At 44.4% G+C, this 61,507-nt stretch overlaps 2 protein-coding genes and 1 long non-coding RNA gene across 6 annotated transcripts; 2 read left to right on the top strand and 1 right to left on the bottom strand.

Annotated features, from left to right (window-relative positions):
* The first annotated feature begins 2,462 nt into the window (after window positions 1-2,462).
* Window positions 2,463-3,949, top strand: LOC116372149 (uncharacterized). Of its 2 annotated transcripts, none has more exons than XR_004209133.1 (3): window positions 2,463-2,561; window positions 3,624-3,743; window positions 3,835-3,949. It is a non-coding gene; the product is annotated as an uncharacterized LOC116372149 (long non-coding RNA). The 2 variants fall into 2 exon arrangements; XR_004209132.1 differs by lacking the exon at window positions 2,463-2,561 and adding an exon at window positions 2,613-2,644.
* Window positions 3,950-7,212: 3,263 nt separating this feature from the next.
* LOC116372151 (growth arrest-specific protein 6) lies at window positions 7,213-27,659 on the bottom strand. The gene is made up of 7 exons (XM_031821266.1): window positions 26,941-27,659; window positions 26,538-26,698; window positions 23,395-23,419; window positions 22,328-22,390; window positions 8,819-8,941; window positions 7,506-7,625; window positions 7,213-7,415 (listed from the first exon to the last, which is right to left on the bottom strand). The coding sequence occupies exons 1-7, from the start codon at window positions 27,008-27,010 to the stop codon at window positions 7,228-7,230; spliced, it is 750 nt and encodes a 249-aa protein (XP_031677126.1). The 5' UTR covers window positions 27,011-27,659; the 3' UTR covers window positions 7,213-7,227.
* Window positions 27,660-44,205: 16,546 nt separating this feature from the next.
* LOC109885777 (LIM and senescent cell antigen-like-containing domain protein 1) lies at window positions 44,206-58,188 on the top strand. 3 transcript variants are annotated; one of them, XR_004209131.1, is made up of 11 exons: window positions 44,316-44,513; window positions 45,825-45,984; window positions 46,183-46,249; window positions 46,592-46,712; window positions 48,236-48,385; window positions 49,212-49,362; window positions 49,751-49,843; window positions 55,084-55,132; window positions 55,215-55,290; window positions 55,799-56,001; window positions 56,927-58,188. XR_004209131.1 is itself a non-coding variant. In XM_031821264.1 (10 exons), exons 1-10 carry the CDS (start codon window positions 44,485-44,487, stop codon window positions 57,039-57,041), a joined length of 1,011 nt encoding a protein of 336 aa, XP_031677124.1. In that variant the 5' UTR covers window positions 44,206-44,484; the 3' UTR covers window positions 57,042-58,188. The 3 variants fall into 3 exon arrangements, 1 of the variants encoding a protein (XP_031677124.1); XR_004209130.1 differs by lacking the exon at window positions 49,751-49,843 and adding an exon at window positions 54,525-54,617 and having other exon boundaries at window positions 44,321-44,513; XM_031821264.1 differs by lacking the exons at window positions 49,751-49,843; window positions 55,799-56,001 and adding an exon at window positions 54,525-54,617 and having other exon boundaries at window positions 44,206-44,513.
* Window positions 58,189-61,507: the final 3,319 nt, after the last annotated feature.

The raw sequence follows: 61,507 nt of genomic DNA, 5'->3' as shown, positions 1-61,507 counted from the left end.
TGAATACTTTCTGAATGCTCTGTATATAGTGTATTATACATTATAGTATGTATTACATGTATATAATGTGTCAGTACTGAGTAGTGTGTTTTTGGTGTAGTGCTCACCAAGGCAGGTCTTGGTGTATATAATGTGTCAGTACTGAGTAGTGTGTTTTTGGTGTAGTGCTCACCTAGGCAGGTCTTGGTGTATATAATGTGTCAGTACTGAGTAGTGTGTTTTTGGTGTAGTGCTCACCTAGGCAGGTCTTGGTGTATATAATGTGTCAGTACTGAGTAGTGTGTTTTTGGTGTAGTGCTCACTAGGCAGGTCTTGGTGTATTTAATGTGTCAGTACTGAGTAGTGTGTTTTTGGTGTAGTGCTCACCTAGGCAGGTCTTGGTGTATATAATGTGTCAGTACTGAGTAGTGTGTTTTGGTGTAGTGCTCACCAAGGCAGGTCTTGGTGTATATAATGTGTCAGTACTGAGTAGTGTGTTTTTGGTGTAGTGCTCCCTAGGCAGGTTCTTGGTGTATATAATGTGTCAGTACTGAGTAGAGTGTTTTTGGTGTAGTGCTCACCAAGGCAGGTCTTGGTGTATATAATGTGTCAGTACTGAGTAGTGTGTTTTTGGTGTAGTGCTCACCTAGGCAGGTCTTGGTGTATATAATGTGGTCAGTACTGAGTAGTGTGGTTTTTGGTGTAGTGCTCACCAAGGCAGGTCTTGGTGTATATCATGTGTCAGTACTGAGTAGTGTGTTTTTTGGTGTAGTGCTCACCAAGGCAGGTCTTGGTGTATATAATGTGTCAGTACTGAGTAGAGTGTTTTTGTGTAGTGCTCACCTAGGCAGGTCTTGGTGTATATAATGTGTCAGTACTGAGTAGTGGTGTTTTTTGGTGTAGTGCTCACCTAGGCAGGTCTTGGTGTTGTTGTCGTAAACATATCCGTCTCACACAGACAGTCATAGGCTCCATCCTGGTTCACACACCTCGCTGTCCACACATACCTGGATCCTGGCACTCATCCACGTCTGAAACACACACACACACACACACACACACACAGTAAGGACAGTTCAATAGTTCCTTCAGGTAAGGTGTGTGTGTGTGTGTCTCTCTTACCGTTAACACCTCTGGGGTCCGACCAGCATGTAACCGCGGTGACAGGAGCAATGGTAGCTACCCATAGTGTTGTTACACTCGTGGTTACAATCCTCCATTCTTCTTGATGCACTCGTTGACATCTGCCAATCACAGGAGAGACACAGAGGACGTGACAATATGAACCAATCACTTTATCCATCAACTACATTGAACGTAGCCAAGTGTCACATGACACTAATGTGAGTTCTGATTAAAACGTTTATCCATCGTCTTTAACTAAATAAATCACACACACACACGTCTCTTTTCCGGCGGCTTAGAGTGACAGCTCTGATGAGCTGAATGGTTTCTGTGTGTGTGTGGTTGGCCAGTGGAAAAGCCTCCGCCTCAGAGTCAGTCAGACACGTTGTGTTCTGGCTTCCCCCGCCGACCAACGGCTGGGTGGCAGGATGAGTCACCACAGAATAGTGAGAGATGGAGTCCCCCCCCCCAGAGACAGGTCACCAGCCCCCCCCCCCCCCCCGCAGAGACAGGTCACCAGCCCCCTGTAACCAGCCAGCGCTGACCTTCTCTTCGCAGGGTCATGTGACTTCTCATTCTGCTCTACATGTGACCTGTTCACTTCCTGCAATCCAAGTCCATATTGGACCCGACCGACAAACAGAGAGAGACAGAGAGAGAGAGAGAGAGGAGACATACAGACAACTCCACCACAGAGCCCAGTGGCACTCCAGGGACGGAGTGTGTGTGTCTGTGTGGATGGAGATGCTTCGTCACTGTCTGTCCAAGTCAAGGTCAGACAGGACTCACCCTGTACCGATCATTGTCACATTCTGGAGAGTGTGACACTGTAAAATCCTCTCTGTCCCCACCTCTGTCACTTTGTATGTGTGACGAACATAAACACAGTAGCCTTCTCCCTGGCCATGTGGCCAGACTCTATGTCCCCAATACACTGGTCCTATTCCTCAGCATCACATCAGGGATTGTGGGTAAATTGTGACTGACTGATCTCCAACTAGTAATGAGTAGTTATTTATGACGCCAGGGTGATTGGTGGATCAGCCAGTAGGCTGCAACGTGGACCAATCCACTGAGTTTCTGTAGATCGTGTCACAGTACCTTTCTCACAACGGACTCCTGTCCAGCCAGTGGGCTGCAACGTGGACCAATCCACTGAGTTTCTGTAGATCGTGTCACAGTACCTTTCTCACAACGGACTCCTGTCCAGCCAGTGGGCTGCAACGTGGACCAATCCACTGAATTTCTGTAGATCGTGTCACAGTACCTGCAACGTGGACCAATCCACTGAGTTTCTGTAGGATCGTGTCACAGTACCTTCTCACAACGGACTCCTGTCCAGCCAGTGAAGCAGTGGATTGGTCCACGTTGCAGGTACTGTGACACGATCTACAGAAATTCAGTGGATTGGTCCACGTTGCAGCCCACTGGCTGGACAGGAGTCCGTTGTGAGAAAGGTACTGTGACACGATCTACAGAAACTCAGTGGATTGGTCCACGTTGCAGCCCACTGGCTGGACAGGAGTCCGTTGTGAGAAAGGTACTGTGACACGATCTACAGAAACTCAGTGGATTGGTCCACGTTGCAGCCTACTGGCTGATCCACCAATCACCTGGCGTCATAAATAACTACTCATTACTAGTTGGAGATCAGTCAGTCACAATTTACCCACAATCCCTGATGTGATGCTGAGGAATAGGACCAGTGTATTGGGGACATAGAGTCTGGCCACATGGCCAGGGAGAAGGCTACTGTGTTATTGTTCGTCACACATACAAAGTGACAGAGGTGGGGACAGAGAGGATTTTCTACAGTGTCACACTCTCCAGAATGTGACAATGATCGGTACAGGGTGAGTCCTGTCTGACCTTGACTTGGACAGACAGTGACGAAGCATCTCCATCCACACAGACACACACACTCCGTCCCTGGAGTGCCACTGGGCTCTGTGTGAGTTGTCTGTATGTCTCCTCTCTCTCTCTCTCTCTGTCTCTCTCTGTTTGTCGGTCGGGTCAATATGGACTGGATGTGCAGGAAGTGAACAGGTCACATGTAGAGCAGAATGAGAAGTCACATGACCCTGCGAAGAGAAGGTCAGCGCTGGGCTGGTTACAGGGGGCTGGTGACCTGTCTCTGCGGGGGGGGGGGGGGCTGGTGACCTGTCTCTGGGGGGGGGGACTCCATCTCTCACTATTCTGTGGTGACTCATCCTGCCACCCAGCCGTTGGTCGGCGGGGGAAGCCAGAACACAACGTGTCTGACTGACTCTGAGGCGGAGGCTTTTCCACTGGCCAACCACACACACACAGAAACCATTCAGCTCATCAGAGCTGTCACTCTAAGCCGCCGGAAAAGAGACGTGTGTGTGTGTGATTTATTTAGTTAAAGACGATGGATAAACGTTTTAATCAGAACTCACATTAGTGTCATGTGACACTTGGCTACGTTCAATGTAGTTGATGGATAAAGTGATTGGTTCATATTGTCACGTCCTCTGTGTCTCTCCTGTGATTGGCAGATGTCAACGAGTGCATCAAGAAGAATGGAGGATGTAACCACGAGTGTAACAACACTATGGGTAGCTACCATTGCTCCTGTCACCGCGGTTACATGCTGGTCGGACCCCAGAGGTGTAACGGTAAGAGAGACACACACACACACACCTTACCTGAAGGAACTATTGAACTGTCCTTACTGTGTGTGTGTGTGTGTGTGTGTGTGTGTTTCAGACGTGGATGAGTGCCAGGATCCAGGTATGTGTGGGACAGCGAGGTGTGTGAACCAGGATGGAGCCTATGACTGTCTGTGTGAGACGGGATATGTTACGACAACAACACCAAGACCTGCCTAGGTGAGCACTACACCAAAAACACACTACTCAGTACTGACACATTATATACACCAAGACCTGCCTAGGTGAGCACTACACCAAAAACACTCTACTCAGTACTGACACATTATATACACCAAGACCTGCCTTGGTGAGCACTACACCAAAAACACACTACTCAGTACTGACACATTATATACACCAAGACCTGCCTTGGTGAGCACTACACCAAAAACACACTACTCAGTACTGACACATTATATACACCAAGACCTGCCTAGGTGAGCACTACACCAAAAACACACTACTCAGTACTGACACATTATATACACCAAGACCTGCCTTGGTGAGCACTACACCAAAAACACTCTACTCAGTACTGACACATTATATACACCAAGACCTGCCTAGGTGAGCACTACACCAAAAACACACTACTCAGTACTGACACATTATATACACCAAGACCTGCCTTGGTGAGCACTACACCAAAAACACACTACTCAGTACTGACACATTATATACACCAAGACCTGCCTAGGTGAGCACTACACCAAAAACACACTACTCAGTACTGACACATTATATACACCAAGACCTGCCTAGGTGAGCACTACACCAAAAACACACTACTCAGTACTGACACATTATATACACCAAGACCTGCCTAGGTGAGCACTACACCAAAAACACACTACTCAGTACTGACACATTATATACACCAAGACCTGCCTAGGTGAGCACTACACCAAAAACACACTACTCAGTACTGACACATTATATACACCAAGACCTGCCTTGGTGAGCACTACACCAAAAACACACTACTCAGTACTGACACATTATATACATGTAATACATACTATAATGTATAATACACTATATACAGAGCATTCAGAAAGTATTCGACCCCTTGTGTGTTTGTCATGTTTGTTACGTGTACAGTGTGTGTGTGTAAAATTGATTGATGACATACGGTTTTATTTTTAATACACACAATACCCATAATGACATCACAATACCATAATGACATCACAATACCCCATAATGACATACAATACCCCTAATGACAAAGTTCAAAACAGGTTTTAGAAATATTTGCAAATGTATTTGAAAAATAAAAACAGATACCTTAATTTCAGCCTTTGTATGGACTTAACATTGAGCTCAGGTGATCTGTTTCCATTGATCATCCTAGTGATGTTTCTACAACTGATTGGAGTCTACCTGTGATATACATTGATTGGATATGATTTGGAAAGGCACACACGGTCTATATAAGGTCCCACAGTTGACAGAGATGTCAACGGCATTTACGTGGCGCTCTGGAGACGGATTTTGTTGTCGAGCACAAGATCTGGGGAAGTTAACCAACACATTTCTGCAGCATTGAGGTCCCCAAGAACACAGTGGCCTCCATCATGGTTTAAATGAAGATGTTTGGAATCACCAAGACTTCTTCCTAGAGCTTGGTACACCCGGCAAACTTAGCAATCTGGGGGAGAAGGGCCATGGTCAGGAGTGATCAAGATCCCAAGGTCACCTAACAGAGCTCCAGAGTTCCTCTGTGGATATGGAGGACCTTCCAGAAGGACAACCAACTCTTGTAGGATGTGCCACCAAATCAGGCTTTGGTAGATGTTGCCAGATCGATTCTCCCTTGGATTCTCTTGGTTTATGATTTACCAAGATGGTACTCATTGTCCAGAATCCAAGCGAGAATCCGTCTGGCCACTCTACCATAAAGGCCTGATTGGTGGAGTGCTGCAGAGTTGGTTGTCCTTCTGGAAGGCCTCCCATCTCCACAGAGGAACTCTGGAGCTCTGTTAGAGTGACCATTGGGTTCTTGGCACCTCCCTGACCATGGCCCTTCTCCCCCGATTGCTAAGTTTGGCCGGGTGTCCAGCTCTAGGAAGAGTCTTGGTGATTCCAAACATCTTCCATTTAAGAATGATGGAGGCCACTGTGTTCTTGGGGACCTTCAATGCTGCAGAAATGTGTTGGTTAACTTCCCCAGATCTGTGCCTCGACACAATCCGTCTCAGAGCGCCACGTACAATGCCGTTGACATGCTCTGTCAACTGTGGGACCTTATATAGACCGGTGTGTGCCTTTCCAAATCATGTCCAATCAATGTAATTCACCACAGGTAGACTCCAATCAAGTTGTAGAAACATCTCTAGGATGATCAATGGAAACAGATGCACCTGAGCTCAATGTTAAGTCTCATAACAAAAGTCTGAAATTAAGGTATCTGTTTTTTATTTTCAATACATTTGCAAATATTCTAAAAACCTGTTTTGACTTTGTCATTATGGGTATTGTGATGTCATTATGGGTATTGTGATGTCATTATGGGGTATTGTGATGTCATTATGGGGTATTGTGTGTAGATTAAAAATAAAACCGTATGTCATCAATCAATTTTAGAACAAGGCTGTAACGTAACAAAATGTGGAAAAAGTCAAGGGGTCTGAATACTTTCTGAATGCTCTGTATATAGTGTATTATACATTATAGTATGTATTACATGTATATAATGTGTCAGTACTGAGTAGTGTGTTTTGGTGTAGTGCTCACCAAGGCAGGTCTTGGTGTATAAATGTGTCAGTACTGAGTAGTGTGTTTTTGGTGTAGTGCTCACCTAGGCAGGTCTTGGTGTATATAATGTGTCAGTACTGAGTAGTGTGTTTTTGGTGTAGTGCTCACCTAGGCAGGTCTTGGTGTATATAATGTGTCAGTACTGAGTAGTGTGTTTTTGGTGTAGTGCTCACCTAGGCAGGTCTTGGTGTATATAATGTGTCAGTACTGAGTAGTGTGTTTTTGGTGTAGTGCTCACCTAGGCAGGTCTTGTGTATATAATGTGTCAGTACTGAGTAGTGTGTTTTTGGTGTAGTGCTCACCAAGGCAGGTCTTGGTGTATATAATGTGTCAGTACTGAGTAGTGTGTTTTGGTGTAGTGCTCACCTAGGCAGGTCTTGGTGTTATATAATGTGTCAGTACTGAGTAGAGTGTTTTTGGTGTAGTGCTCACCAAGGCAGGTCTTGGTGTATATAATGTGTCAGTACTGAGTAGTGTGTTTTTGGTGTAGTGCTCACCTAGGCAGGTCTTGGTGTATATAATGTGTCAGTACTGAGTAGTGTGTTTTGGTGTAGTGCTCACCAAGGCAGGTCTTGGTGTATATAATGTGTCAGTACTGAGTAGTGTGTTTTTGGTGTAGTGCTCACCAAGGCAGGTCTTGGTGTATATAATGTGTCAGTACTGAGTAGAGTGTTTTTGGTGTAGTGCTCACCTAGGCAGGTCTTGGTGTATATAATGTGTCAGTACTGAGTAGTGTGTTTTTGGTGTAGTGCTCACCTAGGCAGGTCTTGGTGTTGTTGTCGTAAACATATCCCGTCTCACACAGACAGTCATAGGCTCCATCCTGGTTCACACACCTCGCTGTCCCACACATACCTGGATCCTGGCACTCATCCACGTCTGAAACACACACACACACACACACACACACAGTAAGGACAGTTCAATAGTTCCTTCAGGTAAGGTGTGTGTGTGTGTGTCTCTTCTTACCGTTACACCTCTGGGGTCCGACCAGCATGTAACCGCGGTGACAGGAGCAATGGTAGCTACCCATAGTGTTGTTACACTCGTGGTTACATCCTCCATTCTTCTTGATGCACTCGTTGACATCTGCCAATCACAGGAGAGACACAGAGGACGTGACAATATGAACCAATCACTTTATCCATCAACTACATTGAACGTAGCCAAGTGTCACATGACACTAATGTGAGTTCTGATTAAAACGTTTATCCATCGTCTTTAACTAAATAAATCACACACACACACGTCTCTTTTCCGCGGCTTAGAGTGACAGCTCTGATGAGCTGAATGGTTTCTGTGTGTGTGTGGTTGGCCAGTGGAAAAGCCTCCGCCTCAGAGTCAGTCAGACACGTTGTGTTCTGGCTTCCCCCGCCGACCAACGGCTGGGTGGCAGGATGAGTCACCACAGAATAGTGAGAGATGGAGTCCCCCCCAGACAGAGGTCACCAGCCCCCCCCCCCCCCCCCGCAGAGACAGGTCACCAGCCCCTGTAACCAGCCAGCGCTGACCTTCTCTTCGCAGGGTCATGTGACTTCTCATTCTGCTCTACATGTGACCTGTTCACTTCCTGCACATCCAGTCCATATTGACCGACCGACAAACAGAGAGAGACAGAGGAGAGAGAGAGAGAGGAGACATACAGACAACTCACACAGAGCCCAGTGGCACTCCAGGGACGGAGTGTGTGTGTCTGTGTTGGATGGAGATGCTTCGTCACTGTCTGTCCAAGTCAAGGTCAGACAGGACTCACCCTGTACCGATCATTGTCACATTCTGGAGAGTGTGACACTGTAGAAAATCCTCTCTGTCCCCACCTCTGTCACTTTGTATGTGTGACGAAACAATAACACAGTAGCCTTCTCCCTGGCCATGTGGCCAGACTCTATGTCCCCAATACACTGGTCCTATTCCTCAGCATCACATCAGGGATTGTGGGTAAATTGTGACTGACTGATCTCCAACTAGTAATGAGTAGTTATTTATGACGCCAGGTGATTGGTGGATCAGCCAGTAGGCTGCAACGTGGACCAATCCACTGAGTTTCTGTAGATCGTGTCACAGTACCTTTCTCACAACGGACTCCTGTCCAGCCAGTGGGCTGCAACGTGGACCAATCCACTGAGTTTCTGTAGATCGTGTCACAGTACCTTTCTCACAACGGACTCCTGTCCAGCCAGTGGGCTGTAACGTGGACCAATCCACTGAATTTCTGTAGATCGTGTCACAGTACCTGCAACGTGGACCAATCCACTGAGTTTCTGTAGATCGTGTCACAGTACCTTTCTCACAACGGACTCCTGTCCAGCCAGTGAAGCAGTGGCAGAGGAAGTCGCCCTTTTGGTCCTCACAGCGCACCGTACCTCGAGGATTACAGGGAGATGGAGAGCACTGGTCTGGAATATCTGAGAGAGGGGAAGGGAAAGGAGAGAGGGGGGGAGGGAGAAGAAAGAAGAGAGCATTAGAGGTCATCCTGTCAGGGAAATAACATCCTACAGCACAGCAAGTCATTGATTGTGAAGGTCCATAGGCTCTGTTACTATATAATGTGAAGTGTTTTAGTCAGGCTGGTCCATAGCTCTGTTACTATATAATGTGAAGTGTTTTAGCCAGGCTGGTCCATAGCTCTGTTACTATATAATGTGAAGTGTTTTAGCCAGGCTGGTCCATAGCTCTGTTACTATATAATGTGAAGTGTTTTAGCCAGGCTGGTCCATAGCTCTGTTACTATATAATGTGAAGTGTTTTAGCCAGGCTGGTCCAGGCTGGTCCATAGCTCTGTTACTATATAATGTGAAGTGTTTTAGTCAGGCTGGTCCATAGCTCTGTTACTATATAATGTGGAAGTGTTTTAGCCAGGCTGGTCCATAGCTCTGTTACTATATAATGTGAAGTGTTTTAGCCAGGCTGGTCCATAGCTCTGTTACTATATAAATGTGAAGTGTTTTAGCCAGGCTGGTCCAGGCTGGTCCATAGCTCTGTTACTATATAATGTGAAGTGTTTAGCAGGCTGGTCCATAGCTCTGTTACTATATAATGTGAAGTGGTTTTTAGCCAGGCTGGTCCAGGCTGGTCCATAGCTCTGTTACTATATAATGTGAAGTGTTTTAGCCAGGCTGGGTCCATAGCTCTGTTACTATATAATGTGAAGTGTTTTAGCCAGGCTGGTCCATAGCTCTGTTACTATATAATGTGAAGTGTTTTAGCCAGGCTGGTCCAGGCTGGTCCATAGCTCTGTTACTATATAATGTGAAGTGTTTTAGCCCAGGCTGGTCCATAGCTCTGTTACTATATAATGTGAAGTGTTTTAGCCAGGCTGGTCCATAGCTCTGTTACTATATAATGTGAAGTGTTTTAGCCAGGCTGGTCCAGGCTGGTCCATAGCTCTGTTACTATATAATGTGAAGTGTTTTAGCCAGGCTGGTCCAGGCTGGTCCATAGCTCTGTTACTATATAATGTGAAGTGTTTTAGTCAGGCTGGTCCATAGCTCTGTTACTATATAATGTGAAGTGTTTTAGTCAGGCTGGTCCAGGCGGTCCATAGCTCTGTTACTATATAATGTGAAGTGTTTTAGCCAGGCTGGTCCATAGCTCTGTTTACTATATAATGTGAAGTGTTTTAGCCAGGCTGGTCCATAGCTCTGTTACTATATAATGTGAAGTGTTTTATCAGGCTGGTCCATAGCTCTGTTACTATAATGTGAAGTGTTTTAGCCAGGCTGGTCCATAGCTCTGTTACTATATAATGTGAAGTGTTTTAGCCAGGCTGGTCCATAGCTCTGTTACTATATAAATGTGAAGTGTTTTAGTCAGGCTGGTCCATAGCTCTGTTACTATATAATGTGAAGTGTTTTAGTCAGGCTGGTCCAGGCTGGTCCATACTCTGGTACTATATATGTGAAGTGTTTAGTCAGGCTGGTCCATAGCTCTGTTTATAATAATGTGAAGTGTTTAGCCAGGCTGGTCCATAGCTCTGTACTATATAATGTGAAGTGTTTAGCCAGGCTGGTCCAGGCTGGGTCAATAGCTCTGTTACTATATAATGTGAAGTGTTTTAGTCAGGCTGGTCCATAGCTCTGTTTACTATATAATGTGAAGTGTTTTAGTCAGGCTGGTCCAGGCTGGTCCATAGTTCTGTTACTATATAATGTGAAGTGTTTTAGTCAGGCTGGTCCATAGCGCTGTTACTATATAATGTGAAGGTGTTTTAGCCAGGCTGGTCCAGGCTGGTCATAGCTCTATGTTACTATATATGTGAAGTGTTTTAGCCAGGCTGGTCCATAGCTCTGTTACTATATAATGTGAAGTGTTTTAGCCAGGCTGGTCCAGGCTGGTCCATAGCTCTGTTACTATATAATGTGAAGTGTTTAGTCAGGCTGGTCCATAGCTCTGTTACTATATAATGTGAAGTGTTTTTAGTCAGGCTGGTCCAGGCTGGTCCATAGCTCTGTTACTATATAATGTGAAGTGTTTTAGCCAGGCTGGTCCAGGCTGGTCCATAGCTCTGTTACTATATAATGTGAAGTGTTTTAGTCAGGCTGGTCCAGGCTGGGTCCATAGCTCTGTTACTATATAATGTGAAGTGTTTTAGCCAGGCTGGTCCATAGCTCTGTTACTATATAATGTGAAGTGTTTTAGCCAGGCTGGTCCAGGCTGGTCCATAGCTCTGTTACTATATAATGTGAAGTGTTTTAGCCAGGCTGGTCCAGGCTGGTCCATAGCTCTGTTACTATATAATGTGAAGTGTTTTAGCCAGGCTGGTCCAGGCTGGTCCATAGCTCTGTTACTATATAATGTGAAGTGTTTTAGCCAGGCTGGTCCAGGCTGGTCCATAGCTCTGTACTATATAATGTGAAGTGTTTTAGCCAGGCTGGTCCAGGCTGGTCCATAGCTCTGTTACTATATAATGTGAAGTGTTTTAGCCAGGCTGGTCCATAGCTCTGTTACTATATAATGTGAAGTGTTTTAGCCAGGCTGGTCCATAGCTCTGTTACTATATAATGTGAAGTGTTTTAGTCAGGCTGGTCCATAGCTCTATGTTACTATATAATGTGAAGTGTTTTAGCCAGGCTGGTCCATAGCTCTATGTTACTATATAATGTGAAGTGTTTAGCCAGGCTGGTCCAGGCTGGTACATAGCTCTGTTACTATATAATGTGAAGTGTTTTAGCCAGGCTGGTCCAGGCTGGTCCATAGCTCTGTTACTATATAATGTGAAGTGTTTTAGCCAGGCTGGTCCAGGCTGGTCCATAGCTCTATGATACTATATAATGTGAAGTGTTTTAGCCAGGCTGGTCCATAGCTCTGTTACTATATAATGTGAAGTGTTTTAGCCAGGCTGGTCCATAGCTCTGTTACTATATAATGTGAAGTGTTTTAGTCAGGCTGGTCCATAGCTCTATGTTACTATATAATGTGAAGTGTTTTAGCCAGGCTGGCCCAGGCTGGGTCCATAGCTCTGTTACTATATAATGTGAAGTGTTTTAGTCAGGCTGGTCCATAGCTCTGTTACTATATATGTGAAGTGTTTAGCCAGGCTGGTACATAGCTCTGTTACTATATAATGTGAAGTGTTTTAGCCAGGCTGGTCCATAGCTCTATGTTACTATATAATGTGAAGTGTTTTAGCCAGGCTGGTCCAGGCTGGTCCATAGCTCTGTTACTATATAATGTGAAGTGTTTTAGCCAGGCTGGTCCATAGCTCTGTTACTATATAATGTGAAGTGTTTTAGCCAGGCTGGTCCAGGCTGGTCCATAGCTCTGTTACTATATAATGTGAAGTGTTTTAGCCAGGCTGGTCCATAGCTCTGTTACTATATAATGTGAAGTGTTTTAGCCAGGCTGGTCCATAGCTCTGTTACTATATAATGTGAAGTGTTTAGCCAGGCTGGTCCATAGCTCTGTTACTATATAATGTGAAGTGTTTTAGCCAGGCTGGTCCAGGCTGGTCCATAGCTCTGTTACTATATAATGTGAAGTGTTTTAGTCAGGCTGGTCCATAGCTCTGTTACTATATAATGTGAAGTGTTTTAGCCAGGCTGGTCCATAGCTCTGTTACTATATAATGTGAAGTGTTTTAGCCAGGCTGGTCCATAGCTCTGTTACTATATAATGTGAAGTGTTTTAGCCAGGCTGGTCCAGCTGGTCCATAGCTCTGTTACTATATAATGTGAAGTGTTTTAGCCAGGCTGGTCCATAGCTCTGTTACTATATAATGTGAAGTGTTTTAGCCAGGCTGGTCCAGGCTGGTCCATAGCTCTGTTACTATATAATGTGAAGTGTTTTAAGGCCAGGCTGTCCATAGCTCTGTTACTATATAATGTGAAGTGTTTAGCCAGGCTGGTCCATAGCTCGTTACTATATAATGTGAAGTGTTTTAGCCAGGCTGGTCCAGGCTGGTCCATAGCTCTGTTACTATATAATGTGAAGTTTTTAGCCAGGCTGGTCCATAGCTCTGTTACTATATAATGTGAGTGTTTTAAGCCAGGCTGGTCCATAGCTCTGTTACAATATAATGTGAAGTGTTTTTAGCCAGGCTGGTCCAGGCTGGTCCATAGCTCTTACTATATAATGTGAAGTGTTTTAGCCAGGCTGGTCCATAGCTCTGTTACTATATAATGTGAAGTGTTTTTAGCCAGGCTGGTCCAGGCTGGTCCATAGCTCTGTTACATATAATGTGAAGTGTTTTAGCCAGGCTGGTCCATAGCTCTGTTACTATATAATGTGAAGTGTTTTAGCCAGGCTGGTCCAGGCTGGTCCATAGCTCTGTTACTATATAATGTGAAGTGTTTTAGCCAGGCTGGTCCATAGCTCTGTTACTATATAATGTGAAGTGTTTTAGCCAGGCTGGTCCAGGCTGGTCCATAGCTCTGTTACTATATAATGTGAAGTGTTTTAGCCAGGCTGGTCCAGGCTGGTCCATAGCTCTGTTACTATATAATGTGAAGTGTTTTAGTCAGGCTGGTCCAGGCTGGTCCATAGCTCTGTTACTATATAATGTGAAGTGTTTTAGCCAGGCTGGTCCAGGCTGGTCCATAGCTCTGTTACTATATAATGTGAAGTGTTTTAGTCAGGCTGGTCCATAGCTCTGTTACTATATAATGTGAAGTGTTTTAGCCAGGCTGGTCCAGGCTGGTCCATAGCTCTGTTACTATATAATGTGAAGTGTTTTAGCCAGGCTGGTCCAGGCTGGTCCATAGCTCTGTTACTATATAATGTGAAGTGTTTTAGTCAGGCTGGTCCAGGCTGGTCCATAGCTCTGTTACTATATAATGTGAAGTGTTTTAGCCAGGCTGTCCATAGCTCTGTTACTATATAATGTGAAAGTGTTTAGTCAGGCTGGTCCATAGCTCTGTTACTATATAATGTGAAGTGTTTTAGTCAGGCTGGTCCAGGCTGGTCCATAGCTCTGTTACTATATAATGTGAAGTGTTTTAGTCAGGCTGGTCCAGGCTGGTCCATAGCTCTGTTACTATATAATGTGAAGTGTTTTAGTCAGGCTGGTCCAGGCTGGTCCATAGCTCTGTTACTATATAATGTGAAGTGTTTTAGTCAGGCTGGTCCATAGCTCTGTTACTATATAATGTGAAGTGTTTTAGTCAGGCTGGTCCAGGCTGGTCCATAGCTCTGTTACTATATAATGTGAAGTGTTTTAGCCAGGCTGGTCCATAGCTCTGTTACTATATAATGTGAAGTGTTTTAGCCAGGCTGGTCCATAGCTCTGTTACTATATAATGTGAAGTGTTTAGTCAGGCTGGTCCATAGCTCTGTTACTATATAATGTGAAGTGTTTTAGCCAGGCTGGTCCATAGCTCTGTTACTATATAATGTGAAGTGTTTTAGTCAGGCTGGTCCATAGCTCTGTTACTATATAATGTGAAGTGTTTTAGCCAGGCTGGTCCATAGCTCTATGTTACTATATAATGTGAAGTGTTTTAGCCAGGCTGGTCCATAGCTCTGTTACTATATAATGTGAAGTGTTTTAGCCAGGCTGGTCCAGGCTGGTCCATAGCTCTGTTACTATATAATGTGAAGTGTTTTAGTCAGGCTGGTCCATAGCTCTGTTACTATATAATGTGAAGTGTTTTAGTCAGGCTGGTCCAGGCTGGTCCATAGCTCTGTTACTATATAATGTGAAGTGTTTAGTCAGGCTGGTCCATAGCCCTGTTACTATATAATGTGAAGTGTTTTAGCCAGGCTGGTCCATAGCTCTATGTTACTATATAATGTGAAGTGTTTTAGTCAGGCTGGTCCATAGCTCTGTTACTATATAATGTGAAGTGTTTAGTCAGGCTGGTCCAGGCTGGTCCATAGCTCTGTTACTATATAATGTGAAGTGTTTTAGCCAGGCTGGTCCAGGCTGGTCCATAGCTCTGTTACTATATAATGTGAAGTGTTTTAGTCAGGCTGGTCCAGGCTGGTCCATAGCTCTGTTACTATATAATGTGAAGTGTTTTAGCCAGGCTGGTCCATAGCTCTGTTACTATATAATGTGAAGTGTTTTAGCCAGGCTGGTCCAGGCTGGTCCATAGCTCTGTTACTATATAATGTGAAGTGTTTAGCCAGGCTGGTCCAGGCTGGTCCATAGCTCTGTTACTATATAATGTGAAGTGTTTTAGCCAGGCTGGTCCAGGCTGGTCCATAGCTCTGTTACTATATAATGTGAAGTGTTTTAGCCAGGCTGGTCCAGGCTGGTCCATAGCTCTGTTACTATATAATGTGAAGTGTTTTAGCCAGGCTGGTCCATAGCTCTGTTACTATATAATGTGAAGTGTTTTAGCCAGGCTGGTCCATAGCTCTGTTACTATATAATGTGAAGTGTTTTAGTCAGGCTGGTCCATAGCTCTATGTTACTATATAATGTGAAGTGTTTTAGCCAGGCTGGTCCATAGCTCTATGTTACTATATAATGTGAAGTGTTTTAGCCAGGCTGGTCCAGGCTGGTACATAGCTCTGTTACTATATAATGTGAAGTGTTTTAGCCAGGCTGGTCCAGGCTGGTCCATAGCTCTGTTACTATATAATGTGAAGTGTTTTAGCCAGGCTGGTCCAGGCTGGTCCATAGCTCTATGATACTATATAATGTGAAGTGTTTTAGCCAGGCTGGTCCATAGCTCTGTTACTATATAATGTGAAGTGTTTTAGCCAGGCTGGTCCATAGCTCTGTTACTATATAATGTGAAGTGTTTTAGTCAGGCTGGTCCATAGCTCTATGTTACTATATAATGTGAAAGTGTTTTAGCCAGGCTGGCCCAGGCTGGTCCCTAGCTCTGTTACTATATAATGTGAAGTGTTTTAGTCAGGCTGGTCCATAGCTCGGTTACTATATAATGTGAAGTGTTTTAGCCAGGCTGGTACATAGCTCTGTTACTATATAATGTGAAGTGTTTTAGCCAGGCTGGTCCATAGCTCTATGTTACTATATAATGTGAAGTGTTTTAGCCAGGCTGGTCCAGGCTGGTCCATAGCTCTGTTACTATATAATGTGAAGTGTTTTAGCCAGGCTGGTCCATAGCTCTGTTACTATATAATGTGAAGTGTTTTAGCCAGGCTGGTCCAGGCTGGTCCATAGCTCTGTTACTATATAATGTGAAGTGTTTTAGCCAGGCTGGTCCATAGCTCTGTTACTATATAATGTGAAGTGTTTTAGCCAGGCTGGTCCATAGCTCTGTTACTATATATGTGAAGTGTTTTAGCCAGGCTGGTCCATAGCTCTGTTACTATATAATGTGAAGTGTTTTAGCCAGGCTGGTCCAGGCTGGTCCATAGCTCTGTTACTATATAATGTGAAGTGTTTTAGTCAGGCTGGTCCATAGCTCTGTTACTATATAATGTGAAGTGTTTTAGCCAGGCTGGTCCATAGCTCTGTTACTATATAATGTGAAGTGTTTTAGCCAGGCTGGTCCATAGCTCTGTTACTATATAATGTGAAGTGTTTTAGCCAGGCTGGTCCAGGCTGGTCCATAGCTCTGTTACTATATAATGTGAAGTGTTTAGCCAGGCTGGTCCATAGCTCTGTTACTATATAATGTGAAGTGTTTTAGCCAGGCTGGTCCAGGCTGGTCCATAGCTCTGTTACTATATAATGTGAAGTGTTTTAGCCAGGCTGGTCCATAGCTCTGTTACTATATAATGTGAAGTGTTTTAGCCAGGCTGGTCCATAGCTCTGTTACTATATAATGTGAAGTGTTTTAGCCAGGCTGGTCCAGGCTGGTCCATAGCTCTGTTACTATATAATGTGAAGTGTTTAGCCAGGCTGCTCCATAGCTCTGTTACTATATAATGTGAAGTGTTTTAGCCAGGCTGGTCCATAGCTCTGTTACTATATAATGTGAAGTGTTTTAGCCAGGCTGGTCCAGGCTGGTCCATAGCTCTGTTACTATATAATGTGAAGTGTTTTAGCCAGGCTGGTCCATAGCTCTGTTACTATATAATGTGAAGTGTTTTAGCCAGGCTGGTCCAGGCTGGTCCATAGCTCTGTTACTATATAATGTGAAGTGTTTTAGCCAGGCTGGTCCATAGCTCTGTTACTATATAATGTGAAGTGTTTTAGCCAGGCTGGTCCAGGCTGGTCCATAGCTCTGTTACTATATAATGTGAAGTGTTTTAGCCAGGCTGGTCCATAGCTCTGTTACTATATAATGTGAAGTGTTTTAGCCAGGCTGGTCCAGGCTGGTCCATAGCTCTGTTACTATATAATGTGAAGTGTTTTAGCCAGGCTGGTCCAGGCTGGTCCATAGCTCTGTTACTATATAATGTGAAGTGTTTTAGTCAGGCTGGTCCAGGCTGGTCCATAGCTCTGTTACTATATAATGTGAAGTGTTTTAGCCAGGCTGGTCCAGGCTGGTCCATAGCTCTGTTACTATATAATGTGAAGTGTTTTAGTCAGGCTGGTCCATAGCTCTGTTACTATATAATGTGAAGTGTTTTAGCCAGGCTGGTCCAGGCTGGTCCATAGCTCTGTTACTATATAATGTGAAGTGTTTTAGCCAGGCTGGTCCAGGCTGGTCCATAGCTCTGTTACTATATAATGTGAAGTGTTTTAGTCAGGCTGGTCCAGGCTGGTCCATAGCTCTGTTACTATATAATGTGAAGTGTTTTAGCCAGGCTGGTCCATAGCTCTGTTACTATATAATGTGAAGTGTTTTAGTCAGGCTGGTCCATAGCTCTGTTACTATATAATGTGAAGTGTTTTAGTCAGGCTGGTCCAGGCTGGTCCATAGCTCTGTTACTATATAATGTGAAGTGTTTTAGTCAGGCTGGTCCAGGCTGGTCCATAGCTCTGTTACTATATAATGTGAAGTGTTTTAGTCAGGCTGGTCCATAGCTCTGTTACTATATAATGTGAAGTGTTTTAGTCAGGCTGGTCCAGGCTGGTCCATAGCTCTGTTACTATATAATGTGAAGTGTTTTAGCCAGGCTGGTCCATAGCTCTGTTACTATATAATGTGAAGTGTTTTAGCCAGGCTGGTCCATAGCTCTGTTACTATATAATGTGAAGTGTTTTAGTCAGGCTGGTCCATAGCTCTGTTACTATATAATGTGAAGTGTTTTAGCCAGGCTGGTCCATAGCTCTGTTACTATATAATGTGAAGTGTTTTAGTCAGGCTGGTCCATAGCTCTGTTACTATATAATGTGAAGTGTTTTAGCCAGGCTGGTCCATAGCTCTATGTTACTATATAATGTGAAGTGTTTTAGCCAGGCTGGTCCATAGCTCTGTTACTATATAATGTGAAGTGTTTTAGCCAGGCTGGTCCAGGCTGGTCCATAGCTCTGTTACTATATAATGTGAAGTGTTTTAGTCAGGCTGGTCCATAGCTCTGTTACTATATAATGTGAAGTGTTTAGTCAGGCTGGTCCAGGCTGGTCCATAGCTCTGTTACTATATAATGTGAAGTGTTTTAGTCAGGCTGGTCCATAGCTCTGTTACTATATAATGTGAAGTGTTTTAGCCAGGCTGGTCCATAGCTCTATGTTACTATATAATGTGAAGTGTTTTAGCCAGGCTGGTCCATAGCTCTGTTACTATATAATGTGAAGTGTTTTAGCCAGGCTGGTCCAGGCTGGTCCATAGCTCTGTTACTATATAATGTGAAGTGTTTTAGTCAGGCTGGTCCATAGCTCTGTTACTATATAATGTGAAGTGTTTTAGTCAGGCTGGTCCAGGCTGGTCCATAGCTCTGTTACTATATAATGTGAAGTGTTTTAGTCAGGCTGGTCCAGGCTGGTCCATAGCTCTGTTACTATATAATGTGAAGTGTTTTAGCCAGGCTGGTCCATAGCTCTGTTACTATATAATGTGAAGTGTTTTAGCCAGGCTGGTCCAGGCTGGTCCATAGCTCTGTTACTATATAATGTGAAGTGTTTTAGCCAGGCTGGTCCAGGCTGGTCCATAGCTCTGTTACTATATAATGTGAAGTGTTTTAGCCAGGCTGGTCCAGGCTGGTCCATAGCTCTGTTACTATATAATGTGAAGTGTTTTAGCCAGGCTGGTCCAGGCTGGTCCATAGCTCTGTTACTATATAATGTGAAGTGTTTTAGCCAGGCTGGTCCATAGCTCTATGTTACTATATAATGTGAAGTGTTTTAGCCAGGCTGGTCCAGGCTGGTACATAGCTCTGTTACTATATAATGTGAAGTGTTTTAGCCAGGCTGGTCCAGGCTGGTCCATAGCTCTGTTACTATATAATGTGAAGTGTTTTAGCCAGGCTGGTCCAGGCTGGTCCATAGCTCTATGATACTATATAATGTGAAGTGTTTTAGCCAGGCTGGTCCATAGCTCTGTTACTATATAATGTGAAGTGTTTTAGCCAGGCTGGTCCATAGCTCTGTTACTATATAATGTGAAGTGTTTTAGTCAGGCTGGTCCATAGCTCTATGTTACTATATAATGTGAAGTGTTTTAGCCAGGCTGGCCCAGGCTGGTCCATAGCTCTGTTACTATATAATGTGAAGTGTTTTAGTCAGGCTGGTCCATAGCTCTGTTACTATATAATGTGAAGTGTTTTAGCCAGGCTGGTACATAGCTCTGTTACTATATAATGTGAAGTGTTTTAGCCAGGCTGGTCCATAGCTCTATGTTACTATATAATGTGAAGTGTTTTAGCCAGGCTGGTCCAGGCTGGTCCATAGCTCTATGTTACTATATAATGTGAAGTGTTTTAGCCAGGCTGGTCCAGGCTGGTCCATAGCTCTATGTTACTATATAATGTGAAGTGTTTTAGCCAGGCTGGTCCATAGCTCTGTTACTATATAATGTGAAGTGTTTTAGCCAGGCTGGTCCAGGCTGGTCCATAGCTCTGTTACTATATAATGCCTCCTGTGATGCCATTGATAAAGGCCCTGATCTAAAGCAGTGCACTACATAGGGAATAGGGCTCTGATCTAAAGCAGTGCACTACATAGGGAATAGGGCTCTGATCTAAAGCAGTGCACTACATAGGGAATAGGGCCCTGATCTAAAGCAGTGCACTATATAGGGAATAGGGCCCTGATCTAAAGCAGTGCACTATATAGGGAATAGGGCCCTGATCTAAAGCAGTGCACTATATAGGGAATAGGGCCCTGATCTAAAGCAGTGCACTATATAGGGAATAGGGCCCTGATCTAAAGCAGTGCACTATATAGGGAATAGGGCCCTGATCTAAAGCAGTGCACTATATAGGGAATAGGGCCCTGGTCTAAAGCAGTGCACTACATAGGGAATAGGGCCCTGATCTAAAGCAGTGCACTATATAGGGAATAGGGCCCTGATCTAAAGCAGTGCACTACATAGGGAATAGGGCCCTGATCTAAAGCAGTGCACTATATAGGGAATAGGGCCCTGATCTAAAGCAGTGCACTATATAGGGAATAGGGCCCTGGTCTAAAGCAGTGCACTATATAGGGAATAGGGCCCTGATCTAAAGCAGTGCACTATATAGGGAATAGGGTGCCATCTGTGACAGACTAAATCCTGCTGTGATGCCATTGAATAGAGTTATTTTCCCCTCCCAGGATCTGAGTACAGCATAAATAGCTCTACTGCCTGTCTCTCTCTCTCCCCCCTGTCTCTCTTTCTCCCCCCGGTCCCCCCGTCTCTCTCTCCCCCCGGTCCCCCAGTCTCTCTCCCCCCCACTGTCTCTCTCTCCCCCCACTGTCTCCCGCTCTCTCCCCCCCTCCTGCTCTCTCCCGTCTCCCCCCCTGTCTCTCGCTCTCTCCCCCCTCCATCTCCCCCCCTGTCTCTCGCTCTCTCCCCCTCCTGTCTCCCCCCCTTCATCTCCCCCCTGTCTCTCGCTCTCTCCCCCTCCTGTCTCCCCCCCTTCATCTCCCCCCCTGTCTCTCACTCTCTCCTGTCTCTATCTATCCATTCTGGAGTGTTATATATAAACTAGTAGTTCCTGCAGTTCTTTCTCCCTCCGTTACTGCTGACTGTGTGCTGACGGGGGGACGGGGGGACGAAGACAATCTCTCTGTCCTGGACGTACGGCTGAGTCATATCAACTCCCTGGCTGACTCTGACTAGAGTTCCAACAACCAATCAGCAGACAGGATGGGCAGGCCCACTCATTCCTGGACTCAGCAGCCCTGATGCAGCAGAATACTCCAGAATACTTCACCCCCCCCCACTCTCACTGGCGTCACAGCTTGCTCACGTCACTAATCTCAGATCTGCAGTCACGGAGTGCGTGATGCTGAAAGGAGGTGTGTCACGCACACTTGGTTACTACTGCATAGTTCCACACGCATCCCTCCCTCTCTCTCTCTCTCTCTCTCCCTCTCTCTCTCTCTCTCTCTCCCTCCCTCCCTCCCTCTCTCTCCCTCTCTCCCTCCCAAAGTCACAGCAGCAGTTTTCACCGCGTCATGCTGGCTGACGCCCAGTAGACACTGACCCATAGACATGAAGAGACATCCCTCCTCTTATCTTCACCTTAAATCAGATAACTTTCTCTCAGTGTTCTGCAGTAGTGAGGTGGTGCAGTGCAGCCTGCCCTGCCCAACAGAAGGAACTGTGTGCTCACTGCTCCTCATACACAACATTTATAAACCACACAGAGAGGGAATGAGGAGAGAGAGGGAATGAGAGGGGGAAAGAGAGAGGGCGAGAGAGAGGGCGAGAGAGAGAGAGGGGGAAAGAGAGAGGGCGAGAGAGAGAGGGGGAAAGAGAGAGGGCGAGAGAGAGAGGGGGAAAGAGAGAGGGGGGAAAGAGAGAGGGCGAGAGAGAGAGGGGAAGAGAGAGGGCGAGAGAGAGAGGGGAAAGAGAGAGGGCGAGAGAGAGAGGGGGAAAGAGAGAGGGCGAAGAGAGAGGGAAGAGAGAGGGCGAGAGAGAGGGGGAAAGAGAGAGGGCGAGAGAGAGAGGGGGAAAGAGAGAGGGCGAGAGAGAGAGGGGGAAAGAGAGAGGGCGAGAGAGAGAGAGGGAAAGAGAGAGGGCGAGAGAGAGAGGGGAAAGAGAGAGGGCGAGAGAGAGAGGGGGAAAGAGAGAGGGCGAGAGAGAGAGGGGGAAAGAGAGAGGGCGAGAGAGAGAGAGGGGAAAGAGAGAGGGCGAGAGAGAGAGAGGGGGAAAGAGAGAGGGCGAGAGGGGGAGAAAGAGGGCGAGCGAGAGAGAGGAAAGAGAGAGGGGGCGAGAGAGGGAGAAAGAGGGCGAGAGAAAGAGGGAATGGGAGAGGAGAGAGGTTGAATGAGAGTATGGTAGAAAGAGGTGTGAAATAAAAGTAGAGTAGAGAGAGGAGCTACATGCTCATATCTACTGTACATGCGTCAGTTTGTCTGTCTGCAGCCCTAGTCAGGAGGACAGACAGACGAGGGAACTCACTGTGAACACAGGTGATCAGGTCTTGTTTCTTCTTGTCCGTGTCCCCAAACTTCTCCATGCACGCTAATCAGAGAGACAGGGCAGAGAGAGCGAGACGGGGCAGAGAGAGAGCGAGACGGGGCAGAGAGAGAGCGATACGGGGCACAGAGAGAGCGAGACGGGGCAGAGAGAGAGCGAGACGGGGCACAGAGAGAGCGAGACGGGGCACAGAGAGAGCGAGACGGGGCACAGAGAGAGAGAGACGGGGCACAGAGAGAGAGAGACGGGGCACAGAGAGAGAGAGACAGGGCACAGAGAGAGAGAGACAGGGCAGAGAGAGAGAGACAGGGCACAGAGAGAGCGAGAGACAGGGCACAGAGAGAGCGAGAGACAGGGCACAGAGAGAGCGAGAGACAGGGCACAGAGAGAGCGAGAGACAGGGCACAGAGAGAGCGAGAGACAGGGCACAGAGAGAGCGAGAGACAGGACAGGCACAGAGAGAGCGAGAGAGACAGGGCAGAGAGAGCGAGAGAGACAGGGCACAGAGAGCGAGAGAGACAGGGCACAGAGAGCGAGCGAGACAGGGCACAGAGAGAGCGAGACAGGGCACAGAGAGAGCGAGACAGGGCACAGAGAGAGCGAGACAGGGCACAGAGAGAGCGAGACAGGGCACAGAGAGAGCGAGACAGGGCACAGAGAGAGCGAGACAGGGCACAGAGAGAGCGAGACAGGGCACAGAGAGAGCGAGACAGGGCACAGAGAGAGCGAGACAGGGCACAGAGAGAGCGAGACAGGGCACAGAGAGAGCGAGACAGGGCACAGAGAGAGCGAGACAGGGCACAGAGAGAGCGAGACAGGGCACAGAGAGAGCGAGACAGGGCACAGAGAGAGCGAGACAGGGCACAGAGAGAGCGAGACAGGGCACAGAGAGAGCGAGACAGGGCACAGAGAGCGAGACAGGGCACAGAGAGAGCGAGACAGGGCACAGAGAAGATAGTTAAACACTATACAACAGATGCTAATATCCTAATCATGTAATAACAATCTCACCCAACGCTGAAGAGGTTGGGAACAGGAACCAAACTTACCTAAGTACTTTGGAAAGAAGTAGTCCTGAAGGAGAGAGAACAGAAGGAGAGAGAACAGAAGGAGAGAGGCTGTTAGTGATGTTTGAAAACAGTCTATGAGGTCAAACATGACAGATTGAGACTAAATGTGTCTGATGATAGATATGCATCATGTCATCTCATGTTAACAGGGTGTGGCACCACAGACTAGTAGCCCCTCCAGGGCTTCCTGGGAACGTTCTACAACTCTCTCTCCTGCAGAATAGCCCGAGTGCCAGTCTGTTTGTGCTATTATGATAAACTCCTCGTTAGCATGTGTTGGGTTTCACTATGACAGCAATGGAGTTAGCTAGAGCACAAACAGTTCTGGGACCGAGCTGCCTGCCATCCTGCCTGCCATCCTACCTGCCTGCCTTCCTACCTACCATCCTACCAACCTGCCTTCCTACCATCCTACCTACCATACTACCTGCCTACCATCCTACCAACCTGCCATCCTACCTTCCTACCTACCTGCCTTCCTACCATCCTACCAACCATCCTACCTGTCTACCATCCTACCATCCTACCATCCTACCTACCATCCTACCTGCCATCCTACCTACCTGCCTGCCTTCCTACCTACCTGCCTTCCTACCATCCTACCTACCTGCCTTCCTGCCTACCATCCTACCATCCTCCCTACCTGCCTTCCTACCTACCTGCCTTCCTCCCTGCCTACCATCCTCCCTACCTGCCTTCCTACCATCCTACCTGCCTGCCTTCCTACCATCCTACCTGCCTGCCTGCCTACCATCCTACCTACCTGCCTGCCTACCTGCCTTCCTGCCTGCCTACTATCCTACCTACCTTCCTACCATCCTACCTACCTGCCTCCCTACCTGCCTACCATCCTACCTACCTGCCTTCCTACCATCCTACCTACCTGCCTTCCTGCCTACCTGCCTTCCTACCATCCTGCCTACCATCCTGCCTACCATCCTACCTACCATCCTACCTGCCTACCATCCTGCCTACCTGCCTGCCTGCCTACCTGCCTGCCTGCCTGCCTACCATCCTCCCTACCTGCCTACCATCCTCCCTACCTGCCTTCCTACCATCCTACCTGCCCGCCTTCCTGCCTGCCTTCCTACCTGCCCTCCTACCTGCCCACCCGCCTTCCTTCCTTCCCGCCTTCCTTCCTGCCTACCTTCCTACCTGCCTACCTTCCTACCTGCCTTCCTGCAGTACAGTACATGGAGGTAACTGGGGAAACTTAAAATTAGAACAAGACTTGATGGGACAATGACATGTTTCTCCAGAGAGTTCTGCTGCACAGACAGAGAAAGATGAAGAACAGTACATGAAATGGAAGGATAAGAGACTCCTGTGTGTAGTTCTACTGAGACACTTCTAAAACATCATTATCCTTCTCCATCTAATCTCCTTTTAGAGAGAGAGACAGAGGGAGGGGGAACAGGCAGAAACTTCCCAACTGCTGCAGAGAGAGAGACTAAGGATGCAATTGAAGATTTCGTTGCTAGGGAGACTAGGTTAGGGGTATGGTAACCAGGAACACTCCCTCTGCAGAGCCAGGGAACTGCAGCGTTGTGAGAGAACTGCAGAGTCAGAGATAGGCACGTTTAGAATGAATAATGGATCTGTGAATGAGGCTGCAGTCCTGTCACGATACAACCCCCCGATCTCACCACCACTAGTACCACACATCCTCCTCTCTGATCCCATTACAACCCCCCCCCGATCTCACTACCACTAGTAGCACACACATCCTCCTCTCTGATCCCATTACAACCCCCCCCCCGATCTCACTACCACTAGTACCACACATCCTCCTCTCTGATCCCATTAAAACCCCCGAACTCACAACCACACATCCTCCTCTCTGATCCCATTACAACCCCCCCCCCCCCCCCCCGGTCTCACTACCACTAGTAGCACACACATCCTCCTCTCTGATCCCATTAAACCCCCCCCCCCCCCGATCTCACTACCACTAGTACCACACATCCTCCTCTCTGATCCCATTAAACCCCCGAACTCACCACCACACATCCTCCTCTCTGATCCCATCAAACCCCCCGATCACCACCACTAGTACCACACATCCTCCTCTCTGATCCCATTAAACCCCCGATCTCACCACCACACACATCCTCCTCTTTGATCCCATTACAACCCCCCGATCTCACCACCACACACATCCTCCTCTCTGATCCCACACCCCCCGATCTCACTACCACTAGTACCACACACATCATCCTCTCTGATCCCATTAAACCCCCCGATCTCACCACCACTAGTACCACACATCCTCCTCTCTGATCCCATTAAACCCCCCTGATCTCACCACCACTAGTACCACACATCCTCCTCTCTGATCCCATTAAACCCCCCGATCTTACCACCACACACATCCTCCTCTCTGATCCCACACCACCACTAGTACCACACACATCCTCCTCTCTGATCCCATTACAAGTCTCTATGGGCCCTGGTCAAAAGTAGTGCACTGTATAGGGAATGGGGAGGTGTTTGGGATGTAGAATTATTAATAGCATGGATACTGGAGGCTGCTCAACACATTCATGAAGCTAGCTGGCAGAACCTAGACCCTAATGTATATATCCCTGAGGGGATAGGAGCCCTGTGTGACAGGCACACATCAGATTAAAACCTGTGTGTGAGCTCATTGTTGCTCTGTCTGTTAAAACACATTCCCCCGAGGAGTCACCTTCCATCCGCTTACTGTAAGCAGCCTCCCCGAGGACCAATCAAAAACACAGCAGTACAGCGCTCATTAGCATAATCACTCCCATGTATGAGCCCATCACGCATGAAGCAGGATCATTTACATAATCACAAACCTTACAGTAGTATGCAAATGTACATAATCTGGCATGTTCCCCATAGCCCAATGTGCTAGTTGAATACCGTGCAATGAATTGATCGGACTGGTGAGTGGTTTGCCAGTAATTAGTCATATCTATATTTTGGAGCTTGAACACTTTACACAGAATTGCTATGTTATAAACAAGTCCGCTATAGGATCAGTCATTACGGCAAGACAAATCCAATGTGCGCAGCTAGTCCGTGTCTATATGCAATGGAAAGAAGTGCAATGAGTGCCATTTGATTTGACACGATCAAGTGTGTAGTGTACTCACTGTTTCAGGGTCATTCTCGAATACTTCTCTCGCCTCCTCTTTACTACACTTCTCTTCCACACACTCTCGCTCCAGGTGCCCTTGTTTCGTCTCCTCGAAAACGTGATTCGCTCTCCTGTGTCTCCTCAAGAACTGGTTAGCTTCTTCCGGGGACAAGGAAACTGAAAATAACCACAAGCACAGAACAGAATTTCCCATGAGTTACCGTACTACATTTTAGTTGTTAAAATGACCCAGCCCCTAACTTACTGGCATAAAGTCCTGGGCGTGAGGTTTCAAAGCATCAGCTAAGCAGAAAACAAATGACATTATTCAACAACAATTAACTAGCTGGCAAGCTAAACAACAATGTTATCCCCACGCAGTGCCAAAAATAGCTTAGTGGGCTTTGTTGTTTACTTACGGCTGTCGGACCACGAGACAAGGAGCAGAATCAGGAAGGTTCCTGAACCAAGGATCTCTGTCAACTGCATGTCTGCGGTTCTGCGTCAGGCTGGAAAGTTTCTCCCTCTCTCTCTCTCCCTCTCTCTCTCTCTCTGTGTTCAATGTAGCTTCTAGCTAGCAACCAGGTAGCAGTCGTGTATAAAACACACTGCAAGTTCAAACATTCACTTCACAGCAGGCGAGAATGCCGTTACACTTAACTCAGCGTTTTCCTTCTTCACTCGTATCCTTGCTTCCTAGCTACTTAGTCCCGCATACCACAACCAAGGCTTCCCACCGCCACTGCAGTACAGACAGTCCAACCTTCACTCTTATCTGGCGAGCCACCTACTTCGCCCCCATCTCGTTTGGTTGTCCCAGCTACTAACGTAGCAGGCGTCAAATACACCCAGCGACGAGCCCGAACTGTGGACAAAGGACACAACCTACACATCCGAAGGGGAGTTGCTTTTTTTGGGGAAAAGTTACGTCGACTGCACGCAGGCGGGAGTTAGCAATGAAGAGTCGCTTTTGCTCTGCCGTTCGTCAGTGCTATGGGAGCTCTCTGTCTCTGTCTCTCTCTCTCTCTCTCTCTATGTGTGACTGCAGTCTTTCTGCCCCTGCCCAGCTACATGCAGTGACTTTGCGTAGCCTTGGCATTATACAGACTATTCCAACCTAGCCTATAGCATGCCAGACATCGTAGAGGGAAGGAGGAGTGCTGAGAGTGTTGTAGCACCTCATGATAAATCAACACAACATTTTTAAGTATTTCACAATAGTGCAATGGGCCTTTATTACTCCGGTATGAGCGGACCAAAATAGCCATCAGCAGCGCAGGGAGAAACAAAATAATCTCAGCTAAATTAAACAACTGAACCTAATCTTCCTCTGTTTGTGACATTAGTTGAAAACTAAATCTCGACCCAGATCCCCCCCATTTCTTCCCAGCAGTTTATTTTAAGCCTCAACGTTCCTGTCATTTTCTCATCAATCCACAGAATTTCTCTTTCTTTTTTTGGACTCACTTTCTGTTATGATTTCTCAGAAATCTTCTCTCTCTCTCTATCTGTGTTAAGGCTCACATTTGCGCAACAAATACCCTCTGCCAAGAACTATGTTAAGCTGTTTTTCTAATCACTTGTTCTTTTGACTCACATTCTGTTACGATTCCTCAGAAATCATGTTTCTCTCTTTCTCGCAATTGCAAATAGTACAGATGGGAAGGGAAAATAAATACACATAAGTATAGGTTGCAGCTCTCTGTCTCTCTCTCTTCCATGTCCTCCGCATGTTAGTTCAGATCTGAGTCAGGTCGTGGAACAATGTCACAACAGAATCAAATCAAAATCACATTGTATTTGTCACATGAGCTTGAATACAATGAGTGTAGATTTTGTTGTGAAATGCTTGTTTATGAACCCAACCTGACCATGCAGAGTAAAACACATTAAAACAGCAACTCAAGAGGAATGAAATACACAAAAATGGAATTATATACAGGGAGTACCAGTACCAGATCAATGTGGAGGTATATACAGGGAGTACCAGTACCAGATCAATGTGGAGCTATATACAGGGAGTACCAATACCAGATCAATGTGGAGCTATATACAGGGAGTACCAGTACCAGATCAGTGTGGAGGTATATACAGGGAGTGCTAGTACCAGATCAGTGTGGAGGTACATACAGGAAGTACCAGTACCAGATCAATGTGGAGCTATATACAGGGAGTACCAGTACCAAATCACTGTGGAGCTATATACAAGGAGTACCAGTACCAGATCAATGTGGAGCTATATACAGGGAGTACCAGTACCAGATCAATGTGGAGCTATATACAGGAGTACCAGTACCAGATCAATGTGGAGCTATATACAGGGAGTACCAGTACCAGATCAATGTGGAGCTATATACAGGGAGTACCAGTACCAGATCAATGTGGAGCTATATACAGGGAGTACCAGTACCAGATCAATGTGGAGCTATATACAAGGAGTACCAGTACCAGATCAATGTGGAGGTATAGACAGGGAGTACCAGTACCAGATCAATGTGGAGCTATATACAGGGAGTACCAGTACCAGATCAATGTGGAGCTATATACAGGGAGTACCAGTACCAGATCAATGTGGAGCTATATACAGGGAGTACCAGTACCAGATCAATGTGGAGGTATATACAGGGAGTACCAGTACCAGATCAATGTGGAGGTATATACAGGGAGTACCAGTACCAGATCAATGTGGAGGTATAGACAGGGAGTACCAGTACCAGATCAATGTGGAGGTATATACAGGAGTACCAGTACCAGATCAATGTGGAGCTATATACAGGGAGTACCAGTACCAGATCAATGTGGAGCTATATACAGGGAGTACCAGTACCAGATCAATGTGGAGGTATATACAGGGAGTACCAGTACCAGATCAATGTGGAGCTATATACAGGGAGTACCAGTACCAGATCAATGTGGAGCTATATACAGGGAGTACCAGTACCAGATCAATGTGGAGCTATATACAGGGAGTACCAGTACCAGATCAATGTGGAGCTATATACAGGGAGTACCAGTACCAGATCAATGTGGAGGTATATACAGGGAGTACCAGTACCAGATCAATGTGGAGGTATATACAGGGAGTACCAGTACCAGATCAATGTGGAGGTATAGACAGGGAGTACCAGTACCAGATCAATGTGGAGGTATATACAGGAGTACCAGTACCAGATCAATGTGGAGCTATATACAGGGAGTACCAGTACCAGATCAATGTGGAGCTATATACAGGGAGTACCAGTACCAGATCAATGTGGAGGTATATACAGGGAGTACCAGTACCAGATCAATGTGGAGCTATATACAGGGAGTACCAGTACCAGATCAATGTGGAGGTATATACAGGGAGTACCAGTACCAGATCAATGTGGAGCTATATACAGGGAGTACCAGTACCAGATCAATGTGGAGCTATATACAGGGAGTACCAATACCAGATCAATGTGGAGCTATATACAGGGAGTACCAGTACCAGATCAATGTGGAGCTATAGACAGGGAGTACCAGTACCAGATCAGTGTGGAGGTATATACAGGGAGTGCTAGTACCAGATCAGTGTGGAGGTACATACAGGAAGTACCAGTACCAGATCAATGTGGAGCTATATACAGGGAGTACCAGTACCAAATCACTGTGGAGCTATATACAAGGAGTACCAGTACCAGATCAATGTGGAGCTATATACAGGGAGTACCAGTACCAGATCAATGTGGAGCTATATACAGGAGTACCAGTACCAGATCAATGTGGAGCTATATACAGGGAGTACCAGTACCAGATCAATGTGGAGCTATATACAAGGAGTACCAGTACCAGATCAATGTGGAGCTATATACAGGGAGTACCAGTACCAGATCAATGTGGAGCTATATACAGGGAGTACCAGTACCAGATCAATGTGGAGCTATATACAGGGAGTACCAGTACCAGATCAATGTGGAGGTATATACAGGGAGTACCAGTACCAGATCAATGTGTAGCTATATACAGGGAGTACCAGTACCAGATCAATGTGGAGGTATAGACAGGGAGTACCAGTACCAGATCAATGTGGAGGTATATACAGGAGTACCAGTACCAGATCAATGTGGAGCTATATACAGGGAGTACCAGTACCAGATCAATGTGGAGCTATATACAGGGAGTACCAGTACCAGATCAATGTGGAGGTATATACAGGGAGTACCAGTACCAGATCAATGTGGAGCTATATACAGGGAGTACCAGTACCAGATCAATGTGGAGGTATATACAGGGAGTACCAGTACCAGATCAATGTGGAGCTATATACAGGGAGTACCAGTACCAGATCAATGTGGAGCTATATACAGGGAGTACCAGTACCAGATCAATGTGGAGCTATATACAGGGAGTACCAGTACCAGATCAATGTGGAGCTATATACAGGGAGTACCAATACCAGATCAATGTGGAGCTATATACAGGGAGTACCAGTACCAGATCAATGTGGAGCTATAGACAGGGAGTACCAGTACCAGATCAGTGTGGAGGTATATACAGGGAGTGCTAGTACCAGATCAGTGTGGAGATACATACAGGAAGTACCAGTACCAGATCAATGTGGAGCTATATACATGGAGTACCAGTACCAAATCACTGTGGAGCTATATACAAGGAGTACCAGTACCAGATCAATGTGGAGCTATATACAGGGAGTACCAGTACCAGATCAATGTGGAGCTATATACAGGGAGTACCAGTACCAGATCAATGTGGAGGTATAGACAGGGAGTACCAGTACCAGATCAATGTGGAGGTATATACAGGAGTACCAGTACCAGATCAATGTGGAGCTATATACAGGGAGTACCAGTACCAGATCAATGTGGAGCTATATACAGGGAGTACCAGTACCAGATCAATGTGGAGGTATATACAGGGAGTACCAGTACCAGATCAATGTGGAGCTATATACAGGGAGTACCAGTACCAGATCAATGTGGAGGTATATACAGGGAGTACCAGTACCAGATCAATGTGGAGCTATATACAGGGAGTACCAGTACCAGATCAATGTGGAGCTATATACAGGGAGTACCAGTACCAGATCAATGTGGAGGTATATACAGGAGTACCAGTACCAGATCAATGTGGAGCTATATACAGGGAGTACCAGTACCAGATCAATGTGGAGCTATATACAGGGAGTACCAGTACCAGATCAATGTGGAGCTATATACAGGGAGTACCAGTACCAGATCAGTGTGCTGGGGTACGAGCTATTTGAGGTAGATATGAACATGAAGGCAGTGTAGATAATAATAAGCTATTTGAGGTAGATATGAACATGAAGGCAGGGTAGATAATAATAAGCTATCATGCCCTCTTCAGGACTGTGTGGGTGTATGTGGACCATGTTAAGTCTTGAGTTATGTGGATGATTGTGGATGTAGCTCTCGACCTGCTCCACTACAGCCCCGTCAATGTGAATGGGGGTGTGCTCCCCTCTTTCTCCTGTAGTCCACGATCAGCTCCTTGATCTTACTGACGTTGAGGGAGAGGTTGTTGTCCTGGCACCACACTGCTAAATCCATAACCTCTTCTCTGTAGGCTGTCTCATTGCCATCTGTGATCACTGTTGTGTCGTCAGAGAACATGATGATGGTGTTGGAGTCGTTCCTGGCCATGAGGTTGTAGGTGAACAGAGAGTACAGGAGGGGGACTAAGCACACACCCCTAAGAGGACCTCGTGTTGAGGATCAGTGTGGCAGCAGTGTCGTTGCCTACCCTCACCACCTAGGGCCGGCCCGTCAGGAAGTCCAGGATCCAGTTGAAGAGGGAGGTGTTCAGTCCCAGTGTCCCTAGCTTGGTGATGCGCTTGGAGGGGACTATGGTGTTGAACGCTGAGCTGAGGTCTATGAACAGCATCCTCACATAGTTATTTCCCCTCTTGCCCAGGTGGGAGAGGACAGTGTGAAGTGCAATTGAGATTGCGTCATCTGTGTATCTGTAGGGGGGCGGTATGCAAACTGGACTGGGTCCAGGGTGTCTGGGATGATGGTGTAGATGTGTGTCATGACCCGCCATTCAAAGCACTTTATAATTACAGGCATTTAGGCAGGTTACCATGGAGTTCATGGAAACAGGGACAAATGGTGGTCAGCTTGAAACATGTTGGGATTATAGACTGGGACAAGGACAGGTTGAAAATGTCAGTGAAGACACTTTGCCAGCTGGTCTGCTTTGAGAACACGCCCTGGAGTTCCATCTGGCTCGGCGGCCTTGCGATCTGAAAATCGAGGTCGAAGGTTAATAACTGTCGATCTGATGTCCAGTAGTGCTTGACGGTCATATGTGATAATGGTATGAACTCCCTGTACAAGAAAAGAAAAAAAAAGTCACAAACTAGCAAAGTGGGTTTGGAACTCATAAGACCTTCTCCTTCTGTGCCATCTGTCTCGTTAATGTTACACCTGAGACTCACAAGGTAGTTTCAGATCAGATGTCACTTGTAACACATTTGAACCACATAGCATGTTTTAAAGGACACTCACTGCAAAAAAGCAATTGTAAATGAGAACTTGTTCTCAACTTGCCTACCTGGTTAAATAAAGGTAAATAAAAAGTGTATTGATTACATTCCAAGCTGTTGGGGGTCGACCCAGGTTTACAGTGCATTCAGAACGTATTCAGACCCCTTGACTATTACCACGTTGTTACGTTACAGCCTTATTCTGAAATGGATAACATTCATTTTTCCCTCAATCTACACACAATACCTCATAATGACAAAGCTAAAAAAGGTTTTAGAAATGTTTGCAAATGTATTGAAAATAAAAAACAGAAATACCTTGTTTAGATACAGTTGAAGTCAGAAGTTTACATACACTTCGGTTGGAGTCATTAAAACTTGTTTTTCAAACTCTCCACAAATTTCTTGTTAACAAACTATAGTTTTGGCAAGTTGGTTAGGACATCTACTTTGTGCATGACACAAGTCATTTTTCCAACAATTGTTTACAGACAGATGATTTCACTTATAATTCACTGTATCACAATTCCAGTGGGTCAGAAGTTTACATACACCAAGTTGAATGTGCCTTTAAACAGCTCGGAAAATTCCAGAAAATTATTCCGATAGACTAATTGACATAATTTTAGTCAATTGCAGGTGTACCTGTGGATGTATTTCAAGGCCTACCTTCAAACTCAGTGCCTCTTTGCTTGACATCATCAAAAGAAATCAGCCAAGACCTCAGAAAAAAAATTGTTGACCTCCACAAGTCTGGTTCATCCTTGGGAGCAATTCCCAAACGCCTGAAGGTACCATGTTCATCTGTACAAACAATAGTACACAAGTATAAACACCATGGGACCACGCAGCCGTCATACCACTCAGGAAGGAGACGTGTTCTGTCTCCTATAGATTAACGTACTTTGGTGCCTAAAGTGCAAATCAATCCCAGAACAACAGCAAAGGACCTTGTGAAGATGCTGGAGGAAACAGGTACAAAAGTATCTATATCCACAGTAAAACGAGTCCTATATCGACATAATCTGAATGGCCGCTCAGCAAGGAAGAAGCCAATGCTCCAAAACCGCCATAAAAAAGCCAAACTACCGTTTGCAACTGCACATGGGGACAAAGATCGTACTTATTGGGGAAATGTCCTCTGGTCTGATGAAACAAAAATAGAACTGTTTGGCCATAATGGCCATCATTATGTTTGGAGGAAAACGGGGGGCGCTTGCAAGCCGAAGAACACCATCCCAACCGTGAAGCACACCATCCCAACCGTGAAGCACGGGGGTGGCAGCATCATGTCGTGGGGGTGCTTTGCTGCAGGAGGGACTGGTGCACTTCACAAAATAGATGGCATTATGAGGATGGAAAGTTATGTGGAAGCAACATCTCAAGAAGTTAAAGCTTGGTCACAAATGGGTCTTCCAAAGGGACAATGACCCCAAGCATACTCCCAAAGTTGTGGCAAAATGGCTTAAGGACAACAAAATCAAGGTATTGGAGTGGTCATCACAAAACCCTGACCGCAATCCTATAGAAAATTTGGGCAGAACATTTGGGCAGAACTGAAAAAGCGTGTGCGAGCAAGGAGGCCTACAAACCTGACTCCGTTACACCAGCTCTGTCAGGAGGAATGGGCCAAAATTCACCCAACTTATTGTGGAAAGCTTGTGGAAGGCTACCCAAAACATTTGACCCAAGTTAAACAATTTAAAGGCAATGCTGCCAAATACTACCTGAGTGTATGTAAACTTTGACCCACTGGGTATGTGATGAAAGAAATAAAAGCTGAAATAAATCATATTCTCAACTATTATTCTGACATTTCACATTCTTAAAATAAAGTGGTGATCCTAACTGACCTAAAACAGGGAGTTTTTACTTGGATTATATGTCAGGAAATGTGAAAACTGAGTTTAAATGTATTTGGCTGAGGTGTATGTAAACTTCCGACTTCAACTGTAAGTATTCAGACCCTTTGCTTTGAGATTCAAAATTGAGGTCAGGTGCATCTTGTTTCCATTGATCATCCTTGCGATGTTTCTACAACTTGATTGGAGTCCACCTGTGGTAAATTATTTTTGATTGGACATGATTTGGAAAGGCACAAACCTGTCTATATAAGGTCCCACAGTTCATGTCAGAGCAAAAACCAAGCCGTGAGGTTGGAGGAATTGTCCGTATAGCTCTGAGACAGGATTGTGTCGAGGCACAGATCTGGGAAAGGGTACCAAAGAATGTCTGCAGCATTGAAGGTCCCCAAGAATACAGTGGCCTCCATCATTCTTAAAATGTAAGGAGTTTGGAACCACCAACATTCCTAGAGCTGGCCACCTGGCCAAACTGAGCAATCGGGGGAGAAGGGCCTTGGTCAGGGAGGTGACCAAGAACCCAATGGTCACTCTGACAGAGCTCCCGAGTTCATCTGTGGAGATGGGAGGACCTTCCAGGAGGACAACCATCTCTGCAGCACTCCACCAATCAGGCCTTTATGATAGAGTGGCCAGATGGAAGCCACTCCCCAGTAAAAGGCACATGAAAGCCCGCTTGGAGTTTGCCAAAAGGCACCTAAAGGACTCTCAGACCATGAGAAACAAGATGATCTGATGATACCAAGATTGAAGTCTTTGGCCTGAATGCCAAGTGTCACGTCTGGAGGAAACCTGGCACCATCCCTACGGTGAAGCATGGAGGTGGCAGTATCATGCTGTAGGAATGTTTTTCAGCGGCAGGGACTGGGAACTAGTCAGATTTGTTGAGGGAAAGATAAACGGAGAAAAGTACAGAGAGATCCCTAATGAAAACCTGCTCCAGAGCACTCAGGACCTCAGACTGTGGCAAAGGTTCACCTTCCAACAGGTCAACATGACCTTAAGCACACAGCCAAGGAAACGCAGGAGCGGCTTCGGGACAAAGTCTCTGAACGTCCTTGAGTGACCCAGCCAGAGCCCTGAATTGAACCCGATCTAACATCTCTGGAGAGACCAGAAAATAGCTGTGCTGCGATGCTCCCCATCCAACCTGACAGATTTTGAGAGGATCTGCAGAGAAGAATGGGAGAAACTCCCCAAATACAGGTGTGTCACATTTGTAGCGTCATACCCAAGAAGAGGTAAGGCTGTAATCACTGCCAAAGGTGCTTCAACAAAAAACTGAAATGTGACATTTCCATTTTTCATTTTAATACATTTGCAAAAATGTTTAAAAACCTGTTTTGCTTTGTCATTATGGGCTATTGTGTGTAGATTAATGTGGGGAAAATATATAATTTAATGTGGAAATATCAAGGGGTCTGAATACTTTCCTAATCCACTGTGTCGCAACTGTCCAGTTGCAAAAACTACAGAACAAATACTCCTCCACTAGCATGGTCTCAGATCTGGTTGTGGTCTACGATCTGGTTGTGGTCTACGATCTGGTTGTGGTCTACGATCTGGTTGTGGTCTACGATCTGGTTGTGGTCTCAGATCTGGTTGTGGTCTCAGATCTGGTTGTGGTCTCCGATCTGGTTGTGGTCTCCGATCTGGTTGTGGTCTCCGATCTGGTTGTGGTCTCAGATCTGGTTGTGGTCTCAGATCTGGTTGTGGTCTCAGATCTGGTTGTGGTCTTGCAACATTGCTCATTGTCAAGCCAATGAGTGACAAGGAGTTGGCATGATATCACAAACAGACTGGCACTCCAGCTACTCATCCACTACTATACATATGAAAATCAAAGTTTGATACCAAAAAGTGAAATAACCTCTTTAGGAAAAAGTTTAAATCTCACCGGTTTCTACATGTAGGTTAGAAAACACAATTTAGATTGCAAGTTGTGGGATTGAAACTTCTCTTTTACAGTAAATGCCAGTTCAGTATTCACTGGTGCATTCATGATACAACTACTCCCCCTGCCGGATATTCACTGTAAGTTCAGGCCTCCATGTTGATTTACCATGATTTATTATTATTATTATTTTTTTATTAACAACAAATCAATACATAAAGCACATGAGGGAACACAAGCATACATAGATTACAAATAATAGACAATCGAGCTAGGGGGTACAATATCACATTACAATTACACAAGGACCTTAAGGGACATGCATATACTTACAATTCTAACAGCTTTTTTGTTAGTAGAGCATTTAACAGTCTTAAAATACAGTTCAATTTCTTTTTGTAGGGTACGAAAATGTGGTTTTCTGTTTGTAAATTTACATTTGTGTATATGAAATTTGGCCAAAAGAATAATGAAATTAATTACATAAAAATGATTCCGCTTATTTCTATTGTATGTAAAGAATCCAAACAGTACATCTCTCCACAATAGTGTAAAATCTTCATAAATGTGTTCAATTATAAACCTACTGATGTCTTGCCACAGTTTTCTTACATGCATACAATGCCAAAAAAGATGCACAACTGTTTCTGGGTGGTCATTACAAAAGGAGCAATTTGAGTTGATGTTTTCCTTAAACTTCTTCATATAGTGGTTGGCAGGATAATATTTATGAATAATTTTAAAGGAAATTTCCTTAATTTTGTTAACAAGTAGGTATGTTTGTGGCAACATCCAAACTTTTTTCCAACAGATATTATCAATAAATCCATTCCAATAAGGCATGACATAAGGTATAGATACAACATCCTGCTGAAACAAGGATCGTATCGCTCTGTTGTTGAATGGACCAAAAGAGAAACAAATCTTTCCTACTGATGAGTCAACAGGGTCAATAGAAGGTAGGCTCTGAGGGTCAGGTCTTGACATGTTCCTGAATAACATAGCAACACCTGAGGGAATGGCATCTAAAACAATTGCAAAATCTTTAGGTGTTACAGGGACCTTGTAAAGTGATAAGAATTCTTTATAACTGAGTAAAAAACCCTCTGCATTTACCAGTTGGCTCACCAATAGGATATTATTTCTGAACCAATATTCTAAAAACAGAGAGGTATTTTTATACAATATATCCCGATTATTCCATATATAATATCTGTGTGGAGAAAAATTGTGTTTATAAATTAAGGACCATGACAAGAACCTGCCGATGAAAAGCAGAAAGTTTCACTGGAACTTTGTCAATATTATAATTGCAAAACAACATGAAGTTAAGGCCACCAAAAGTAGAGAAGACATGATGAGGAATAAAATTCCAGATAGAAGTGGGTCTTCTTAGGAATTGTTTTATCCAAATGATCTTGAAAGTATTATTTAAAGTAGTAAAATCCAGAAAATTCAGTCCACCATTCTCATAAGTGTTCATTACAACAGTTTTCCTAATGTAATGGGTACGGTTTCTCCAAAGAAAGTTGAAAAGCATCTGGTCTATCTCCTTGCTTATTTTACGGTCAAGATATAAAGATAGAGCACCATATGTTAGTCTAGAGATACCTTCAGCCTTGGTTATCAGGACTCTACCTTTTAAAGATAAGTCCCTCTGTAGCCATTGATTTAGTTTCTTCTGGGTTTTTTTAATAAGAGGGTTAAAATTTAGTAAGCCTCTAGACTTCTGATCCTTTGTAATGGTTATGCCTAAATATGTAAGTTCTTCTTTTACTGGAATACCATAATATGAAGGTGTCACACAATCTTTGACAGCCATGAGTTCACATTTCTTAATGTTAAGATATAGACCAGACGCTTTGGAAAAGGATTGTATCACATTGATCGATATGGGAATTTGGTTAGCGTCTTTCAGAAAAAGTGTAGTATCGTCAGCCAGCTGGCTTATAATAATTTCTTTACCAGCTATGGAAATACCTTGTACAGGACTATTATTTAAAGAATTTGCAAGAAGTTGGGTGATTAATAAAAACAGGTATGGAGAGATAGGACAACCTTGCCTAATTCCTCTCTTTAACTCAAATCTAGGTGAGGTGCCATATTTCAATTTGATAGAGCTGTTACCATTTGCATAGAGAGTCTTAATAGCCTTACAGAAAAAATCCCCAAAGCCAAGTCTCTCAAGGGAGTGGAAGAGAAACTGATGCTCTACTGTGTCAAATGCTTTATAAAAATCTAAAAATAATATGAAGCTATCCTCAGTTATTAGGTCTGAGTAGTCAAGTACGTCTAATACTAGTCTGACATTGTTAGAAATATGTCTGTTCCTCATGAAGCCAGACTGTGTTTCATCAATAATTGCATCCAGAACTTCTTTAATTCTTTTTGCAAGTAGTGAGGCTAATATCTTATAGTCATTATTAAGAAGACAAATTGGACGCCAGTTATCGATGAGCAGCACTTCTTTTTTAGGTTTAGGTATCAGTGTTATTAACCCCTGACTCATTGTAGGAGGGAGAACATTGTTTTTAATACTCTCTAAAAAGACTTCAAATAGGAAGGGAGCTACTTGTTCAGAAAATAATTTGTAAAATTCTGATGTAATTCCATCAACACCTGGTGATTTATTGTTCTTTAGATGTTTGATAGACTCTATAATCTCTTCAACTTTGATGGGTTCATCACACTGTTTAGATTCTATATCACTGATAGAGTGAACATTATTCAGTGAGTTAAAAAACATATCTGTGGATTCCTGACAGTACGTAGAGCTATACAATTTTCTGTAAAAATTGCTGCAGTATTTAGCGATTAATTTTTGGTCATCTGTAATAACACCATCAATGTTTAACTTATGGATAGTGTTATTTTTAGAGTGAAATTTCTCAAGTCTAAAGAAATAGGATGAATTCTGTTCTCCCTCCTCAATCCATTTTTTCCTAGATCTAATAAAGGCTCCTTCTGCTTTTAATTTATATATATTATCCAGTTTATTTTGTAACTCAATTAGTTCCATCTTCTCCTCCCCCAAGAGGTCAGCTGGGGACCTCTGAGAAAGGGAAGTTATCTTAATGATCACCTTTTCCTCCTCAGCTCTTCTGGTCTTAGCAAGATTACTACCATATTTTCTAAGATATTTGGACACCTCAAATTTAAAGAGCTCCCAGTTCTTGCAATAAGATTTTTCTTCACAAGCCCTTTTCCAAAAGTGTGAGAGCAGATCTTTAACCTCAAATGTAACGATATCATTATTTAATAATGAGCCATTTAGCTTCCAGTAGGATGTTCTACCAAGGTTAATATAAGGGGTAAATATGTTGATATCAATGTAAATAGCCTTATGGTCTGTGAGGGGAGTTGTACAAATATTTGTAGTAACACACTCACTATCAATACATTTGGATATAAGCCAAACATCTAGTCTGGATTGTCTGGAACCTGTTTTGTTACTCCAAGTGAATGATCCGTGGCCGGAAACCTCTCTCTCCATATATCAGTAAGATCCAACTTTTCCATAAAAAGTATTAAACCCAAATTCTGATTGGTTGGCCTACCTGGGGGCCATCTATCAGTTGAATTATCTATTGTAATGTTAAAGTCCCCTCCTATCAATAATAACGAATTGGGAAATTTAGATAACCAATGAAGTATATGTTTCTCTATAGATTCAAGCAACTCATCATTCTCATGTTTGGTGTTGTACCCGTAGAAGTTTACAGTAATGAGTGTAATGTCATTGTAACTGATCACAAGACAAATAAAGTGACCAAAGGGGTCACATTCCGAGTGTAGAATATTACCACCAAAGGTATTTTTCATTGTAGTGACACCAGCAGAGCGTTCAGATCCATGGGAAAGCCAAATATCGTTGCCCCACTGTGACCTCCAGAAGTTGGCATCAGCAGAAATTGAGTGAGACTCTTGAAAAAAGCAAAAATCTGTTCGAAATTGTTTAGCAAATAGAAATAAGGCCTTGCGCTTCACACTGTTTTGTAACCCCCTAGCATTAAGAGATAATATAGACAAAGACAAAACAACAAAGATATAAAAGTATAAACTGTAGTAGGATGAGCCAAAGACGTAGGAGCAGTGAACGTAAACGATAAGGAACCGAGATCTGCACCATTTAAGTCAATTTAAAGTGAAAATAGCTTATTCCATAACCTTTGAAATTCAACTCAACTGGAAATTATGTTCAAGACCAAACCAAGGGTTCTTGTAGTAAGAGAGACTAAAAATCCTCTTTAGTGTAATCAGGAACTATTTTGAGAAATAAAATAAATAATAATTTAAATAAAAGGGTACCTACTATTTTAAGTACATATGAAAACTGATCATAAAATAATTGTATAACAAAATGTTTTACATATAAACGTTCCTAAGACCTTTTTGGGAAATAAGTATTAATAACTAAATAGAACAATAACCGTGTAAAGTCAGAGCAGACCTGTATGCCATTTAGGACAGTATCTTAGTTACTGTATACATAAAACATAAATTCAGCTTTCAATCTTCTTCGTAAGTTTATAAACAAAATAGGACTTCTGGTCATACAAGAACAAATTAATGAATTGAAATACCTGAGTATTCCTTTAAAATAGTCACCTGATGCTTGTTAGGTAAACCACATAAGGAAAATGAGAATACCATGGCTGAAACCATCAACCTGTTCCTTCTGGTGAGATTTTAGGGAGGAATATGGATTTCTGAACCGTTGATGAAACCTCGTCCTCCGACGAAGTAAGCAGCCTTCCCCTCACTTCGTGCTATCTTGATCGTTGGCCACAACTTGTTCCTTCTTTCTATGTCTTCCGGGCTGAGATGCTCGGCGAAACGCATACCATGGCTCTGAAGGAAGGCGTTCTTCCTAGCAGCTTTCCAGACAGCATCCCTGTAGAATCTGGTAGTGAATAGGATGATGATACCCCTGGGTCTTGAATCGCTTTGCTGTTGCTTCTTGCCGAGGCGATGTACAACGTCGATGGTATCACCAACTTTGTTCTTCTCTGCAGGCAAAACTTCTTGGCAGATACGGATAGCCTCTCCTCGCACATCTTCATTCTCCACCTGGCAAGCCGTAGAGTCTCAGGTTCCATTTTCTTGTGTATTGTTCCAGATCAGTGAGACGTCTATGGTAGACATTGTTATTCTTTTCCACCCTTTCCACATTTTTTTCAACTTTTGCCACTCTCGTTTTCACATCATTAATTTCACCACATGCAAACTCCACAGTCTTTTTCAAGCCTTCGATAACCATGGTGTTCGCGCCTACCATTTTCTCAATGGCGTCACACCTGGAGTTGATGAGTAAGGAGAGGGTAGCCACGATGTCAGAGTTCATGTTGGGTTTTTTGGAGGGTGGAGGTTTGCACGGAGTAACCGGTAAAGAGGGGAATTCGTCATCTTCAGCATTCGAAAGCATGATATTATCCATAGGCCAAGTGTAGTTATGGCAGTTGTCTATAAGCACGTTTCTCTCTTGTTGATTAGCAATAGAACGGCTAACTTTTTCCTTTCTTTTTTTGTCACGACTTTGCATGGACATGCTGAAATAAATTATCCAATTATCATTCCAGTCACAGGAAAGGTCTTATATCTTGAACAAATAAAAATAATAATGACTAAACTTTAAAGAAAAAAAAACAATTTTCACAATCTTTCTGAAGTTTGGTACGGAGCTCGGTAAAAAAGCGTCTGTTCAAGCAGCCATCTTGGCAGTTCTTCCTGATTTACCATGACACCTGGCAGTTAAAGCGATGGGCCAGTCACGGAGAGGTTGCTGGTTAGAATCCCAGCTCCGACTAGGTGAAAACTCTGTCAATGTGCCCCTGAGCAAGGAACTGAATCCTAACTGATCTTGTAAGTCGCTCTGGATAAGAGCGGCTGCTAAATTAATCAAATGTAAAAATAAAAAAAATGTTTTTAAATGTACCTGTTGCACAACGTTCGGCGCAGGTGTTGGTAACTGGTTCTCCATACACCTGAGCCGAACGTTGTGCAACAGGTAATTCGTATGTTTACCTAAGTAGTTAGATGGTTTGTCATTAAATGTATTAGATAGACATGCTTCTAATATCCGTATATTATTGACCGGTGACTGACAATTTGAAGTACGTTAGCTAAAATGAGGTGACGTCAGACCGTATATTTAAATAGGCAATAGAAAAAAAAGCCTGTCATGTTCATTGATTGGGTTAAGACCAACCGTCACTCCAAAACTAGCGGACCCACAATTCTTTACATTTTGCTTTCAATTGACAGATTTTTTATTTCAACATCCTTTATTTCACCCGTCCTCGAAAATGTTTACATTCTTATCTTTATTTTTCATCTTCACGATTTATTTTATTTTGAATTTAATACATGTGGCGTGAAATTGACCCCGTAAAAGCGTTCCACAGGGATGCTGGCCCATGTTGACTACAATGCTTCCCACAGTTGTGTCAAGTTGGCTGATGTCCTTTGGGTGGTGGACCGTTCTTGATACACACGGGAAACGGTCCGAGTGTGAAGAACTCAGCAGCGTTGCAGTTCTTCACACAAACCAGTGCTCCTGGCACCTACTACCATACCCCGTTCAAAAGCACTTAAATATTTGTCTTGCCCATTCAAAGGCACTTCAATCTTTTGTCTTGCCCATTCACTCTCTGAATGGTGCACATACACAATCCATGTCTCAAGATTTTAAAATCCTTCATTAACCCATTTCCTCCCCTTAATCTACACAGATTGATGGGAATGTAACACGTGAATCAATAAATGATCATGGTTTTCACCTGGTTTCACCTCTTCAGTCTGTCAGCTCCTCGGGACCCCAGGGATTACACGTTTTGGTTTTGATCAAAATTATCAAAACTGGATGGCGAGTTGATTATTTGAATCAGCTTTGCAGTGTTAGGGCAAAAACCCCAAAGTGCCCCCTTGGGGTCTCGAGGACGTAGTTTGGGAAACACTGGTCTATATCATGAAAAGAGCAGTACTTAAGTAAACAGCTAATGGGGGATCCTAACAAAATACCACAATTCCAAATACTACCTTTTGCATGGTCAAACTTCTGCGACAAACGTTTCGCAGCATCTGCAATGACATCTGCAAATCCGTGTACACAACCAATAAACGTTGATTTGACTCATTCAGACATGTCTATCCAGTCATTGCAGAGGTGTGATGCATATTCAAAGTATTGGAACAGCTGGTTAGGGGTCTAGAACAGGGGTGGGCATTTTTTGTCTCAAGGGCCACATCAGAATTCAGAAAAGCTGCAGTTATTTGAAAATGGTCCATTATATTTTCTACATACTCTCTATCTAGTTTTAGACGTTCACGAGTGGCCTGGAGTGTTTACATTATTATTTTTGTTAACCCAAAATAATAATTCCCCCCAAAGCGTTAATATTTCTTATTCAAAACCTCCCGCCGCCCAGGGGGATGTATGTCGTCCACCCCTGGTTCAGAAGAACTTCAGGGCCGCTGCAGTCAGTGCAACAGGAGTGCTATCAATGTAATAGCCCTTAGAGGGCGCTATTTCGTCCCTTTTCTTTAGAAAACGCCAGCTACCAAGGAAAGGGTGGCTCCACCAAGATACTGGAGGAGAAAAAAAAATGCTAGTTGGTTAGGTAGGAGTCGTCTCTCGGATCAATCCATTACTCGTCCTATTTGAAGACCCCGGGGAAAAGTCGATACGTTTCTGAAACGGTGGTGTTGATAGGTGATGCTGGGAGTAGTAGAAATGACGGGCAGGTAAGTAAGAACACTCGAATTTCACAGCAGGTTACCATGCTAACAGCTAGCCGGGCAGCTAATGTTAGCTCATTTGTTCGGTGCGATACTGTATGTGATAAAGTGTAACACCTATAGTGATTTTTTTTTTAAATGATGGGCGTGGGAATCGTCTTGAAACATTAAATATCTTTTAAATAAAGTTAACTAACTAGTTAACTCGCTAACCTGACTGCTACAGTAGGCTAGTAACGTCAAGTGTGTGGACGTGTGTGTTGTTGTGAACTTGCTAAAGTTAGCTACTTCAAACTCTGTTCTTCCCTCTCTAGCTTGGTAACATTAGCCTCTTAGTCGGTTAGTTTCTATAACACTTTTAGGTCGAAACATTCAATATATTTTCAAATGTAAACCAGTTTGATTATTTGGATCATTACACGCGGTCTATTTGTAGACCGTGTTGTAATTTCTTGGCACTTGATTTGGGGTGTAACGTTAGGAATTAGCCAATGAGTGTTGAGGCGACACAAGTACAGTACGTGTCTCTGATCAATTATGTGATAAACCAACACTGAATACCACCAGACAGCTATGATCTATCATGTCTGTCTGACTGCTCTCAGATGACCAAATTAGGACACAGACCCTGAGCAACGTGTGTGTCTCCATGGTGACAGCAGTGTTCTGTGAGTAATATGATTTTAGTAAGAGACTGTCTGGGTGACAGCAGTGTTCTGTGAGGTAATATGATTTTAGTAAGAGACTGTCTGGGTGACAGCAGTATTCTGTGAGGTAATATGATTTGGATAAGAGACTGTCTGAGGGACAAGGCCCCGCCCCTGAAACCATGCTTGTCTTTGTGTCCCAAATGGCTCCCTATTACCTATGTAGTGCACTACCTTTAACCAGCCATAGGGCTGTGGTTAAAATGAGTCCACCATATAGGGAATAGAGTGCTATTTGGGATGCACACCCACTCTGCAAAACACTGATCATGTTTACTCAAACCTTTGCCAGTGTTATTTCTGTAGACTCTCAAGGCAGATTTCCAACAGCCCAGCAGTTCCCTGTCGGAGTAACTTTCTCTTTGGATTTCTTCTCACATTGCATTGGCCTATTCAAGCCCCCTCCAGGAGACTCTGCTGCTGTGTGGTAGCCAGAGTGCCAGTCTCTTGTCGTTATTGTGCCAACTCCTTGCCAATGACGGCAGTCAGTTGAGTTGCGCAAGACCACAAACAGATTTGGGCTAATTTCACAGGGATTTCTGTGTCAAAGTGATCAACAGAAGAGCAGCAGTCTGTTCTGATCTTCATACTTTCATTTTTGTCACCATAGCAACATGGCGAACGCCCTGGCGAACGCGTCGTGCGAGCGCTGTAAGAGCGGCTTCGCCCCGGCAGAGAAGATCGTCAACAGCAACGGGGAGCTGTACCACGAGGGCTGCTTCGTCTGCGCACAGTGCTTCCAGCAGTTCCCAGAGGGGCTCTTCTATGAGGTAGACTAACAGGGGCATAAAATGTAGGGTTGCAAAATTCCCAGGTTTTTCAAAAATCATGGTTGGAGGATTCTGGTTTATTCCCTCCAGGATTTCTGGAAAACTGGGGAATTTGAGGAAAGTTGCCACTATTCAAATGTCAAACTGTTCAATGTTTGGGTTTATTGTGTGAGTGAAGCACCCTTTTTCTCCTGACAGTTTGAAGGCAGGAAATACTGTGAACATGACTTTCAGATGCTCTTCGCTCCCTGCTGCCACCAGTGTGGTGAGTAACACACACACCACACACACACACACACCACACACGCATACATACACACACACACACACCACATACGCATACACACACACCACATAAGCATACACACACGTGTATATACACACACACGCATACATACACACATACATGCATGCATACACACACACACACACACACACATACATACATACATACATACACACAGATACACACGTACACACACACACACACACACACACACACACACACACACACACACACACACACACACACACACACACCAAATCTCTTTGTAAATCCACTGAGTGTGTGTATTCTCATGTTGTATTGGTGGGTCTATGTTCTCAGGGGAGTTCATCATTGGCCGTGTGATCAAGGCCATGAACAACAGCTGGCATCCTGATTGTTTCTGCTGTGACATCTGCCAGGCTGTGCTCGCTGACGTCGGCTTCGTCAAGAACGCTGGCAGGTGAATCTCCAACCAATCACACTGCACATTATGCAGGGGAGTCCCCAGCCAATCACACTGCACATTATGCAGGGGAGTCCCCAGCCAATCACACTGCACATTATGCAGGGGAGTCCCCAGCCAATCACACTGCACATTATGCAGGGGAGTCCCCAGCCAATCACACTGCACATTATACCATGGTAGATGACTATTTAACCAATCACAAATCAACACAATAGTATGTTTGTATAAAACAGTGCTGTGAGAAAGTATTTGCCCCATTTTCTGATGTTCTCAGTTGGTTGATATTTGTAAACTCAGGTTCCCTTTATCTAATATCAGGTTTTGGTTGAAGATCTGATAACATTCAGTATCAACAATATGCCAGAGAACATCAGAAAGGAGGCCAATACTTTCCCAACACTGTAGATAAAGTGTAGTAGCAACTTCTACTGTGTCCACCCTTTCCCTGCTTTGTCCCTGTCCAGTGAGACATGTTAGATGTACTTACCCATCATGCTTTGTCCCTGTCCAGTGAGACATGTTGGATGTACGAACCCATCATGCTTTGTCCCTGTCCAGTGAGACATGTTGGATGTACCCACCCATCATGCTTTGTCCCTGTCCAGTGAGACATGTTGGATGTACCCACCCATCCTGCTTTGTCCCTGTCCAGTGAGACATGTTGGATGTACGTACCCATCCTGCTTTGTCCCTGTCCAGTGAGACATGTTGGATGTACGTACCCATCCTGCTTTGTCCCTGTCCAGTGAGACATGTTGGATGTACGTACCCATCCTGCTTTGTCCCTGTCCAGTGAGACATGTTGGATGTACTTACCCATCCTGCTTTGTCCCTGTCCAGTGAGACATGTTGGATGTACGTACCCATCCTGCTTTGTCCCTGTCCAGTGAGACATGTTGGATGTACGAACCCATCATGCTTTGTCCCTGTCCAGTGAGACATGTTGGATGTACGAACCCATCATGCTTTGTCCCTGTCCAGTGAGACATGTTGGATGTACTTACCCATCATGCTTTGTCCCTGTCCAGTGAGACATGTTGGATGTACGAACCCATCATGCTTTGTCCCTGTCCAGTGAGACATGTTGGATGTACTTACCCATCATGCTTTGTCCCTGTCCAGTGAGACATGTTGGATGTACGAACCCATCATGCTTTGTCCCTGTCCAGTGAGACATGTTGGATGTACGTACCCATCATGCTTTGTCCCTGTCCAGTGAGACATGTTGGATGTACGAACCCATCATGCTTTGTCCCTGTCCAGTGAGACATGTTGGATGTACGTACCCATCATGCTTTGTCCCTGTCCAGTGAGACATGTTGGATGTACAAACCCATCATGCTTTGTCCCTGTCCAGTGAGACATGTTGGATGTACGTACCCATCATGCTTTGTCCCTCCCCTCTCCCTGTAGTAAGGAGCTGTAGTAATGTTTGTCCCTCCCCTCTCCCTGTTGTGATGTTTGTCCCTCCCCTCTCCCTGTAGTAAGGAGTTGTAGTAATGTTTGTTCCTAACCAGGCACCTGTGTCGACCCTGTCATAACCGTGAGAAGGCTAGAGGTCTGGGGAAGTACATCTGTCAGAAATGCCATGCCATCATCGAGGACAGCCCCCTCATCTTTAAGAACGACCCCTATCATCCCGACCACTTCAACTGCAACAACTGTGGGTCAGTACGCTTCACGGCTCCCTCCTGATATCTGACATAATGTGCTCCTGATTCCATTATGTGGTTCAGTCAGTATTTGGAATAATGAAAGCAAGAGTGTTTAAGATGTTACCATTTACTCTGCTTCAAAACCACTGTTTCTGTGTGTGTTTTGTGTAATATAATGTTTGTCCCTCCCCTCTCCCTGTAGTAAGGAGCTGTAGTAATGTTTGTCCCTCTCCCTGTAGTAAGGAGCTGTAGTAATGTTTGTCTCTCCCTGTAGTAAGGAGCTGTAGTAATGTTTGTCCCTCCCCTCTCCCTGTAGTAAGGAGCTGTAGTAATGTTTGTCCCTCCCCTCTCCCTGTAGTAAGGAGCTGTAGTAATGTTTGTCCCTCCCCTCTCCCTGTAGTAAGGAGCTGTAGTAATGTTTGTCCCTCCCCTCTCCCTGTAGTAAGGAGCTGTAGTAATGTTTGTCCCTCCCCTCTCCCTGTAGTAAGGAGCTGTAGTAATGTTTGTCCCTCCCCTCTCCCTGTAGTAAGGAGCTGTAGTAATGTTTGTCCCTCCCCTCTCCCTGTAGTAAGGAGCTGTAGTAATGTTTGTCCCTCTCCCTGTAGTAAGGAGCTGTAGTAATGTTTGTCCCTCTCCCTGTAGTAAGGAGCTGTAGTAATGTTTGTCCCTCCCCTCTCCCTGTAGTAAGGAGCTGTAGTAATGTTTGTCTCTCCCTGTAGTAAGGAGCTGTAGTAATGTTTGTCTCTCCCTGTAGTAAGGAGCTGTAGTAATGTTTGTCCCTCCCCTCTCCCTGTAGTAAGGAGCTGTAGTAATGTTTGTCCCTCCCCTCTCCCTGTAGTAAGGAGCTGACAGCAGATGCCAGGGAGCTGAAGGGAGAGCTGTACTGTCTGCCCTGCCATGATAAGATGGGGGTGCCGATCTGTGGCGCCTGCAGGAGGCCCATCGAGGGACGCGTGGTCAACGCCATGGGCAAGCAGTGGCACGTCGAGGTGTGTGGTCAGAAATGACATGATGATCTAGTGCTATTTTAGACATATTTGGACTCAAATGTAACGGGTTAGTCAGATGTTTGTTGAGCTTTTACGAAGAAATTATGTGTTACATTTTAATAATTTCCTTCGTGTTCAGAGAGCGTATGTTTGATTGGACTGTGAGTAACTCTATCTGCTCTCCATCCTGTGACACCTTTCTTTTCCTTCCAACACATTCCTTTATTCTTCTCTACATCCTTATCTTTGTGGCTTCTTTTATCCCTCCCTTCTCCTCCTCCCCCCTTCTCCTTCTCCCCCTCCCTTCTCCTCCTCCCCCCTTATCCTCCTCCCTCGCTCCCCCCCCCCCCCCCCCCCCCCCCCCCCCCCCTCCCTCCTCCTCTCCCAGCACTTTGGGTGTAGTGTATGTGAGCGATCGTTCCAGGGCCATCCCTACTATGAATGTAAGGGCTATGCCTACTGCGAGTGGCACTTTAACATGGTGAGAAGGGGATTATGTCCCAAATGGCAGTAGTCCCTATGTAGTGCACTAAGTTTTAACCAGAGCCCATAGTGTTCTGGTCAGAGTTAGGGCCCTATGTAGTGCAATACTTTAACTCAGAGCCCATAGTGTTCTGGTCAGAGTTAGGGCCCTATGTAGGGAATAGGGAGCCATTTCGGACACATCCAAGGAGAAAGGAGGTCTTTCTCCTCCCACACATAGAAACTGCACTACAGGAAACAACATTACATAGCTAGCTACACAACGACACTCTTCAGCCACAGACACCCGTCATATGTCAATGGAAACAAGAGGCTTACCGTTACCACATTCACAGATAAGTTCTTCTTACCCAGAAATACATGGGTGTCTAAACACATGCACATTGTTGCATTTTAATCTCTCACAACTTTACAGTACTGATGAATACACAAGTAGTCTACAGTGCCTGGCCTGCCTGCAGTTGACATTCTCTCCACTAGAGGCCACTGTTCCGCTGCCTGTCCTGAATGACTGCTGTGTGTGTGTGTCATGCATCTTTCTGACCAAGCCCCGTTGAGGTACTTGGGCCAGTTGTATTCATAAAGCTCTGAGTAGAGCTGATATAGGGTTAGCTTAGTCTTTAAAGGTCCCAAACAGTCATTCTGATTCCCATGTAAAATAGCATTTTGAGTGACTAAAATATCACCCATAATATTTGTTTTGGATAGAAATTCTCAATGTGAGGGAGAAGTACTCTCTCGCTCTCTAACTACCAGGAAGTTTGAAAAGACAGGCTGAGTGGGGAGCGTATACTTGTGAGCGCTCCTTGACTGACAGCTCTGTGAGACCCCGATGTCAAACAACTTGGATACAGTGTTGCAGTAAAATCATCTCAAGCAAATGTGGTGAGACACAACGCAACTCAAACATTGAAGTTGCATCAATATCATTTAAATTTATTTTTATTTTTAATACCTCTCCCATTTGGCATGTCTGTTATGATGCGGTTCACATGACAACGGCGCCTGAGTTTCTAACAACCCCCATTTCATGCTGGCTGAAGACCTAGCTAGTCCGTAACTAGCTTACACCAGACACAGATGAAGACCTAGCTAACACCAGACACAGATGAAGACCTAGCTAACACCAGACACAGATGAAGACCTAGCTAACACCAGACACAGATGAAGACCTAGCTAACACCAGACACAGATGAAGACCTAGCTAACACCAGACACAGATGAAGACCTAGCTAACACCAGACACAGATGAAGACCTAGCTAACACCAGACACAGATGAAGACCTAGCTAACACCAGACACAGATGAAGACCTAGCTAACACCAGACACAGATGAAGACCTAGCTAACACCAGACACAGATGAAGACCTAGCTAACACCAGACACAGATGAAGACCTAGCTAACACCAGACACAGATGAAGACCTAGCTAACACCAGACACAGATGAAGACCTAGCTAACACCAGACACAGATGAAGACCTAGCTAACACCAGACACAGATGAAGACCTAGCTAACACCAGACACAGATGAAGACCTAGCTAACACCAGACACAGATGAAGACCTAGCTAACACCAGACACAGATGAAGACCTAGCTAACACCAGACACAGATGAAGACCTAGCTAACACCAGACACAGATGAAGACCTAGCTAACACCAGACACAGATGAAGACCTAGCTAACACCAGACACAGATGAAGACCTAGCTAACACCAGACACAGATGAAGACCTAGCTAACACCAGACACAGATGAAGACCTAGCTAACACCAGACACAGATGAAGACCTAGCTAACACCAGACACAGATGAAGACCTAGCTAACACCAGACACAGATGAAGACCTAGCTAACACCAGACACAGATGAAGACCTAGCTAACACCAGACACAGATGAAGACCTAGCTAACACCAGACACAGATGAAGACCTAGCTAACACCAGACACAGATGAAGACCTAGCTAACACCAGACACAGATGAAGACCTAGCTAACAACCAGACACAGATGAAGACCTAGCTAACCAGTAACTAGCTAACACCAGACACAGATGAAGACCCAGCTAACCAGTAACTAGCTAACACCAGACACAGATGAAGACCCAGCTAACACCAGACACAGATGAAGACCCAGCTAACCAGTAACTAGCTAACACCAGACACAGATGAAGACCTAGCTAACCAGTAACTAGCTAACACCAGACACAGATGAAGACCTAGCTAACACCAGACACCGATGAAGACCTAGCTAACCAGTAACTAGCTAACACCAGACACAGATGAAGACCCAGCTAACACCAGACACAGATGAAGACCCAGCTAACCAGTAACTAGCTAACACCAGACACAGATGAAGACCCAGCTAACACCAGACACAGATGAAGACCCAGCTAACCAGTAACTAGCTAACACCAGACACAGATGAAGACCTAGCTAACCAGTAACTAGCTAACACCAGACACAGATGAAGACCTAGCTAACACCAGACACCGATGAAGACCTAGCTAACCAGTAACTAGCTAACACCAGACACAGATGAAGACCTAGCTAACCAGTAACTAGCTAACACCAGACACAGATGAAGACCCAGCTAACCAGTAACTAGCTAACACCAGACACAGATGAAGACCTAGCTAACCAGTAACTAGCTAACACCAGACACAGATGAAGACCCAGCTAACCAGTAACTAGCTAACACCAGACACAGATGAAGACCTAGCTAACCAGTAACTAGCTAACACCAGACACAGATGAAGACCTAGCTAACACCAGACACAGATGAAGACCTAGCTAACCAGTAACTAGCTAACACCAGACACAGATGAAGACCTAGCTAACCAGTAACTAGCTAACACCAGACACAGATGAAGACCTAGCTAACACCAGACACAGATGAAGACCTAGCTAACCAGTAACTAGCTAACACCAGACACAGATGAAGACCTAGCTAACCAGTAACTAGCTAACACCAGACACAGATGAAGACCTAGCTAACACCAGACACAGATGAAGACCTAGCTAACACCAGACACAGATGAAGACCTAGCTAACCAGTAACTAGATAACAACAGACACAGATGAAGACCTAGCTAACCAGTAACTAGCTAACACCAGACACAGATGAAGACCTAGCTAACACCAGACACAGATGAAGACCCAGCTAACACCAGACACAGATGAAGACCCAGCTAACCAGTAACTAGCTAACACCAGACACAGATGAAGACCTAGCTAACACCAGACACAGATGAAGACCCAGCTAACCAGTAACTAGCTAACACCAGACACAGATGAAGACCCAGCTAACACCAGACACAGATGAAGACCTAGCTAACACCAGACACAGATGAAGACCTAGCTAACCAGTAACTAGCTAACACCAGACACAGATGAAGACCTAGCTAACCAGTAACTAGCTAACACCAGACACAGATGAAGACCCAGCTAACCAGTAACTAGCTAACACCAGACACAGATGAAGACCTAGCTAGTCTGTAACTAGCTAACACCAGACACAGATGAAGACCCAGCTAACACCAGACACAGATGAAGACCCAGCTAACCAGTAACTAGCTAACACCAGACACAGATGAAGACCCAGCTAACACCAGACACAGATGAAGACCTAGCTAACACCAGACACAGATGAAGACCTAGCTAACCAGTAACTAGCTAACACCAGACACAGATGAAGACCTAGCTAACACCAGACACAGATGAAGACCTAGCTAGTCTGTAACTAGCTAACACCAGACACGGATGAAGACCTAGCTAGTCTGTAACTAGCTAACACCAGACACAGATGAAGACCTAGCTAGTCTGTAACTAGCTAACACCAGACACAGATGAAGACCCAGCTAACCAGTAACTAGCTAACACCAGACACAGATGAAGACCTAGCTAACCAGTAACTAGATAACACCAGACACAGATGAAGACCTAGCTAACACCAGACACAGATAAAAGGGGACACGAGTGTCTTTACCATAGATGAATAGTGTAAACTTTTAATTATATTTGATGACACCCTACAGTCAAATTTTGGCACCAGTAGAGTAGCTGTATAAACCACGCCCCTCCACAAACACGCCTTCTCCGATGTTGGTTACAAAGCGGTAATTATTTAAATTAGTTAAGAGAATATCATGTTACCATTGGTGTATTAAAATGAGTTAGGGTGATGTCACCCTATAACAATGAATCCAAGTGTTTGACATGGGGGAGGGGACCAGTAGCTTTATGACTTTATCAATGTAGGAGCAATGGTCATTTTTCATACTTTAACCTGGTTTCATTCAAATATCATCCAGTTTTATGAAAAACATAGATTTTTTTTAAAAACTGTTCATGACCTTTAAGATCATATGTACATGTACATCACCTGATCCTAGATCAGCACTCCTACACTGATACCCTTTGTGAATACGTGCCCTGATGGCAGCTGACTAGAGTTAGCCAAGTTAGCTAACTTAACTGCATGTGCCTGTGAGTAGAGTTAGTAATATGCTAACGCCTGTGTAGTGGTGTCTGCCTGTGACGAGAGTTAGCTATTAGCCTTGCTAACTTGGGATGCTACTTCCCTGTGACTACAGTTAGCCATTAGCCATGCTAACATGTGATGTTGCCTGGTACTACAGTTAGCCATTAGCCATGCTAACATGTGATGTTGCCTGTGTTTGCAGCATTTTGTGTGTGCTAAGTGTGAGAAGCCGTTCCTTGGACACCGCCACTATGAGAGGAAGGGTCTGGCCTACTGTGAGACCCACTACAACCAGGTAGTACAGCTATAATCTGACTGAGACCCACTACAACTAGGTAATACAGCTATGATCTGACTGTGAGACCCACTACAACCAGGTAATAAAGCTATGATCTGACTGTGAGACCCACTACAACTAGGTAATAAAGTTATGATCTGACTGAGACCCACTACAACTAGGTAGTACAGATATGATCTGACTGAGACCCACTACAACCAGGTAATAAAGCTATGATCTGACTGTGAGACCCACTACAACCAGGTAAATGGTACCCTAATCCCAATGTAATGCACTATGTATGACAGGTCCCATGGGGCTCATGTCCACAAACATTCATAGGATAGGGGTTGCTGAGTAACACAGTTATTGCATGTTGTTCTGACTGGCACTGACTGAAATGTAAAGTTTGATAATGGTTAAATCAAGTCGTGTATGTTTGGTGAATGAAATGCTAATCTCTGCCCGTGTCTCAACCCTCTAGCTCTTTGGTGATGTGTGCTACCACTGCAACAGAGTGATTGAAGGAGACGGTAAGCATCAACTGTTTTTCATTTTGAATGAATTGTTTTAGGAGGATGTAAAGCCATAATGGACTTTCTGTTGTTCCTGTAGTGGTGTCAGCCCTGAACAAAGCATGGTGTGTGAACTGTTTCTCCTGCGCCACCTGCAACACCAAGCTCACCCTCAAGTATGTTATTATTACATGATTATATATCAGTGGTATTATACTGGGCTCTTTCCTAACCCTTTAGCTCTTCCTGTCTGTCGTTGTCCTGCCTTCCTCTCACTCTGTGTCCCAAATGACACCCTATTCCCTATAAAGTACTGTGTTTTCTCTAACCTTTTCTTCTATTGGACACAATCTGTTTTCTCTTCTCTCTCTCCCCCTCTGTTTTCTCTTCTCTCTCTCCCCCTCTGGTTTCTCTTCTCTCTCTCCCCCTCTGGTTTCTCTTCTCTCTCTCCCCCTCTGGTTTCTCTTCTCTCTCTCCCCCTCTGGTTTCTCTTCTCTCTCTCCCCCTCTGGTTTCTCTTCTCTCTCTCCCCCTCTGGTTTCTCTTCTCTCTCTCCCCCTCTGGTTTCTCTTCTCTCTCTCCCCCTCTGGTTTCTCTTCTCTCTCTCCCCCTCTGGTTTCTCTTCTCTCTCTCCCTCTCTGGTTTCTCTTCTCTCTCTCCCTCTCCCCTCCCTGTGGTGTAACAGAGACAAGTTTGTAGAGGTAGATCTGAAGCCTGTATGTAAGCACTGTTACGAGCGGATGCCTGAGGAGCTGAAACGCAGACTGGCCCGACGCGAGAGGGACGCCTCAAAAGACCGCAAAAAGAAACCTGTTATCTGTCTGTAGACTTTTCCAGTCCTCTTCCTTTCATCTTCACTATCCTCCTCTCGCTCATTTCCATCCATGGGTTAGTAATTCCACTTCCTGTCATCTTCACTATCCTCCTTTCATTTCCATCCATGGGTTAGTAATTCCACTTCCTGTCATCTTCACTATCCTCCTTTCATTTCCATCCATGGGTTAGTAATTCCACTTCCTGTCATCTTCATTTAGCTTTTCCTCTTGTCTTTCCTTGTTGTTGTTTTCTCCTCCAGTTGACTTGATCTGTTCTCATTGCTCTGTCATGTTCTTCTGTTATGTGACAATGGATTGTGTCCCAAATGACAACCTGTGGGCCCTGGTCCAACGTAGTGCACTACCCCAGTGGGCCCTGGTCCAACGTAGTGCACTATCCCTGTGGGCCCTGGTCCAACGTAGTGCACTATCCCTGTGGGCCCTGGTCCAACGTAGTGCACTATCCCTGTGGGCCCTGGTCCAACGTAGTGCACTATCCCTGTGGGCCCTGGTCCAACGTAGTGCACTATCCCAGTGGGCCCTGGTCCAACGTAGTGCACTATAGGGAACAGGGTGCAATAGGGCTCTGGTCCAACGTAGTGCACTATATAGGGAACAGGGTGCAATAGGGCTCTGGTCCAACGAAGTGCACTATAAAGGGAACAGGGTGCAATAGGGCTCTGGTCCAACGTAGTGCACTATAAAGGGAACAGGGTGCAATAGGGCCCTGGTCCAATGTAGTGCACTATAAAGGGAACAGGGTGCAATAGGGCTCTGGTCCAACGTAGTGCACTATATAGGGAACAGGGTGCAATAGGGCTCTGGTCCAACGTGTGATCGTAGTGTAACTTGCTAAGGATAGAAACCTGCATGTGCTGCTGTTCATGAGAATACCAACAAAAATTTAACATAATTATTCGTAAAGCACATTTCATACACAATGGAGCCCAAAATGAATTACAAAAATACTGACTGTCTCCCCTGTCCTCTGTTGACAGGAACAAGTTTGTGGAGTTTGACATGAAGCCTGTGTGTAAGAAATGTTATGAGAAATTTCCTCTGGAACTGAAGAAGAGACTGAAGAAACTGGCTGAGACTGTCGGACGCAAGTAGACCTCCGATTCCCAAGGGGGCGACACTCAACAACATGTCCAGTAGCTTTCCCAAAGCCCCAGAAACTCTGGAAAATTCCCTTTCCCGGATGTCCTGATTATTCCCTACTGGGGATCTTCCATTTCGGGGGTTTCTAGAAACCTGGGATTGTAAGAAAGTTACTGGAGGTTCGCAGGTTAGCAACGCTGAACCCTGTATTAACCTTAACAAGTGCCCAAATTAGTCAAAGGAATTGTATGAACGTGTCAGATTTAGACTCAAAATCCCGTCTGTTCCAGTATTTTAGTATTTGACGTCTTCAGGTACTCAGTATAACGTGTTTAATCTTTTCTCACTTTTTAATTGATTATTTTTTGTGCACGTGGCTTTTGCATGTGGAGCTGTTTTTCAGATGTCCAGAGTCTTAATCAAACAATATAGAACCTCATTCTGCCTGACAATGACCTATGAAAGCATGGAGGGGAAAAAACGATGGGTGAAATGCATTTAGACATTGTTAAGAAATAATACATATAACTGATGTAGTTTGGCCACGAGCGGACCAAATGAACAGCAGTATAAAGGGTTAATGACGTCTAACGAAATACTTGCACGCTGTCTTAAAGAGATGAAGGTGCTTGTAGTACTCTTAAAATAGCTTTTGTCTTGTGCCTTGGGTATGAATATACACTGAGTATACAACATATTTCCATGGCATTGACTGATCAGGTGAAAGCTATGATCCCTTATTGATGTCTCTTCAATCAGTAGATGACAGATTTAAAGAAGGATTTTTTTTTTAGCTCGGTACTAGTACTAATGTTTGGTAAGCTCAGTGTATATTTTATACTGCATTATATACTGTAAGGGTGTCCGATAATATGCATGTGGTTGTCCGATATACTGGCATGTGATCCAGACTTACTACAACTGCCTTAATCAGAGAATATTCCTCACTTCTGTGTAAGAATGAGAATTCTAGCTGTGTATCAGAACGTGGAGCCCATGACTCTGGTATGTCATCTAGGACTCTGGTATGTCATCTAGGACTCTGGTATGTCATCTAGGACTCTGGTATGTCATCTAGGACTCTGGTATGTCATGTGTGAGTCTGGTATATCGTGTATCCTAACATTTGCTTGTAATAAAATAAAATGTCATGGGTTTGTTTGAATATTTACTCCCAACCATTTCAGAGGAGGAGAGTTGGAAGGAGATGGACACGTCTCAGCATGCTACTCCAATTTGTTCCGTCACTGTGAGTCGCTGACCTGTATAAACAAGTTAGGGGAGTGTTTCAATGGAGCTTAATCGCTTAAGTTGAATTAGGTAGATGGGTGTGATAAATATACTATGTAAAGGTCTTAAACATGCTAATAGTTGGGTTAGATGAATTAGCTAGATGGGTGTGATAAATATACTATGTAAAGGTCTTAAACATGCTAATAGTTGGGTTAGATGAATTAGCTAGATGGGTGTGATAAATATACTATATAAAGGTCTTAAACATGCTAAAAGTTGGGTTAGATGAATTAGCTAGATGGGTGTGATAAATATACTATGTAAAGGTCTTAAACATGCTAATAGTTGGGTTAGATGAATTAGCTAGATGGGTGTGATAAATATACGTATGTAAAGGTCTTAAACATGCTAATAGTTGGGTTAGATGGGTGTGATAAATATACTATATAAAGGTCTTAAACATGCTAATAGTTGGGTTAGATGAATTAGCTAGATGGGTGTGATTATATAGTATGTATAAAGGTCTTAAACATGCTAATAGTTGGGTTAGATGAATTAGCTAGATGGGTGTGATTATATAGTATGTATAAAGGTCTTAAACATGCTAATAGTTGGGTTAGGTGAATTAGCTAGATGGGTGTGATAAATATACTATGTAAAGGTCTTAAACATGCTAATAGTTGGGTTAGATGAATTAGCTAGATGGGTGTGATTATATAGTGTATATATAAAGGTCTTAAACATGCTAATAGTTGGGTTAGATGAATTAGCTAGATGGGTGTGATAAATATACTATGTAAAGGTCTTAAACATGCTAATAGTTGGGTTAGATGAACACTTTGATTAAGGAGGCATTTTTGCATAAAGAGAAATAATGGGAGATGCTTTATGAATTTGTTGACTAAAACAAATCTAGTTTTAAAAGACAATTTAATAAACATATTTCAGAGTTTGTCTATGAATAAACAAAAGTTATGTAGTAAAAAAAAGAAATGGTGAAAACTGATCATCACTTGTAGTTTCTCACAGAAAACTGATCATCACTTGCAGTTTCCCACAGAAAACTGATCATCACTTGTAGTTTCCCACAGAAAACTGATCATCACTTGTAGTTTCCCACAGAAAACTGATCATCACTTGCAGTTTCCCACAGAAAACTGATCATCACTTGCAGTTTCCCACAGAAAACTGATCATCACTTGCAGTTTCCCACAGAAAACGGAACACCACTTGCAGTTTCCCACAGAAAACTGATCATCACTTGCAGTTTCCCACAGAAAACTGATCATCACTTGTAGTTTCCCACAGAAAACTGATCATCACTTGCAGTTTCCCACAGAAAACTGATCATCACTTGCAGTTTCCCACAGAAAACGGAACATCACTTGCAGTTTCCCACAGAAAACTGATCATCACTTGTAGTTTCCCACAGAAAACTGATCATCACTTGCAGTTTCCCACAGAAAACTGATCATCACTTGCAGTTTCCCACAGAAAACTGATCATCACTTGCAGTTTCCCACAGAAAACTGATCATCACTTGCAGTTTCCCACAGAAAACTGATCATCACTTGCAGTTTCCCACAGAAAACTGATCATCACTTGCAGTTTCCCACAGAAAACTGATCATCACTTGCAGTTTCCCACAGAAAACGGAACATCACTTGCAGTTTCCCACAGAAAACTGCAGAGGGAAGCAGTTCCACCCAGTCAAACATCACACGACATTGAGTGAACGAAAGGTCAAGGACACCTGCTCTTTCTGTGACATAGACTGACCAGGTGAAAGCTATGATCCCTTATTGATGTCACTTGTTAAATGGGCAACAAATCAATGTAGATGAAGGGGAGGAGACATGTTGAAGGATTTTTAAGCCATGAGATAATTGAGGCATGGATTGTGTATATGTGCCATTCAGAGGGTGAATGGGCAAGACAAAGTATTTAAGTGCCTTTGAACAGGGGCATGCTAGTAGGTGGCAGGCACACCAGTTTGTGTCAAGAACTGCAACGCTGCTGGGTTTTTCACTCAACAGTTTCCTGTGTGTATCAAGAACAGTCCACCACCCAAAGGACATCAGACCAACTTGACACAACTGTGGGAAGCATTGGGGTCAATATGGGTCAGCATCCCTGTGGAACGCTTTTGGCACCTTGTAGAGTTCATAGCTGTCAAATTGAGGCTGTTCTGAGGGCAAAAGGGGAGGAGCAAATCAATATTAGGAAGGATGATCTTAATGTTTTGTCCACTCAGTGTATATTGTTACGTGAGAAGCCTCACAGAGGGCATTCAACACTATGGTCAAATCCATGGTCATCTCAATATCTTTACAGTAGAAGCTAACAAAACACACCAAAACTGACCAGGTGCACACTGATCAGTAAAGAGAGACTAACATTCTATAACGCTCCCTTTCCTCTGCATTGTTCTCTCACAGTGAGAAACAACAGGACAACAATAAGGTGTGCTAGGATTTCTTAGTAACTTTATCAAATTCACTGTTACCACTTCCTTTATGAGATGAGGATGAAGTAACTTTAGTAAAAAAACTAGTTAGTCCATCGGTTCAGTAGATGGCGCTGTTGGCTCTCCAATAAGAGATGGGAAGGGAGGAGCGATGACGCGAAAGCGTAAGAAAGGCGATGTTAATAAGATCAGAGATTCAACTCCCAGTGGAGGTGGCTCAGAGCAGGAAGGGGAGGTGGCTCAGTGCAGGAAGGGGAGGTGGCTCAGAGCAGGAAGGGGAGGGCCATTCTCAAATAATTTCATAAAAATAGTGAAACATTCAAAAACGTATCCTTTTTTAGATAAAACTATACTAAATATATTCACGTCACCAAATAATAGATTAAAACACAATGTTTTGCAATGAAGGTCTACAGTAGCCTCGGCAGCACTCTGTAGGGTAGCACCATGCTGTAGTTTCCGTCCTCCTCTGGGTACATTGACTTCAATACAAAACCTAGGAGGCTCATGGTTCTCACCCCCTTCCACAGACTTCCACAGTAATTATGACAACTTCTGCAGGACATCCTCCAACCGATCAGAGCTCTTGCAACATGAACTGACATGTTGTCCACTAAATCAAAGGATTGAAGAATAAATCTACTCCTGAATGCATAAGCTACAGCTAGCTAGCACTGCAGTGCATAGAATGTGGTGAGTAGTTGACTTGAAGAGAAAGACAATAGTTGAACAGTTTTGAAGAAATTTATTTCTTCCAAAATTAAGGAGAAGCAAGAGA

This window comes from Oncorhynchus kisutch, unplaced genomic scaffold, assembly GCF_002021735.2.
Source record: "Oncorhynchus kisutch isolate 150728-3 unplaced genomic scaffold, Okis_V2 scaffold3945, whole genome shotgun sequence".
Taxonomy (NCBI): Eukaryota; Metazoa; Chordata; class Actinopteri; order Salmoniformes; family Salmonidae; genus Oncorhynchus; species Oncorhynchus kisutch.
The sequence above is the reverse complement of the archived record's forward strand: the minus strand, read 5'-3'. Positions and strand labels throughout refer to the sequence as shown.

Bases quoted from the DNA above. Each gene is read 5' to 3' on its own strand.
- LOC116372151 (XM_031821266.1), bottom strand. From the start codon at position 27,010: ATGCAGTTGACAGAGATCCTTGGTTCAGGAACCTTCCTGATTCTGCTC. The intron at 26,699-26,940 runs GTAAGTAAACAA...GGTTATTTTCAG, and splicing joins TGTCTCGTGGTCCGACAGCC to TTTCCTTGTCCCCGGAAGAA. The intron at 7,416-7,505 runs GTAAGAAGAGAC...TGTGTGTTTCAG, and splicing joins CGGACCCCAGAGGTGTAACG to ACGTGGATGAGTGCCAGGAT.
- LOC109885777 (XM_031821264.1), top strand. From the start codon at position 44,485: ATGCTGGGAGTAGTAGAAATGACGGGCAG. The intron at 49,363-54,524 runs GTGTGTGGTCAG...CTGTGTTTGCAG, and splicing joins GCAAGCAGTGGCACGTCGAG to CATTTTGTGTGTGCTAAGTG. The intron at 55,291-56,926 runs GTATGTTATTAT...CTCTGTTGACAG, and splicing joins AACACCAAGCTCACCCTCAA to GAACAAGTTTGTGGAGTTTG.